We start from the raw sequence: 66,661 nt of genomic DNA on the forward strand, positions 1-66,661 counted from the left end.
CCAGCTGCCTTTGAAAGAGCTCCTTTGGGGCTCAGGGCTGAGCTTCATAGAGGGTTTTTGACATACTTTTGATATATTGATATATTGGCACCCACCCTCCAAAGAAGCTGGGTAGAAGAGTAGCTAAAGGAAAAAGATTTTCTTCAGGACCATCAACTCCTCCAGGTAGAGCCAACTTCTCCTCTGCTTTGTCCCGATTGGGACCATCTTATGTGTGGAGTAAGGGATAAGTTGGGGGGGGGGAGAGAGAGAGAGAGAGAGAGAGAGACAGAGACAGAGAGACAGAGAGAGACAGAGAGAGACAGAGAGAGACAGAGAGAGAATTTTTCCACAGCCATCCCCACCCTGTGGAAATGCTTCCCCAGATGTTCCATTTGCAGTATTGCTGCGCAAACCCCCCCCCCCCCCATTTTTCCTTCTGGGCTTTGATGAGCTGCTTAGATTAGGCTGAGCTGCCATAAACAGTTGTCCGGCTTCATTGATCATCATTGCACGGCTATTGGCTTCATGAATGTTTTGAGGCTGATTTGGGGGCCCTGGGAGCCTCTGTGAGCCAGTTTGGCAGGGCGGAGCCAGAGAAAGGATGCCGGAAGAGCCACGGGGAAGGAGGCTCATGGGGAGGATCATGGCAGGACAGACCACTTCAGGCCTTGGCCCCATTCACACCGGTCACTGGGAGGAGCCAAAGAGCACTTCAGGCTGCTGGGCAGTTTTTCACGCCCAACACAGGAAATGCCTCCTCCCCTTTGTGGGAGCCCCCCCCCCCACTTCACCCACCCTTAAAGTGGGCACATTCTGTGCTGTCTGCACCCTTGCCTTTCCTGGAGGATTTCTCTTTGTTTTGAAAAACCCCACCTCGGGCTGTCTTGGCCAGCAGACCGCCTCTCCGTGGGGGGGGGGGTGCATGTGGAAATGGGGGCTCCGGGGGGCGCTTTGGGGCCCTGAGCCTGCAGCCAGCCTCCCTTCCATCTTCCTGCCTGCCACGGGGCTCCCGATAAGCAGCGGCGATCCCAAACTGCTGCCGAGGGGGCCACCCCGTCGGAGCTCTCCGTGCGGGGGAGGGGGCGGCCCTGACAGCTGCCGGGCAGGGGCGGGGCAGGTCGGCTTATAAAGCCCGGGGAAGCCGCTCCTCTCTTCTTCTCTCCGCTTCGGCTGCTCAGGGCTTCCTCTCCTCCCGGCGCGACAGGACCCCCGGTGAGTGCCCTCTTCCCACCCATCGGGCCTTCCACTCGTCGAGCCAGGGGGCGAGTGGAAGGACCCGCTGTTTCAGTACGAAGCCTCCCGCATCCGGGCCATGGCAGGCAGGCTCTTCCCGGCTCAGCGGGGCAAGCAGCAGAGGCTCGCCTTGGGGAGCGGGCAGCTGAGACCCCAGGAGCAGCCCGCACTAGCCGCGGCGGCCAAGCCTGGCCAAGAGGCCCGCGCGCTCGGCTGGCGGAGGGTGGGCTCTTCCGTGGCTTTCCCAGCTGCATAGGCCCCCCGTCCCCCTCTCCAAACACTCCCAGCGAGTAAGGTCGGGGAGACGCATCTGGAGGGCGCCAGGGCGAGGCTCGGTTTCTACCAGGCGTGGCGGGCGCAAAAGCAGGTCCCCTCCCGAGACCCCCGGTGGAATCGGGCTCTTCGAGGCTGCGCCTGGCACTCTCGGGATTGAGCGCCCTTCAGCCGCCCGGTGGCCCAGTTCCCGGCCCTTTCTGCCCACAGGGAGGGAGAAGGGAGGAGGGGCGCGTCCCTACTTGCCAGCCCCAAATCAACTCCAGCTGCGCTTAGCGCGGCTGGAGCTCAGCACCTCGGAGAGATCCAAGAGAAGGCAGGATAGAGCTCAGGCCCGGAATGGGCCACTTCGCCTCCGCCACATGCTGGCGCCCATCTCGCCCCGATCTTCCAGCCAGAGCCGACCAACAGCGGGTCTTTAGACTGAGCTGGCCTCCCGCCTGCGCTCCGCCGCCAACGGAGCCCCGGCCCTCCGCCCTCTCGACCCGGCCGATTCGTCTAGGGATAATTTTACCGGGAGGGGGGGGCGCTACAAGGGACACGTAGCCGCACCTCCCGGCAGCCAGTCTGGAGGGGGGGGGTGTATCTGTCGAGCCGTGATGGCGCTGGGGGGGAGGGGGGTGCGGCTCTGGGATGGGAAATACCATTCCTTTCTATGGGACGGGGAGTGTCGCACTCACACCCCCCAGACACGCCTCTTGTTTGAATGTCCTGGATTCCTTGTTGACCCCTGGGAATTACCAGGAAAAACAGAAGTTTCATAACGAAGGGGTGGGGGAATCTATTTCGGCCTCCCTGGGGATGAAAGGCAAGCAGAAAAGTTCCAAAGTGCCCTGATCCTCTTTGACGCGTGTCTCTTACTCGCTGGTGCTTCTCCTGCCTCCAGCCTCAGGTTGAAATGCGTTGGTCTAGGTCAGTGTTTCTCAACCCTGGCAACTTGAAGATGTCTGGACTTCAACTCCCAGAATTCCCCAGCCAGCATTCGCTGGCTGGGGAATTCTGGGAGTTGAAGTCCAGACATCTTCAAGTTGCCAGGGTTGAGAAACACTGGTCTAGGTAGATGCCCAGAACACTGAGCCGGTTGAGCCCCCTTTCCTTGGTGGGTCCGGATATCACTTTCAATATATGGGTGTGTGCACAGTGTCCCTACGTGTGTATCTTTTCTCATGCAAAGAATATGAACTGAGTGTGCAAATCACAGCTGCAGAAAGTTATTTCTAAGGCTGAGTGCATGTTGTGTCTTTTTAACCTGCTTTGTCGTTCTATTTTAAATTTTTTTTAGTATTCAAAATTGTTTTTATGTAAGCCGCCCGGAGTCCTTCGGATTGGGTGGCATATAAATTCATTAAACTTTGAACTTTGATTTCAAGCTGTGCCAAAGTGGCTGCCGCTGTTGCCAAGAAGCTACTGATTTACTCCTGACTCTGAACGCATTTTCCCCCAAAATAAGACAGGGTCTTATTTTCTTTTGACCCCCCCCCCCCAAAATAAGCGCTTGGCCTAGTTTTTGGGGAGCTCTCGTCATTTTTGAGATGCAGGAGGCGTTGAGCGTGGTCACCACAATGCTTTGTTGGAACATTTTTGGGGAGGGCTTGTTTCAATGCATGCGCTCAAAAGCCTGATTGGGCTTATTATCCGGGGACGGGTCATTTTTGGGAAAACAGGGTAGGTAACATAAGGAAAGGATCCAGGAAAGCCAACACCACCTGCAGACACCCACAGGGCTCCGGATAAAACCTTGTGTTATTCACGACATGCTTTTTTTTCTGCGGCCCCTGAGCCCAACTATGTTACTATATGTAATCCAATAACCCAGAAAATCCAACTATTTTTGAGTCACCTTTCCAGAAATTGTGGGGTGCTTGGAGCTCTCGGAGGTTGGTGGTTTTCTTGCAGAGTCTGTAGAGATTCTCAGCCATACAAGTCCTGGTCGTCCCAAAGGTGTTTTTCTCAGGAGACAACTGGACTTTCCCACCCCTCCTTTGAAGGGGTTTCGCTTCTCATCCAAGAAGCTTCTTCAGCTCTGACTGGATGGTGGGGAAATGGAAGGATTGATCCTCCTTGCAGACGGCTGGGCATTTGCATCCTTTTAGAGCAGTGATTCTCAACCTTGGCCACTTGAAGATGTCCGGACTTCAACTCCCAGAATTCCCCAGCCAGCGAATGCTGGCTGGGGAATTCTGGGAGTTGAAGTCCGGACATCTTCAAGTGGCCAAGGTTGAGAAACACTGTTTTAGAGGTTCCTCTGTGTCCTCAGGTGATCTCTGCCACCTGAGTGGTTTTCCTGGTTCCTGCAGTCTGCAACTTTTCCTTTCATGCGGAGATTTCATTACCAACAAGCACTGATGATTTTTCCCTAGTTGGGTCCTGAAACGCCTGAGGAAACCCACCCCCCCCCCGCGTTCAGAGAGCACCAAGGACCCCACAGCTCAACTCTTGAGCTACAGATCTTGTGCTCTGTCGGTTTTCAGAAACTATTCACGATGCTCCTACGTGCATTTATAGTATTTCAAGCCAAGGCTGGTATGAAAAACACGCACAGCCCTTTGGTGACATGGTGAAATGGCACTTAAAGAGAGCAACAGAATGCTCTTTTTACCTTCTTCCTGCCGCCCCCATTCAAATTATGGGAAAGGGCTGCTACCTGTCTCCATCTCTTCCCTTCACTCTAAACCTACCTGCCCAGGTGATGTGGCAGCCGCTGATTTCTTTCTGCACTGCTGGGGAGGCTCAAATGCTCACCTGAGGCCACTGACACACTGTCCTTTTGCTTTTGTCCCCAAGAGAAGCAAACCTGTGAGGATCAGGACACAAAAACTCAGAGCGTCTTAAGAGCTCGATTCAAAAGCTTCCCTCTGGCTACAGGGCCGAGGTATCACTTCACCCCCGTGGCCAAGAAAACGGTGCAAAATTAACAAATGTCTCACTCAGCAACAAACATTTTGGCCTGAATTGTGGTCGTTGAGTTGAGGACTATCTGCGCTTTTATTCCTGCACGAGAAATCCTCAACTTGCAACCGTTTGTTTAGTGACCAGTTACAATGGCACTGAAAAAACCCGGCTAATGACCGGTCCTCACACTGGTGTCCAGGCATCCCTGCAGGGAGCTTGGCAGGCGGCCGATGCATTTCCCAGGGCCGCCTCTGGGTCCCATGAGCTCCGCTTTCTGACAAACACGATTCACTTAACAACTGTGGGGAAAAAAGAGTTGTAAAATTGGGCACGAGTCATGAAACAACGGCCTCGATCCTGGAGGCGCTTCGACGGTTACAAGTGCGAGGTTTCGGTTATTTTTGCACTCTTTTATGACCTTTCTTACCACGGTCGTTAAGTGAACCCATTGACTTTGCTTGTCAGAAGGTTGCAAAAAGGGGATCACAATTCCAGCCATAGATACGAGTCAGGCGGCAGGTCTCTGAATTTTGATCCCGTGGCTAAAAGGAAGCAGCAAAGGGCAATCATCAAATAGTTGGAAGTTGAGGATTCCCAGTATACTTTATTTGCTGGCCGTTTTATCCTTCCGAAATTCTTCCCCCGAGATTTTTAGGACCATCAAGTAGAAACTTCTCCCTCTTTTGCCTGGAATGGTGCAGGCTTTCCTGTCTGAGCAGGGGGTTGGACTAGAAGACCTCCAAGGTCCCTCCCAACTAGGTTCTTCTGTTATTACTCTTAAATATCATACTGAATATTTTCCTTTGAATAATTCCATTAAGAAAAATAGAAAACCCATGAAAGGTTACAAGCCCTGAAGCAAAACGAAAGGTTTTCAATCAAGCTCTAAGCCCCTCTGTGTTTTTGTGCCCCTACAGTCCCTCGGCCCTGATCCCCACAGTTTCCTTATCTCGGGGAGTAAAACAAAATCCTCATAACTTAGCCACGGTTTCTGTGCACGAGTGTATCAGGGTCCCATGGCAGCAAAGTGGAGGGTGGTGGGGAAATAAAAAGACTGTGAAGGTGTGGAATTACATCAATTGCCTCAGTGGAGCATTTGAGCACTTTCGGCAGTGCAGAAAGAAATCGGCTGCTGTCGCACCTGGGCAGGTAAGGTTAGCGGGAGGAAAGAGATGGAGACTCATAAGAGCAGAGAAGCACAGTCCCTTTTTCTATTTTCTAGCAGGAAGGCCTGATGGGGGGGGGGCGTCCCATCCCCCCCCCATGGAGGCTTCCATGCTCCCCCTCCCCTTCTGTCCCCTCCCCTCACGCCTTCTCTTTCCTTATGCAGCAGCTCTCGGAAGCCTCATCGGAGGATGGGCCCTTTCAGCCTTGGCCTCCTGCTCTGCCTGGCGCTTGTGCCCTTCGCAGCTGGTGAGTCTCCTCTTCCCCCCTCCCCATAGCTGAAAGAGGGGAGGGGGCTCCCCCGGTCCTTCCTCCCATGGGTTCTGCAGTTCCACTTCCTGGCAGCAAAGCCACCCTGTGGGCATTCGGGGCCTCACCCCTTTCCTGCTTTTGCAGATGCCCAAGCTGACCCCTGCCCTGGCGGCTGGCTCTCCTACAATGGCCACTGCTATGGCTACTTTGAGCAGGAGGTGAACTGGCAGCAGGCGGAGGTGAGTCAGGGCAGGGGAGGGAGGCCTGGCACTGCCAGGGGTTCAGCCTCACCCACACCCTGGCTGCTGAGGGGGCAATGCCAGGGGAAGGAGACCCAGCTTCTCCCGCTGGCTGGGGAGTTCTGGGAGTTGAGGTCCACCCATCCTCAAATGACCACGGTTGAGAGCAGTTGCGGTTGTGCCACTTCGAGGGCAGGCAGCCGGCTTCCTCCGCAGCATCTCTGCCGATCTCCCCCCACTCCAGGCCTTCTGCCAAAGCCACAATGGCCACCTGGCCTCCATCCTGACCCGTGAAGAGCACCAAACCGTGGCCGACTTCCTGACCAAGGCTCAGTGGTGGGAGCGCGAGGACGTCTGGCTGGGGTTCTTCCTCCCCTCCAACGTGAGTGACTGGGGGTGGCTTGTGGCGCCCCCTCCCCTCCCCCTGCTTCTTCCTCCACTGACCAGTCTCCACGGCTTGTGCCTCTAGAGCCGGACCTGGGCCTGGGTGGATGGCAGCCCCGTGGGCTACACCGCCTGGGAAAAGCATTACCACCGCTCCTGGAAGACTTGCGCCGCCCTGGATGACTCTTACGGTGAGGGCCGGAGGGCGGGGGAAGGGGCTCCCATCTCCATAGTGCAGACCCTCCCTCGGAAGGATGCCCTGGGCTTCTGAGTGGGACTCCCTGCCCCAAGGAACTGCACTGAAGTGGGGCAAAAGGACTCCCATTGAAGTGGCCTCTGAAGACCCTCCCCCAGTTCACAAAACCAGGAGTGGGGACCGCACAATACCCCGACCACAGTTCAGCCCAAAATGTCTGTTGCTAAGTGAAACGGCTGTTGAATGAGTTTTGCCCCGTTTGACAAACTTTTTTGTCAGTTGCTAAGTGAGTAAGGCTGGCACCGTGCCAAGACATTTGCAGAACGCCCCCCTCTCCGCCTGCCCCCTGTAGTGACAGGCTTCCCGTCACAGGTGGCCAAGGGTCCATCTGGGCTGGGCGAGGGACCCCAACCGCTTTTTCCAGACCTGACCCCCCCCCTTTTTGTTTCCAGGGTTCATGCTGTGGGACGACGATTCCTGCTACGACCGGAACCCCTTCCTCTGCAAGAGCTTGGCAGCGGCTGCCCCCACCCAGGCCCCCCAGGGACTCCAGCCCTGAATCTGCCTCCACCTCCCACGGCCAAGGCCCAGAGCCCCCCCTGCCCCTCTACCCGCCCCCCCTTCCTCCCACCAAGGCCTCGCTCTCCCCAGCATCTCCCAATAAACAGCTTCTGAGCAAAGGATCTGGCACTCAGCCGCTGCACTTGCAGGGGGGGGGCAGGGGGGAGATCCTACCCACTTACCCTCAACCCCCTCCCCCCCTGACATGGCAGTTGAAGGCTGCCCTCTTGGGGCGCTTGACTTTCTCGCAGGCTGCGCTCCATCAGGTGGGGTGGGGGGACAGCATCTGCCGAACTTCTGTCCTTGTCCAGGAAGATGCCCTCTCCCCCCAGCCCCTCTGGAGGAGATGCCCATCGCTTAGGAAGGGAGGGGGGGGCACAGGGAAAGCACAGCAACCCCCAGGCAACCAGGAAGGCCTCTGGGTCCGGGCTGACGTTCGCAGTGGGGCCTCTGCCCCCCCAAGAGCTTCACCAGAAGGATCCCCCCAGGCCAAATCAGGAGGCTTCACACAAGGGGGTCCCTGAAGTGCTCCTCCTTTATGAGGGACATCACGGGGCAGCCGCTCTGCCCCCCACTCCCCGCGAATCCCCGCTGCACCCACAGTGCAGCTCTGCAGGGCGGGAGACGCAGCCGGCCGGCTGGCACCAGGCTCCACGATGCCCGGCGTGGCTTCCCCGAAGGCGGCTGCTGCTTCCTTGTGGCTCTGGGCAAAGCCCCCCCGGCTCAGCGGGCCTTTTGCCTGGGCTGCATGTCCATCAGGGCGGCTATGTCCACCATGGCCTGGCGGATGTTGGCCCCAAAGCGCTTCGAGTCCTAGGGGGGAGGAGACGGGGCATCACTCAAGGCAGGAGGAGCAGCCCTTGAAGGCCACAGAGGCAGCCTGGGGGAGGGGGATGCTCCCTGGCCCAGAGACACCCCTGCCCCCCCCTCCCCCGAGAGTGGCTCTTGCAAAGGGGCCGGGCCCTGGGCCTCCCCCAGTCCACCCGCCGTTCCTCGGGGCACTCACTGTTTCTGGGCTGGAGAACTTGCTGGAAATGTGAAACGTAATCAGCTTCTCCCCAGCAATGATATAGGAGACCCCGTAGCCATCGTCCGCCACCTGCAGGGGGGAGGGACGCTGAGGGCCCCACACTAAGACCGGAGGTGTGGGAGGAGCCCCTGGTCTGCCTTGCCAAAGCCCCGCCTTCCCTCCCCCTTCATCTCTTTCCCCTCCCTCCCGCCCTCTTTCTGGCTCTTCTGCCAGCCCCTCCCGACTCTGGCACTCCTCCCTCCCTGGGGACTTTGGCCCATCCCTCTGCACAGCCCCTGTCCCTTCCCTTCTTCCCACCCCCGCCGTCCGGCCGGCCCCACTCACTGGCCCAAAGCCCCCGCCCGAGGAGACGTAGTCCGGGTAGGCCTCCAGGCTGAACATCCTGATCTGCTGCTGGGGGGTCTGGCTGGTGGAGAGGCGCCAGGGCTCGGACAGCACCTGGGGGGGAGAGGAGGGTCACCCCAGCAAGACCAGCTTCTCTTCCCTCCCAAACCGCAGCCCACAGGGCAGTCACTCGCTCAGGATGGCTCAGCACAGAGCCCCCTAAAGCCTGGGGCCACACGGCCAGGACCCCCCCTCACCTTGTCCAGAAAGGGAGACTTCACACCCAGGTAGCGGGACATCACGTAGAGACAGAAGAGATGCCGGTCGATCCCGGCCCCCGTCATGGCCAGGCGGTACATCTGCTGGTGCTTCTCGGCCGCTGCCTGGAAGAGCTGCAGGCGGTCCGGGGGCTATGGGGAGCCGGGGGGGGGGAGAAGGGAGTGGTGCCCAACCTGAACAGCTGTTTCGCCTCCCCAAGGCGGGCAGTTCCAGGCACTGCCAAGGCGCCACCTGTGCCGGAGGCCTCCCCTTCTTCATCCTGACCCTGCCTCTGTCAGGATCCCACCACAAGCCCCCTCCCCAACTCCCTCCGAGTTACGAAGGAGCTTCCCTTGCTTAGGGGGTCCCACGGGGGCACAATTTCCATGCTCAACCTTTGAGCTCTGAAGTTTCCCGCCTGCTCTGCCCACCCATCCTCGCCCCAGAAGCCCCCCGGAGTTCAATCCCGGCCTCTGCATGCCCTGGGTGCCCACAGCAGAAAAGCTGGAGAACCTCCAGGCTGCCATCCGTGGGAGCCCCTGGAAACACAGCCTTCGCCCCACCCCTTTTGGGGAAAGCCCCCCCCCTCTTCCTGGGGTTGGGCGGGAGGGGCCGTTTGCCCCCCTCCTGAGGCTCTCTGGGGCTTCTGAGGCCCCCCATGAAAGGCAGTGGGGGGCTGCAGCTGGGGCCGGGGGGGGGGGGAGACTCACGCTACACTTGGGGTCGCTCATGCTGCGCACGAAGGCCGTGGCCTCCCTGGTGCAGGAGCGCACGGTCTCCGTCCGGCCCTCCCGGAAGAGCCGCGTCATGGAGGCCTCGTAGGTGAGGCAGAAGTGGCCCCTGTCCTGCAAGGGGGGGGAGGAGAGGGCAGGAGGCGGGTGAGGAGAGCACAGAACCTTCCCCATCCCCGCGGCTCCCCCCTGAGCTCCCCTTGGCAGCCGGGCTGCCCTGCTCCCCTGGCCTGAGAGCCCGGCGCCCCCTCCCTCCTCACCCGGAAGTGTGCCAGCTGCAGGGCGATCTGGATGAAGCTGTCCGGGCTGGTCCGGCACTTCTTGATCAGCCCTTTGCCGAAAGCGCTGAAGCAGAAGCAGCAGAAGTCCACCTCGTCCGCCAGCGCTCGGGCCTCGCCGTACGACGCATCGATGGCCTGGATGCACTGCGGGGAGAGGCACCCTGAGACGGGGGGCAAGAGAGGGGCATCCATGGGCCCCCAGGGGGGATCCCTCCCTCCCTCCCTCCCTCCGTGCAAAATTCCCCACCCAAACCCTCACCCGGTGCCCGCAGATGCCATTCCGGTCTTTGTAGGGTGCAGGAGAAGCCAATAAACCACCATCTGGCTTGCAAAGCATTTATGGTGGGCTTCCCACAACCACAACCTCCCATTTCACCCAGAGAAGCTCTCCGCTGTGCCAGCTTGTGCCAGCTTTCTACAAGGGCAGGATTTGCCCCTTGGACCAGCCCTCCAAGAAAGTGGGGGGGGGGCTCTGGCATGGAGGCTTTAACGGGGATCCCTGTACTCAGCAGGAGGCTGGACTGGATGGCCTCAAGGGTCCCCCCACATGAGGAGCCTAAAGCTGGGCAGAATCTCTTCCTTGCAAGGAGCCCCCCAACAACCTTCAACCCCCCTCCCCCCAAGGATCTTTTCAGGAGGGAGACTGTTGTGTGGGGGGGTCTCCCACTTGCTTCCTAGGCAGAGTAATTCTTGGGAGGGGGCTGTGGTACTAAGGGAAGGATCCACTCTCTTCCCTCTGAGCCCCTTTCAGGCTCCCCACTCGGGACGGCCCCCAGACCCACCTCTTCTGGAAAGTCCCACAGCAAGCGCTGCGGGGGGAGCAGATCGGTGTTGGGCACCCCCTGGCAGTGCCCGCCATTGCAGTAACCCAGCAGGAGCTGGTCCGTCGCCAGCATGAACTGGGCAGGGAGAGGAAGGAAGGAAGATGAAAGGAAAGAAGATGGAGGGAGGGAGGGAGGAAAATGAAGGAAGGAACAAAGGAACAAAGGAAAAGAAAGGAAGGAAGATGAAGGGAGGGAGGGAGAGAAAGGGCACCACAGGGTTAGGCAGCCTCCTTTGCCTTCCACTCCCCATCCCATCAGCCTCAGCCAGTCTGTCCCCAAGCGGTGCAGAGGTCATGGACAGGCTGTGGCCCTTCCGGGGCCCCCGGCAGAGCCCCCCTCCCCAAGGGGACCAAAAGGGCCGCTCACCTCCCAGAGGTGCCCCATGACGGGGGCGTCGGCCCACGAGTGCTCGGCGTTGCCCCCCAGCTTGCCGTTCGGATAGACCACCAGTGTGAAGGACTTGTCGAACCACCTGGGGAGGAGAGCCCAACTGCACCAAAGCCAGCAGGGGCTCCAGGAAGAGGCCCTCCCCTCTACGGGGGCCTTGGGGGCAGGGGAGGAGAGGCACAGAGTTCCCAGGACCAAGAGGCCCCATGCTGAAAGAGGGTCCGGCTGCCCCCCACCCTCCTTCCTGCGCCCTGCTTGAGCCCCTAAAGGAAATCTGTGGGGCCCAGGATGGAGAGGGAATAGTTTGGTCTAGTGGTTAAAGCACCAGGCGAGAGAGTGACCAACGGTGAGTGCAGGCCTTGCCTTAACCACGAAAGCCGGTTCCTCTCTCTCGGCCCAACCCACCTCGCAGGGTTGTTGTGGGGGGGAAAGGGGAAGGAGGAGGGGGAAGGAAGGGTGTGGGATCGATTCAACCGCCTTGAGCAATTGGGGAGAATAGCAAAGGGAACCCCAAAGTAACCCCCCAGTGCCAGCCCAGCCCAGCTGGGGCCGGATGCCTGCGTGCCAGGGATGCCCTCACCGGTCGTAGCAGCGCCCGTGCAGGAGGCTCTTGGCGTAGTCGCTGAGGCTCTCCTCCCGCTCAGGGCTGAAGCCTTGCGGCTCTTCGTCCAGCGCCAGGAAGAAGGCGGCTCGGTCGATGCAGTCCAGCGATGCCCTGTTCTTGCCCCGGCTGAAGAACTTGGCACGGGCCTCAGCCCAGGGCACCCTGGAAGGGGCAGGAGGAGGAGGAGGGGGGGGCCCGGCTGCCACGCGTGCCTCCAAGGCAGCCCACACTCTGGGGCTCAGAATGCACGCGGGCACCCCTTGTCGTGCCCGCTCCTCCCACTGTGTGTGGGGGGGTGCCCCCTCCCTGCCCCCCTCCCGCACGGGCTACCTGCTCCCCGCAGTGAGGGCTGCCAGCCTCAGCTCCCCCGGCTGCGGAGGGGAGGGGTCGTCCAGGATGCGCTGGAACTGCATCTCCAGGTCCCGGGGGGGCAGGTGCTTCCCCCCGTGGTAGAGCCAGACTTTGAAGAAGCGGCCTCTGTGGAAGACGGCCAGGTGCCTGCTGTCGGCCAGGTGCAGGAGGGAGTCTGGGGGTGGGTGGGGGGTGGGGATGAGTGACAGGTCTCTCTCTCTCTCTCACACACACACACACACCCTGCGGTCCCTGAAGGCCCAGGGGGGGCTGACCTCTGGCTGGAGCGATTCTGCTCCACGCTGACCTCCAAATCGCCCGACCCCCTTCCCCCCTTCCGGGGCTTGGAAGGAGGAGGAGGAGGGTGTGGGGTCCCGAAGTCAAGGGTCAACTTTCTTGCCTCTGAGATGATTGGCCAGCCACCTCCAACCCTCCCTTCCCCCACCTGGGTCAGTTCCTGATTCAGGTGGTCCTCAGCTTATGTCCCTCCATTGAGTGCCCCTTCAAGGTTACGATGGGAGCGCTGAAAAAGTGCCTTATGGCCGTTTTTCACCCTTGTGACCCCCCTGCGGCCTCCCTGGGGGGTCACAATCTGGACGCTTGGCGCCTTCCTCCCCCAGCGCTGCCCACCTGCCTCTTTGCCAGGGATGCGCGTCGTGTTGAACATCCGTTCCATCTGGTAGGAGCACATGGGCACCACGCCCAGCGCCATCACCTGGGGGCAGAGAGAGGCCGAGGGGTTCGGGCTCAGCCTGGCGCTAGAGGAGGCCGGAGCCTGGGGGCATCTGAGCAGAGAAGGGGCAGTGGGCAAGGGGGGAGGGCAGAGGAGTAGGCAGTGAACTCCCCCTCCCCACAAGCCCCTTTCCCCATGGGGGCCACGACTGGCACCAAGGCAGCCAGGAGGATTTCTCTTCCCAGCAGAACTGGGGGAGAAATGGATCCTTCAGTTGGGGGGGGGCTAAAGAAGCCCCTAACCCAGCCAAGCCCCCTCCCCCAGAAGCCCAGGGAAGCTCTCTGGATGAGGGAAGAGGGGATTTGCCAGGGGGTGGGCAGGACTTTCTGGAGGGGGCACATTTTCCTCCAGAAGGCTTCTGGGAAAGGGCTGTGTGGGGCCCCTTGTAAGACCCCCACCCCCAAAACTTCTACTCACAGGCGCAAGCTCTTCCCGGTCCAGCTGGCGCCGGTACTTCAGGATGGCGTGCACGCAGTTGCCCGCTCGGGCAGCCTGGATGGGCGTGGGGGTGATGTAGAGAAAGTCCTGTGGGGGGGGGGAGGGCGGAGGGAGGGAGCAGCTGATGACCTGGCAGGCAGGGGGGGGCCTCCCGCCAGGCTCTGCCCCACGGAGCCCCCCAGCGGCTGAGACTCACCATGAGGTAGTAGTTGCTGTTGACCATGATGGGGCCCCTCCCTCGCAGGTAGATGTACTCCTCCCACCAGTCGCTCACCTGTGGGAGAGAACGGCTTCCTTGGGGGGCTGCCGGGGGGGACCCACTCTCCCACGGGAGGCTCCCTCCACAGGCTGGGCTCCAAGGACCAGGGGCCGTGGGGGGAGGAGGGGGGGAGGAACTCACGTAGTTGGTGGCCCACCAGGACTTGAGGACTAGGAACTTCTGGAGGCGGGAGCCCACCTTCTGCTGGAAGTCCCTGGCCAGGACCTCCATCTGCTCAAACTTCTCCTTCTCCAGCAAGGGCTGCACAGACTCCAGATACTGCAGGCAAAGAAAGGAGCAGCGATTGGGGGTGTGCGTTCTACCATTCCCCCCCTCCTAGGCCCAAGTGAACCCAGAGACCTTGCCCAGAGCCCCAGGCAGCCCCTGATTTAGCCTCCACGGACAGAACTGGGAGGGGGGTCTCTTCTCTCTGGGAATATGGAGCCCCCCCTTCAAACTGGGACATGACACTCCGGGTCTGTTGTGGCTCCCCAGCCCCAGCCAGCCAGAAGCAGCAACTGGGGCACTGCCTGCCCCCCTCCCTCTCTCCCTCCCCCCCCAGCAGGAAGAGGCAAGAAACAGGGGCTGCAGGCAGCCCCCCCCTCAGACATGGCAAAGGCACTTAGGGACCCCCTCCCTGCCCCCATCCCATCAGGGACCCTTTAGCCCCCCTGCCCACCCTCAAGGCAGCACCCCATGCTCCACACGCCCTTCCAGTTCAAGGCAGCCGGGCCCTCCTCCTCTGTGGGGCCGGGGGGGGCAGGGCGGAGGGCAGCCCCTTACCCTCTGGATGGTGTCCTCCACGCGGGGCACTGGCAGCTTGGGCAGGGAGGTCTGGAAGCTGTAGAGCAGCGGGTGGCGCCCGGACATGACCTTCACCAAGGCCTGCAAGGGGAGGGCGGTCAGGCAGAGAGGGGAGGGGAGGGGCCCTGGGCAGCCCCACCACGCCTTGGCCCCAGCCGGGCCCCCTGGCCTTGTGGGGAGCCGGAGGGCAAGGCTTCCCTTCCCCTACCAGGGAGGGGTCCCACTCGGGCCCCGGGGCCTCCTCACCACCCAGACTTTGGTGCTGAAGCTGGTCTTGCCATGGGGCTCGAACATCCAGCCGTGGTAGGAGAGCAGCACCTTCAACATCTGGCGGCGCAGCCAGATGCCCAGGACCCAGGCGCCCGTGGAGAAGATCAGGGCACTGAGCAGGGTCTGCTGGCGGAGGTTGAAGTAGCGGCTGCAGCTGGAGGGACACAGGGGGAGGGGGGGTTTCTGGACGGTGGTCCGGGCAGGCCAGGTGAGTGGCTGGAGGGAGGGGGGCGTAGGAGAGAGCAATGTGCGGGTGGGCTGGGCTTGATGACCTCTGAGGTCCTTTAGGGCTCCCGAGGGCCCTGCTGCCCCAGGAAATGAGGAGGAGGAGGAGTTTCCAGGCTCAAGGAGGCTACCTGGTGGGCCAGCAGGGTCCTTGAGGAAGGGGGTATGGTTGCCTCCAGGAGTTCCCCCGCCCCATGGTCCCTCCTGCCCCAAAGGACGCCCTGAGCCCTTGAGAGGGTGGGAGCTGCAGCTGCAGGACCCCAGGGTCTTCCCACAGCCCCCCCCATCATCCCACCTCAGGAGGCCCCCTGCAAGCCCCACTGCTCTGGAGGGCTTCCCCTGCCAGGCCCTGGGAGGGGGGGGGGCGGGGACTGGGGCTCACCTGGAGAGCAGGTGCCTCTGGATTCTGCTGATGGCCCCCCTGGAGAGATCCACGTGGACCCACGTGCTGCCCACGGTCACGGCAGAGATGGCCAGCCAGCCGGAGGGGGAGCCGGGATACACCCCAGTCAGGAAGCTGTTCTGTGAGATGGGGCCTGTCAGGGGGAGGGGCTGGGAAGGCCGGGAGCCCCCCGCCCGCATTTAAGCCCCCTCCCCCCGGCTCTAAAGACAACCCTGCCTGCCCCTTCTGGCCGAGTAAAAGCTGGGACAGCAACCACACAATTGGGGTCCCGGGCAAGGAGGGGGGCCGTGGGGCCACCCTCAAACCCAGCCCCAGATGCCCGGCCTGCCAGGGGAGGGGAGGGGGCTCCCAGGGGGGCAGCCAGGCCAAGGTCCGGCCCCTTGCTCACCCTCAAGGCCAACGGCTCCACCCAACCCATGGCGTGGGGCTGGCCCAGATTTTGCCAGGACCCCCCCCCCTTGCCCTTGTGCCCCCCCACCCAGCTGACCTTCAGCCGGATGAAGCGCTTCTTCCAGGAATGGAGGCCCGAGAGGTAGATCTGCTTTAGGGCTTCCTGGCTCAGCCGGAAGTCCACCCCGTCCGGAGTGACGGTGAACTGGAAGGCCACTGCCTGGTGGGCTTCTGCCATCTTGCCTGGGAGGAGGAATTGGGGCGGGGGTCCTCTTCACCCGGATGCTGCTCCGTCTTGGGAGCTTCTTGGTTCCCCTCCCCCTCCATTCCAATCCCATTGACCCCGGAAGGAAAGAAGCACAGGGCCTCCTCAGAGCATGTGCAGAGTGCCGCCCTTCTGCACTCCTTCTGTGGGTGTGAGGGGGGGGGCTGGCCAAGAGGGTCCCCGAGGGCCCCAGGGCCGGACTCTGCTCAGCCAAAGGGGACCAGGGGGTGGGGTGGCATTCTGCCTGGGAGGGGGTGGTGAGACCTCCTTGGGGGGGGAGGACAAGGGGGCCCAGGAGACCCCGGAAACCGTCCACCCAGCTGGCTGCCAGCCCAGGAATCGTTTCTCATCACAGGACCCCCATTTTCTCCCCTCTCGGCCCCCAAATTGGAATCGTCTGGAGCAGGGTCTCTGCTGGAGGCCTCCCTCCCCTCACCGGCCTCCCCACCCCCGCCCACGAAGGTCCATGGATCCCAGCTCAGGGGTCTATGTGGGTCTGCGCTAGGGCCCCCTCCAGTGAGCCCCCCCCCCATCCCACTAACCTGCTGGGTGTCAGCAGCAGCCTCGAGGTCTAGGGCCTGGGCAGATCCTGGGCAAGGGCTCCCTTCGCTCTCTCTCTTCTGCTCCTCTTGGCCCCTAGATCTGTGGGGAGACAGGCGGGGACCAGAGTCAAAGCTGCCCTGAGGGCCTGGGGGCAAAGCTTCCCTTCCTGTGGGGCCTCCTTCACCCCCACATCCTTCCCCCCACCAGCTGATCTGCAGCCACCGTCTGTTTACACAAGGAGCCGCTTGGCTGGAGAGGCTGTTTCCGTCATGTGAGGCTGGCATCCCAGGCTGGCATCAGGCACAGGGGGGGGGTGCCCTAACCAGGAGGGAGAGAGGGAGGGAGGGGAGGCCCAGCTGGGAGGGAGAAAGGCCCTCCGGGACCCTGGTGACAGAGAGCCCCCCCTGCTTCCCCCAAGAGCAGATGAAGTGCCTCCCCTTCCCCTGAAGTCCTGCCGGGTATTTATTATTTATTCGGTTTAAGGTCTATCTTAGTGCCCCCAGCCAGAATTCCCCCCTGCATCCCTGCTGCCTCCTCTTCAACCCACCCCACACCAGGTGGGAAGGGAGGGAGATGGGGAGGGGCAGCAGGAAGCCACTCCAGTTGAGGTCCCTCAGGGACCCTTCCTTCCTTTTCCCTTTGTTTCTTCCATCCATTCATCTCCCTCCCTCTTTTCCTTCATTTCTTCATGTCCTTCCTTCCACCCACCTCCCTCCCTCCTTTCTTCCATCCACCCCCCCACCCTCCCGTCCCTCCCTCTTTTCCTTCCCTCCTCCCTCTTTTCCTTCATTTCTTCCTTATTTCCTTCCTTTCATCCTTCTTTTCACAACTGGCCCAGCATTTCTGGAGGTGACTCAGAGCAGGTCTGAAGCAGAGCCTGGCAGCAGGTGCCCCAACCTCTGCACGCCCCTCCCCGGACCCTTCCTCAATCCACAGACTTCTGGAGTGGACTTTCCTTTGCAGCCCAGGGTTTTTGGGTGTCCCCCCGCCCCCATCCTGCTGGAGATCAACAAAAGGCTGTCACCCAGCCAGCCCGCCTCTTTGGCTGCACCCCCCTCAGGAAACAGGAGTCCCGGCTGTCCCCGGATTCCGCTGGTTGAGCAAGACCCTACCCAGGGATTTCAGGCAGACCCCCGCCCCCCCTCGGATTCTGCCAGCGCAGCTGCCCTAGGAAAGCCGCCTCCGGCCGCTCCGCTCCAGAAGGGAAGAACCCTCTCTTGGGCGACAGCTGGGGGGTCTCCAGCTGTAACAAACGAGGGCTGTGGGGGGCGGGGTCTTCAGGCATCCAAAACCCTAAAAGGAGCGAATCTTTTGGAAGAGCGAATCTTCGGACTTTGGCCAGAGAAGCAACCAGGCGCCCAACCTCCGTCTTTTCAAGGTGAAGGAGCTTTGGTCTTAGGAAGGGGGGGGGGAGACTCACGGGCATCTTCGGAGCCCCTCCCCCCGGGACACTTGGGCGGCTAGGGGCGGCGGGGAGGGAGGGGGCCCGTCGGGGACTGAAGGACTCCGAGGGGGAGGAGTCCGGCTGGGCTGGAGCCCCCTCCTGCCTCCCCGGGCGAGGCACGCCGCGCGAGCCGAAGGGCCAGGGACCCCCGCCCCAGGGCAGCCCCGGATCTCACCGGCCGGACGGGGAGCCCGCTCTGTCCGCGCGGGAGGAAAAGTCCGGTTGCCCCGGCCCGCAGACTCTGCCTTCCCCCTGGCGGCCCTCCTGTAACCGGACACCCGGCGGGGGCGGCGGCCGCCCTAGTAGGGAAGAGGAAGCGGGCGGTCCCTCCGGCCCCTCCCCCGAGTCTAACCCCTGCCCGGCCCGTCCAGCGCTTCAAGAGGCCCCCTTCGCCTTCTACGAGGGTGGGGGTGGGGGCGCCTTCGGGCGTGCTTGAGAGGAAGCGGGGCGCTTACGGGGATCCCCAGGCGGAACCTCTACTCGAAGGCCCCCCAGTCGGGGATCTAGGCTCTCCCACGACGGTTCCCCCCCTCTTGGGTTGCTGGAGCGAGGAAAATGGGGCGCCGGCCGGGACTCCGCAGCCGCTTTGCCCGCAGGACGGAGCGCCCCACCCGCCTTTGCCGCCTCCGCCACGTCGCTCTTCGCCTGGCCCGCCCCTTCCCCATTTTGCGCCCCGGCCCACGGGGGGGCTTCTCCCTTGGGGCGGGGCCCTGGCGCCCAACCCCGCGCGGGCCCCGCCTGTAAACTGCCGCCACTGCCGCCCCCTCCCCCTCTCCCGTTGCTCTCCCCCGGCCGTTGCGCGCGGCACCCTCAGGATTCCGCCCAACCGCCGCGCCGGCCGCGGTTCCGCCCGCCCTTGTCCCGTCCTGGCCCCGTCCCCACCAAGGGCGCTTTGGCTCCCTCCCTCCCTGGCCCAGCTGCCCTTCGCCCGAGGCACCGGCTTCCCGACGTGGCTGGGCGGCATCTGACCCGACTCAGGGTGGCAATGCAAAGACCCGGCGCCCCCCTCCCCTCCCACTGGGGCGTCCGTAGCCTCCCTCCACAGGCTGCGCCGTTGGGGGCCTTGCGGGCCCTGGGGAGACCCGCCGCCGCCGCCTCCCTCCGGCCCTGTCCCCCTCTCGGGTCCTGTGGGGGACGCCGGGCGGACACCCCCTCCTGGAAGCCCCAGGCTGCATCCCTGGGGTTGGCCGGCGCAGGGGCTTCTCGGGTGAGGAGCGGGTCCCGGGCGGCTCCGCACATACCATTTGGGCTAAAGGCATCGGGGTGCAAGAAGCACCCCTCTTGCACAAGGAATCTGCCAGGACAGAGAAGGGCAGAATTGCCACCGGCTCCTTCCACTGCAGGCTCAAGGTCAGCTGCAAATGGGGGGGGGTCCTATGGCAGGGAAAGGGGGGGGTCTCAGCCCCCCCCCAGCGGAGCCCCTTATCTTGATGCACTGACTGGGCTCATCCTGAGCCATGGTTCCATTCCTTATCCATTTCTTGGCTAACCAACAAGCCAGGCTAAACGCTGGAACCTCTTGGGTGGGTTTCCAGGCAGCAGAGGCCAAGCGAGGGCTGGTAGTAGGGATGCGCCCCCCTGCCTGGCATGATAAGGGCAGAATCGGGGCGCTCCGCAGATGCTCTGCTGCAAAACGTGAGGCTGCTGCTGGCGGGAACAAGGGGGCTGTCCTGCCAGGCCGCCTGTGCTATAAATAGGGGTTGGAATTTGGGTGAGAGGTTGCCTGGCTGGGAGGAGGGGAGGACAGCTGCTGCCCTGGGCTGCCCCCCCTGCTGCCAGGTAGCCAGCCTCCCCCCCCCCACCCTCTCCTCTCTGGTCAGGCAACAGAGCTCGGCTAGGGTTTCATGAGTTGTCTGAATTGCAGCTGTCCAGGTCAGGGGTCGGGTGGGGGTGTTCAAGAGGCCTGGCCTCTACATAGACAGAAGGATGGGTGCCCCCACCTCTGGACACAGCCCATTGGGTGTCTGAGATTGTGGCCTCAAATACCCCTCCCCCCATAACTGCAATCGGCTGAGCGTGGGGCCCCACCAGCCCCAGGCCGGAGTGGAGCCCTTGCCTTGGGTGGGGGAGGGGAGGGGGGAGAAGAAAAGAACGAGAAAACGAAGAGAGAAGAAGCAGCAGCAAATTGAGAAGGAAGGAGAGGCAGGAGATCAGAGGAATTCCTGCTAAGGTTACCCACAGGAATTCATTTAGTGACCGAAGTCACAACGCCATTGGGAAAGGCGATTTACAACACTCACAACAGCTGCAGCATCTCCACCGTCACGGGGTCAAAATTCAGATGCTGGGCAAGTGACCGATGAGGGTCCTGGGCTCCCGTGATTCCCTTTGGTGACCTCCTGGGAAGCAGGGTTCACTTCACCAATGTTACTCACTCAACAGCTGCGGGGATTCACTTAATAACTGTGGCAAGAGAGGTTGCAAAAGGGGCAGAGCTCACTTTATAACAGCCCGACCTGGCAGTGGAGATGTTGAGCTCAGCTGTAGTCATAAGGATGGAACATGTGAAGCCGTTGCCCAGCGTCCAAAATGGGGTCGGAGGTTGGTGAAGCATCCGTCAGAAATCCAGGACTGGGCCTTGAGTAGCTCTGGACGGTGGATAAGGGACCGGTTGCTAAGCGAGGACTCCCTGGATCTCACTTGCAATTATTAAGCCCATTTTCTCTGTCAGAGCCGAGGTGGCGCAGTGGTTAGAGTGCAGCACTGCAGGCTACTTCAGCTGACTGCAGTTCTGCAGTTCGGCTGTTCAAACCTCACCGGCTCAGGGTTGACTCAGCCTTCCATCCTTCCGAGGTGGGTGAAATGAGGACCCAGACTGTGGGGGTGATATGCTGACTCTGTAAACCGCTTAGAGAGGGATGAAAGCCCTATGAAGCGGTATATAAGTCTAACTGCTATTGCTATTGCTACTAATCTCACCGGCTCAGGGTTGACTCAGCCTTCCATCCTTCCGAGGTGGGTAAAATGAGGACCCAGACGGTGGGGGCGATATGCTGACTCTGTGAACCGCTTAGAGGGGGCTGAAAGCCTTATGAAGCGGTATATAAGTCTTATTGCTATTGCTAAATGGCCCATCTGGGTCTTTGGGAACAGAATGGAATAGGAATAGAAATGGCGTGGAACAGAATAGAACAGGACAGGACAGGGTAGTAATAGTTGGAACGGGACCTTGGAGGTCTTCTAGTCCAACCCCCTGCTCAAGCAAGGGACCCCATATCATTTCGGACGGTTGGCGGGCCAGTCTCCTTTGGAAAGCCTTGAAGGCCCCACAACCTCTGGAGGCAACTTCTGTTCCGTCGGTTGATGGCGAGGTCTCCCTCTTGGGAAGTTTCTCTTCAGTTTTGGTTTGCTTCTTTCCTTGCTAAGATTCCAACCATCGTTTATCGTCCTGCCTTTTCGTTCTTTGACCCCCCCCCCGTCTTTGTAGGAGCCCCTCAGATATTGGGACAGTGCTGTCCTCCTTTTCACTAGACGAGACCTCCCAATTCCTGCCACCGTGTCTTTTAGCCCCCAGCAGCCCCCCAATTATTTTGGTTGCTCTTCTCTGCACTCTCCCCAGAGCATCTCTTTAGTATCACGGAGACCAGGGCTGGATGCCATGTTCCAAGTATGGTCTTATTAAGGCAGTGTTTCTCAACCTTTGGCAACTTGAAGATGTCCGGACTTCAACTCCCAGAATTCCCCAGCCAGCAAATGCTGGCTGGGGAATTCTGGGAGTTGAAGTCCGGACATCTTCAAGTTGCCAAGGTTGAGAAACACCGTATTAAGGCTTTGTAAAGCAGTAGTAGACTGTCATCTTGACTCTATCCCTCTGTTAACGCATTGAATTACATTGGCAACCGGCTGAGCCATTGGGACCAGTGGCTCTGTGACCTCTGTCCACAGGTTCCGCTGGAGGGGAACATTCAGTTCTCCTGCTGGCTGGTGGGGTTGTGTCCACTCTGGGGGGGCGAGTGCGTACTTGCACACCTCTGTTCTTGTTAACGCAACTGTGTGTTGGGACTTTGTCAACCCACTCCGTGTCTGAGAATACAGCTAACCTGTCCTCTTCTTCAGGTGACTCGGTCAGTCCATTCCGGACCTTGGAGTCCATCTCTGAATCCCCATAAACTGGAGCTGAGGAATTGGCCCTTCCTTCCCCTCCCCCACAACTTCCTCCAGCAGGGAGCACCCCCCCCCCCCGGATCCAGCCCTGGGAAATTAGCAGGGGCTTCCGTCGATCCGCTGGGGCAGCCAGATCCCCCCACCTCTACAACATAGGCAGGGCGCCCCCCCCCCCAGTCCAGTTTGTGGTCAAGCCTTTGTTCCTCTTGGGGAGGGAGAGGGGAGCATTTGGCTGCCCTGGCCGAAGGATGCTGCGGCTGGACCACAAATGCAAGAATCCCCCCCCCACGCCCCCTCCCAGACTCTCCACCTTCAGACCAGCGGTGGGAGTCACTTTCCCTACTGGTCGGCAAATGTGAGCGCGGGTGCCGCGTCCGTGTACGCGCACCCCCTTCTGCGCATGTGCAGTGCTCACGCATTATGTCGGACAGGTGGGTGGAGCCTCCTGCAGCTGCTGCTCCTGGTTTGCCCGAACAGGGAGAGAACCGGCTGAGTAGCCCCTCCGCTTCAGAGCCCCCTCCGCCCTTCGGAAGAGGCTGGGAAGGTGAAGCCCCCCGGAGTTCCCTCCAATGGCGAGATTCCTTATTTGTCCGCAAATAAAACACGCCTGGTGAAATGCAGCTTCCCACAAACGAATGTTGTTTTTTTATTCTGTACAGTGCAAAGCCTCCGTCCAGCCCTCTCATGCTTCTGGGAGGAGCTGCGCTCAGAACGGGCAGCAGAAAAGCTCGTGGGGGGAGGGGCATCAGAGTCCTCCATGCTGGACATTTCATGGATTTATTAGCCCAGAGTAGAATTAAGAGGACAGATTGGGGCCCGCTGAGTCTCATGAACAGTGGCCTGCAGCCAAAGCCAACTTTCCCATCCTTTCTGGAACCGTCTTTACCTCTGGAGGACCTGGGGAAGGGAGAGCAAGGCTTCCCGGGTCCCAGGAGGTGGCAGGGCTTCATTGGTGGGGGGGGACTTGGCACACATCCCCTCCAGAAATGACCGGAGACAAGCGGCCCTCCAGCTCTCTGACCTGCAGAGCTTTGGAGGCAACGGACGCCGGCTGGCAGCTGGAAGGGCCCCCGAGAGGCTTCCTCTACCGGCTGTGGCTTCTGGGTGGCCTTCGAGGGCAGCCCCACCTCCAGGGCATCGCAGTCCTCTGTGAGGGGAGCTGAAGGCCGAGGGGGCAACTGGCACACGGGGGACGAAAAGCGCAAAGGTTCGTCTTGTGGCAGGATGACCCTCCCCCACCCCAGCTGCACCCCAGTCTGGAAGAGGGAAATGGGGCCCCCCACAAGACCAAGGATGGGGACACAGCTGACCCAGAGGGGGGAGGGGCATCACACAGACCCAGGTGTGCAAAGGCCACAGGTGGGCCTGGTTGGTCACTTGCACCTGGGGCTTCCTGGCGGAGGCTTGGCCTGGAAGGCAACCCCCTCCCTCTCCCAGCGGTTTCATGCAGATGTTCAGCAGGAGAGGGTGGAGCTTCGGGCTCCGAGGCGCCCCACACGAGAGGGGCTGTGGACATGACGCCCTTTCTGTCTGTCAACCTGGACTGCAACCGAGGAAGGCACTGACCCCCCCCCCCAAGCTGCTCCAGAGGAGGCTGCCCTGCACGGGTCACAGCAGCCCCCAAACCCCAGGTTGGCCGAACAAATCCAGGCACCACATCCCTGAGGCAGATGTGCAGAGAGTGTGTCTTGCAGGAGGGCTGACCAGCCACCCCTCCAGTCTTGGTCCCTCAGTTCCAGCTGTCCGATATGCCAGCCCTGGTCAGGCCAGTTCATGGCCGCTGGCCAGCCTATGGTCACTCTCCCCTGGCCTTCTGCTGGAAGTAGGCCTCAAAGCGGCACTGGGCGTATTCCTGGAAGGAGGGAAGGAGGGACAACAAAGTGACTCACCTTCCCGGCCCACTTTGGTCTGGGGAAAGGGAGGGGCAGCCCTGGGATCCCTTAGGGTGCCCCTTTGTCCCTCTAGGGGCGGCCCTGGGGGGGGGGTGAGATGGGAGCCCTCGGCACTCACCAGGTAGCCAAACTCAATGGTGGAGATCTTGGCCTGCAGGATGGACCAGAGGCCCCAGAAGAAATGGGAGGCCAAGGTGAACCTGCAGGGGGTGGGGGAGAAAGAGTCAGCCGGGGAAGGGAGGGAGGGGTCTGCCATTCGTGCTTTTTCTCACTGGGAGCATTTCCCAGGGGAATGAGGGGCAGACCGAAGCCCCTCGCAATGCCCCCCCCTCCCCGCCCTCAGAGGAAACTGTCACAGCTCTTGACTCCCAACCCCAGGAAATGCCGGCTGCCGCAGCGGTTCCAGCCACCCCCCCCCCCACCCACAAGACTGACCGGCTGATCTCCAGAAGCATCTTGGCCTCCAGGCGCTCCTGCTCCTCCGGCGAGGGGGGGTCGGCCTTCCCACCTGCCTCCTGCAGGTAACACCGGATGAAGTGCAGCTGAGGGGAGACGAGAGAGGTGAGGCCAACCGCATCCTGCTGCCACCAGGCACAGCTGCCGAGACCCCAGGGACAACTGGCCCGAAATAAACAGGGGCCGGTGCTAGAGACCCCACGGAAGTCGAGGAGGAAGCAGCTTCCGGCTGGGCTGGGCAAAGGCCTCCCCAACCGGTTCCTAGCAATCCCTGAAGAGTCGCTGCTGCTCAGGAGGCCAAAGGTCCTCCTTGATGCTCAACTGATGCCCCCCAAGCCCTCCCCACAATATAAGGAAGATTCCAGAAAGGGGGCAGAGAAGAGCAACGAAGGTGATTAAAGGAGCTGGAGGCTGAAACCCTTTGAAGAACTGTGGCGGCAATTGGGCATACCTAAGGAAGAGGAGGACTAGTGTCGGGCTGCCCCAAAGAAGTGGGGGGTCAAGCTATTCTCCAAAGCACCCAAAGGCAGGAGGAGAAGCAACGGATGGAAGTTGACCAAGGAAAGGACCGGCCTAAACCCAAGGAGGACCTGCCATCAACCAGAGGAAAGGCTCCAGCCATTGTGGGGGCTCCATCCCTGGGGGCTTTTAAAGAGAGGCTGCAGGGTCCGAGATGAGGGCTTAGACTAGAAGACCTCCAAGGCCCCACCTAAGCTGGGAGTCCTGGGGAGCATTTAAACTAAGACCCCCCACAGCAGAAGGCAAGACCGATCCAGAGATCCAATTATAAACTCACTAGCTCAAGTCCCAATCGGCCAGAGAGGCCGGGGGCCGCCTGAGCTGAGACCAGGGCTCTCCAGCCCCCCCCCCCCAGGTCACTGCTGCTGGGCCACCCAGTGTGGGAGGAGAGGCATCCTTGGAGGAAGGGGGGGGCAGGTGAGCAAGGCAGGAAGGGAGAAAGGAGGGCTGCTCATTGGGGCTCCTGTGGCAAGGCCAGCCCTGGGCTTCTGGCCATCGTCTTCCTTGGAGGACAGAAACCCTAGAAGGGCTGGGAAGGGGGAGCTTCGCTCTCACCACCTACGGCTCTTGTCTACAGGTGGCCGCATTATTTCTCCTCCTTTCCCGAAATGTATAAAGACGAGCGCATCCTTCAGACCCTGGGAGACCCCCCCTCCCTCCCGTTATTTCTCCAGGCTGCACTCTTCACCATGAGCCCCACTGGAGCCAGGCTGGAGGTCGGAGGTTGGGGTCCTGCGTTTGATTCCACGGGCCTGGTTGACTCCGGGGATGGGCAGCGATGGCCTCTGCGTGACCCCTGGACTTCAACTCCCAGAATCCCTGAGCCAGGCCTTCTGCCGTCCCCTCCAATCCAGCCCCGCCCTCCCCCCAGGGCCGTTACCTGTTGCTGGCGGCTGGGGTACTTCTCCAGGCTGGCTTTGTAGAAAGGCCACTCATCGTGGGCGTAGCTGTAGACCCACTCACAGAAGTGATTGGCGAGGTCAAAGCCCCTGCAGGAGGAGGAGGAGGGGGGGGATGGTCTTTGGGTGGCCCCTGAACCGGCCCCTCCCATTTCGTCCCTTTGACCCGGCTGCGGAGGCCGCCCTACCGGTAGTTGTAGCTGCTGTACTCAAAGTCAATGAGCATCAGCCGGTCTGTGGAGGAGGCCTCGCGCCCGGCCAGGAGGAGGATGTTCCCTGCGTGGAGAGTGGGGGAGAGAGAGGGGAGAAAGGGGAGTTGGCCATTGGGCCAGCCAGGACCTCCTTCCAGGCTTCTGCCACATGGCTGGCGAGGGCCCCCGCGTCTCTGCCGCCCTCACCTTCCTGCACGTCATTGTGGCAGAAAACCACGGGGGACGGCGTGGCCTCCAGCAGCGTCCTGGGGAAGAGGAAGAGAGAGAGAAAAGGGGGAGGGGCTTTGCACAGCTCAGCCCTTTTCCTTCCTGAGGGAGGGGCCCACAAGGCAGGAGGGTTGTCTGCTCAAGCCGTGGGGAGTGGGGCTCCACGACCCTCCCAGTCTTTCCATACAAGGCGGCCCTTTGGGTGTGGGACCTGGAAGGTCCCAACCTCTGAGTCCACCGGCAGCACTTTTCTGATCCCAGGGGGAAGAGGGGGGAGACTACTGCAGAATTGGCAGGGAGCCAGGGGCCGAGACCCAAGGGGCAAGTGGTGGGTGGCCCGGAATCTGGCAGCCCCTCTGGGCCTCTCTCTGGGCTCACCTGAGGCTGTGCATTTCGGCCTCCAGGTTGTAGGCCTTGAGCCGGTTCAGCTTGTGCCGCTGGGCCTCCTGGGAAAAGGTGAGTTCAGAGATCTGCTTCAGGTACCTGCCGGGAAGGGAGGAGGGTGAAGGGAGGGGAGGCGGCCTCTGGAGTCCTGGGCGGGGCTAGAGCAGCCCCAGCCCCCTCTGCAGCCGAGGGGCCACCCACCTCTCCATGGTCCCAAACATCCACTTCGGCTCCTTGTTGAAGGGCATCACCATGCCATGGAAGCGGGCCATCTTCACCGCGATCTCCCCCGAGATGCTGGGCTCCAGCAGGTCCTCCGTGACCAGGCGGCGGCTCTGTGGGGGGAGAGAAAGGGCAGCCCTGAGGCCGGGGGTGGTGGCGGCTGGAGAGAGTGGGGGGCTCAGAGCCAGTGGGGAAGCGGGTGGAGAGGAGGGGCTGCAGGGGGCCACGGAGGGCCCTGACCTCACCTTGATTGAGAAGCCCCCCACAGACTCTTGAAAGCAGGCCGGGAGCCAAGGACTCCTGCCCCCCACCCCCGCTGACTGCACAAAGCCGCCCTGAGGCCCAGCCGCCCACCGCTTCGCTTCCCCAAGTCTTGGGAGGCTGTTTCCCCAGTGTGAGAATTGAGGATTTCGGTTGCTCTTCCTACGTTTCCAGGGGGGGCTGCTCCTTTTTGCCTGTTTCGTGGCTTCGTTTTCTATCTTTTTGAATTCAAAGTCATCCAGAGTCAGAAGTTGAATAAAGTAAAAGAAATAAAATTCTAGACAAAGCAGAGCTACGTCCAATTCGGACTCCAGTTGAAACCTCCGCACGACGACGTCTCTCTCCCACAGCAACTCCTCCCTAGGGAGCGCTTGGGTGGGGCTGGGGAGGGCAGCCTTGCCCCTCTGCCTGGGGGGGGGGGCTGAGCGCTTTAAAGCAAGGACGGGAGCCGAATTGTGGACCCAGGGGCAGAAGGAGTTGGCAGCCCCCCTCCTGTCCTCGCCTCCCTTTAGTTCTTCACCATTTTCTAAAATGGGATTCTGGGACTCAGAAGAAGAGAGTTGGAGGGGACCTTGGAGGTCTTCTAGTCCAACCCCCTGCTCAGGCAGGAGGCCCTGTACCATCCCAGGCAAAGGAGGAGGAGAAAGGAGCCCCGGCGGGATCACCGTGTGCCTGGAAACTGTGTTGGGAGGCAGTGCCAGGCCAGGTTCAGCCCCCTGTTGCCTGCCAGGGAGGGGAGGGGGGGAGGCTCTACCGGGATGTATTCCTCCAGGCGCCCCTGTGGGAAGATGCCATACAGCCGTGGTCCCAGGGCCCGCTCGGCCAGGATGGCGAACATCACACTCTCCAGAACCAGCGAGTCGACCCCCTGCGGGAGAGAGAGAAGGGGGGGGGGGAGAGTTGGAGGGGCTCCAGAGTAAACCTGGGCCTGAGCTGCCCAGCCGGGCTCCAGCAGGCCAGGAGCCAGAAGCCTGGAGGCTCTTGGGCATCCCCAGACCTGCAGTGAAACAGTCCTGAAGGGGGCGGTCAAGCGGTCATCAGTCCACTGAAGCCAGTCTGGGAGAATCCACTACCCAGGAGCGGCTGCTTCAGCTCTTCCCTGCCAGGGGAGCCCACGGCCGGGAGGGAGGGAGATGCGCAAAGTGGAGGCGCACAACCACTTGTGGCAAAGCCAGAACGGCCCTCCTTGGGCGGCCATATCAATTTTCTTAAGTACAGGTAGTTCTCAACTTATGACCAAATGCATGTCGCTAAATGAGAAATTTGTTAAATGAGTTTTGTCCCATTTTATGAACTTTGTTGCCAGAGTCATTAAGTGAACCACTGCAGTTGTTAAGTAAACAACATTCCCTCTTGACTTTGCTTGTGGGGACATGAGCCGGGGACACGGCAACCGTCATAAATGTGAGTCAAGCATCCAAATGTACCTCCCTTGACCACGGGGATGCTTCAATGGTCGTTAAGTGTGAAACATGGTCATAAGTCACTTTTATCAGTAGCTCACCTGGAGGATGACGCCGTAGACGCGGAGCAGGACCTGGCGTGGCTCCTCCTGGGCGGAGGGGATGTGGTCCGGCAGGGAGCATCTGTAGAGCAGGTTGCTCAGCCCTCCACTGTGGGGGAAGCAGAGACGGGCAGGTTGGGGGGCAGCCCAAGTGGGGGGGGGGCTGGTGGGACAGGACACAGGCAGCATCCCAGGGGAGGCAAGCGAGGGGGCTGGACTGGAGGACCTCCCAGCTCCCTTCCCACTCTGCCACAGGTAGTCCTCGACTTGACAAAGGCCACACTTAGCAACAGGAACCTGGGGCTCCGGTGTGGTCGTAAGGCGAGGACTACCTGTGTTCTCCGTACGCGTGGCTGTGGCGCCTCTCCCGGGGCCAGGAGGGCAGCTCCCGCAGCGGCTCCCTTTAAGACTTCCGGACTCCAACTCCCACAATCCTCCGCTGGAGGGGCTCCGGGGGGGGGGGGCGCCCTGGTCAAGGGGCCGAGGGGCTCCGGCGGGAGAGGCCGGCGCTTCTCCCGGGGGAAGCGGACTCCCAGGGGCGGGGCGGATGACGTCACGGGCGGGTGACGTCACGGGCTCACCTGACCGGGACGATGCCCAGCTGCTCGGGGGCGGCCAAGCGGCGCCAGGCCCCGGCCAGGAACTCGCGGCACCAGAGGAAGGCGCGCAGGCGGGTGGCCGCGGGGACGGCCGGGGAGCCGCGGGGCGAGCGGGGCGCTGCTCGGTCTCCATCCGGCCCGTCTCCCTCGGGCGCCTCCATCGCCAGCAGTCGACCGATGGCCGCGCCTCCCCCTTGCCCCGCCCCGCCGGCCCCGCCCACGCGCGCTCCCATTGGCCGGTTCGGGCCCGGCACAGGGGGGGGCGGGGCAAGGGGGAGGCGGCGGCCAATCGGAGGACGTGACGTAGGCGGGTGCGGCGCCAATCGCGGAGCGGCAGAACCCGGCGAGGGTGAAGGTCGCGACACGTGTAGCGGCGTTTGTGTAAACGCGCCTCCGGGTGAACTGACCCGCAACTGAGGGTGCGTTCCTTGGAAAAGGCGGCTTAGGCGGCTCCGCGGCTTTACTCGGGCGAAAAGAATGGGTGTACGGGCGCCGCGGAACAAGGGTTGTGCGTCCGCTCAGGGCAGCTCCCTTTTTCCGCCCGGTCGGCCCAGGAGGGCGGGGGGGGGGGGGTCCGCTGCCAGTTGGACCAGCCTGTCCGCTGCGGGGCGGAGCCTCTTGAAGGGGGCGTGGAACCAGCTGAGACCCACCCGTGTCTGGGGCAACCGGGGGTTTGGAGAACCAGAACGCCTCCCGCGAAGGAAGACCCGGGCTGGGTCCCCCACTGCTGTGCCGGGCTCAGCCCCCCCCCCCAGTCTGCTCGGCGGAGGGGGTGGGAGGGGGGCAGGGGATGGGCTGGGGTCCTTGGAGGGAAATTCCCCCCGGAGATCCTCGGCTTCAAGAGAAGAGAGTCGCTATAATTCAGGATTGAGGCACAGAGTCCCTGGCCCGCTCTGAGCTGGGTGGTTTCCTTGCAGACCTTCCATGACCCTGCTAGGGAGCACCATCAGTGCTGGAGGGGGGTTGCTCTGTGTTTATACCCCAAAGCAAGGAACTGCAAGTCAAGCAAAAGAGCCCCAGACAATAAAGAAGAGGCCGATTGAGGAACCAAGGAAACCCTCCTGCCAAGGCCCACAGGGGGAGCCACCAGTATAGGAAGAGAGGGGAACCCCCCCTCCCTTCGAGCACCGGGGATGCTACCTAGTTGGCCCACGAGGCGTCTGCAGGGAAACCGCCCAGCTCAGAGAGCTCCAGGGACCCCCATCCTCGGCTTCCCCTGACCTCTGATTGTCTTGTAGATGCCAGCAAATGTGGAGATCAAGGCCCGGGTGCAGGATCTGGCCCAGCTGATCCGCAGGGTGGAGGAGCTGAGTGGATCCCCAGGCTCCCTCATCCTTCAGACGGACACCTTCTTTTCTGTTCCCCACGGGCGGCTGAAGGTTCGCGACTTCAGAGTGAGTAACCCAGTAACCGAGCGGGATGGGGGGGGGGCCTCACCTTGCTCCCCCCCCTTTTGCCCCTCGAGGGAGCCTCTCCAGCTCTTCCTTCCAGGATGGGCCCATTAAAGGGCAGTTCCTGTTTCAGGACATTCTTCCTCCAGGCAGCTTAGTGGGACAGACCCTCCTCCTCCCCCCCTTCGGAGGATGAGCGAGACTCCTTCATCTTCATCACTCCCCAAATTCAAAAAAATCTGCTAAGCGGTTTCCCGCCAGGCCTTCCAGTCCGTTTTACACCTGCATTTTCTCTGCTGCTGCTGCTCAGGGATGCCCCCCAGGGCTGCCTTTCAGAATAATCAGAAGAATCTGCTTATTTTGCTCTGTAGGTCTGACCCTGATCCCTTTACCAGGTGAGGCTGACTCTGGACCCACCTTTTCTCTGCAGGATGGCCACGGAGAGCTGGTGTTTTATGACCGGCCGAACACAACAGCCCCTAAGCTCTCTCATTTCACCACCTCTCCCACCAATGACCCCGGAGGACTCGTGGTAACTTCGCCCGGTGGACGGGGAAGGGCTGCTTGCTGTGGGAATGGCCCTGGGGGGCTGGTTTGGGGGGGGGCAAGGCTTTGGAAAGCTCAGAACGGTCATTCTGGAGGGGAGCAGGACCCATCTCTGCTTCCAGCATCCACATGAATGTTTGAGGCTGTCAGACCTGCCCCCCCCCGCCCCCAGTCCCTGTGGGGGGAAAAACCCCTTGACTCCATGAGGCTGAAGCAAAAGGCTCTTTTACTAAAGGAAGTCAGGCTGGATCTCCGGGTTTCCTGCGTGAAAAGATACAGCAAAGTTTCCCTCCTTCCCTCCCCTTATGACCAGCCCACATCTGGCTAATTGCAGCTGTCTAGGATGTTCTGAGAAGTTTTGGGGCAATTCCTGTTCTTTCTCAGGGTGCGTGGCCTTGGTGCCCGCTGGTACAAACTGCTTCCAGGCCTCTGTGGTCACCGGTTATCAGCTGCTCCCCCCCTTCCCCATCACGCAGCGGTTGCCCATTTGCCCCCTCCCCCATCCAGCCTTTGACGGGAGGATGCTGGGCCCAGCAGACCTGAAGCTTGGAAGTGCCCAGTTCCCATGCGAGGCCGGATCAGGAGGTCATCTTGTGTGAGACTCTGTCCCTCCTGGAGATGGTCAGAGGAAGCTGGGTCAGCCCAGGCAGGTCCTCGTCTGTGCTGGCCACTTTCCTCCGGGGCCGTCCACGCGTTTCCGGGACGTGCATCCGATTTCCTCTCCTGCCCTGGTGCTCTTCCAAGGCTGCCTCTTCCTCCCCATCTCCCATTGTCCATGCAGGTTCTTCGTCATGCAGGTTGTCCCAAAGGGGCTTTTTCAAAAGGCAACTGGAAGTTCTTGATTTTTTCCTTGAAGAACATTTCTCTTCTCACCCAAGAAGCTTCTTCAGTTCTGGACATGTTGTTTAGCTCTTCAGAACTGAAGAAGCTTCTTGGGTGAGAAGAGAAATGTTCTTCAAGGAAAAAATCAAGAACTTCCAGTTGCCTTTTGAAAAAGCCCCTTCCTCTCCCACTGCAGCCCATCTGCTCCCGGTGACCCCTTGGGCTTCATATCCAGGGACAGAGAGGGGGGGGCTGAGGCCTCTTAGAAATGGGGGCTGGGACATGCGATTCACTGTACGACCTCTGGTTGGTGAATGAATGTGCAGCCATGCTGGCCTCTGACTCCTCTTTCCCCGGCCCAGGCAGTGCTGTCCCAGGCGCTTGGAGAGCAAGGAGTGGTGAAGAAGGCACGCCATCTGTACGTGGTGGGCCAGACGCGTGTCCACGTGGACCAGGTGGAAGGACTGGGCGGCTTTGTGGAGCTGGAGGTGAGGAGCAGCGCTTGGGGGCCTTTCCGCCCCATGAGCTGAGCCCCAGAGCAACGGGGGTTTATCTAATGGGGGTTGGAAGAGTTGATCCACTTTAGGATGTCCTGGGGAGACCTTCCCACTTGGAATACCAAATCCAGTTTTGGTCGCCACGAAGTAGAAAAGACGTGGAGACTCTGGAAAGTGCGCGGAGAAGAGCAAGAAAGAGGATGAGGGGACTGGAGGCTAAAACATATGAAGAACGGTTGCAGGAACTGGGCATGGCTAGTTTAGTGAAAAGGAGGACTAGGGGAGACATGATGGGAGTCTTCCAATATCTCAGGGGTTGCCACAAAGAAGAGGGAGTCAAGCTATTCTCCAAGGCATCTGAGGGTAGAACAAGAAGCAATGGGTGGAAACTAATCAAGGAGGGAAGCAACTTGGAACTGAGGAGAAATTTCCTGACAATGTGGAGAATTAACCAGCAGAACAATTTGCCTCCAGAAGTTGTGGGTTTTCAAGAAGAGAGTGGACAACCATTTGTTTGAAATGGTACAAGGTTTCCTGCCTTAGCAGAGGGTTGGACTAGATGACCCCCAAGGTCCCCTCCAACTCCAACTATTTATTTTTATTTTATTTATTTTATTATTTTATTAGTATTTATAGGCCGCCCTTTTCCCCGTGGGGACTCAGGGTGGCTTACATAAAATAAGGAAGGGAGGGTACAGACAATAAACACAAAACAATACATAAAAGTAAAATAGTAAACAACATTCATTCATCATTCGGGTGGGGATAGATTATCTTTATCCCCAGGCCTGACGGGCTAGCCAGGTCTTAAGGGCTGTGCGGAAGGTCTGGACGGTGGTGAGGGTACGAATCTCCACGGGGAGATCGTTCCAAAGGGTCGGAGCTGCCACAGAGAAGGCTCTCCTCCGTGTGGTTGCCAGTCGACACTGACTGGCGGATGGTATTCGGAGGAGGCCTAATCTATGCGATCTAATTGGTCGCAAGGAGGTGATTGGCAGGAGGCGGTCTCTCAAGTACGCAGATCCACTACCATGGAGGGCTTTATGAGTGACAAGTAGCACCTTGAAGCGCACCCGGAGATCAACAGGTAGCCAGTGCAGCTCGCAGAGGATAGGTATTATGTGGGTGAACCGAGGTGCACTCACAATCGCTCGCGCGGCCGCATTCTGGACTAGCTGAAGTCGCCGGATGCTCTTCAAGGGCAGCCCCATGTAGAGCACATTGCAGTATTCCAGCCTAGAGGTCACAAGGGCCCGAGTGATTGTTGTGAGGGCCGGTTCAGGTAGGGTCGCAACTGGCGGACCAGGCGAACCTGGGCAAATGCCCCCCTGGTCACAGCCGTCAGATGGTGGTCGAAAGTCAGCTGTGAGTCCAGGAGGACTCCCAAATTGCGAACCTTCTCTGAGGGGTATAAAATTTGACCCCCCAGCCTGAGCGATGGAACACTGGTCGAATTATTGGGAGGGAAACACAACAGCCACTCAGTCTTCTTCGGGTTGAGTACAAGCTTGTTAGCCCTCATCCAGTCCATAACGGCCTCAAGACCCCGGTTCATCACGTCCACCGCTTCATTGAGTTGGCACGGGGCGGACAGATACAACTGAGTATCGTCCGCGTATTGATGGTATCTTATCCCGTGCCTCCGAATGATCTCACCCAGCGGTTTCATGTAGATGTTAAATAGTAGGGGGGATAAGACCGAACCCTGCGGCACCCCATATGTTAGGGGTGTTCTGTTACTCTCTTCTGATCCTTGGATCTCTATTCCAGGGAGCCAAAATCCAGATCTAGAGCAGCCTTGAGTGGGGAGGGAAGCAAAGGCAGGTGATCTGGTAGCGGCAGGGAGATCCGTGCAGGAACGGGGGGATGGGAGACTTTGGGGAGCGTGATGTTCCCAGGGAGAGTCGGGAGTCCAGGACTGTGAGACCAAACAGTTGACCAGACGGACAGACTGACAGGCTCCTCTGGTTCTCTCGGGTTGCTGGAAATTCAGCCTCGGCTGCTGTTCCACTTTCAAACTATTATGATCAAAGATGAGCCACAAATTGTGCAATTCAAACACGAAATGAACACTGGTGAACAAGTTGCTGACAGCAGGATTAAAATGAGTTGGGGTGTTTCTAGGGATGTGGGCAGAAGAGGTCATTGGTTGCTCTTTAGGACGGTGGTTCTCAACCTGTGGGTCGGGACCCCTTTGGGGGTCGAACGATCCTTTCACAGGGGTCGCCTAAGACCATCGGGAGTCACACATTTTCGATGGTCTTAGGAATCGAGCCACCAATTCTATGGCTGGGAGTCACCACAACATGAGGAACTGTATTAAAGGGCCGCCACATTGGGAAGGCTGAGAATCTTTAGGAGACTCTGCCGTTGCTGGATGGTTTATAGCTGTGATGATGATGAAGAGTGAAGAAGTACATCCATCCTCCCATCCCTGGGCTCCCCAGGCGGTCTTTGGGCAACCTTGGGTCAACCATGTTCAACTCATTGAACTGGAGGTGGACCTAGCGGGCTCCCAAGATCCCTCCCACCCCCCTAACTCTGGGGCTGCCGTGGGGAGGGTCCGTTCCTCCCTGCCCCTGCCTGCTCCCAGGGCTGGCATGGAGGCTTCCCTGCCTGGCTCCTCCCTCGTCCCTGAGGGCCGGAGGGAGCAGGTAAACATGCTTCGGCAGGGGCCCACGTGATCTTCCAGGCAGTCAAGGAAACAGGTGGAGGTTTTCCTGTGGAGGACGGGCGCTTGCTCACTCGCTCCGTCTCTCTCGGGAAGAGCCGAACGGGGCTGAAGAACTGGGAGGAGGAGGAGGAGAAGAGGGACAGGCAAGCCAGGGTTTTGTCGGCTAAGGAAAAGCCAGTTTTGGCAGGGGTGGAAGCCCCTTGAAGACCCCTGCAGGCGGGCGATGGAGGAAGACCACCAGGCCTTCCTCCATCGTGCAGAATTCCCAAGGGATGAAAAGGCCCCAAGCTGCCCCAGGGCTCTGCTAGCCACGAGCCACAGTTGGCTGGCTTTTATCCAGATCCCTGGCGAGCTTAACAAAGGGGAAGCCCGTTATTGCCACACATGTAACGTGCCACATAGAGAGGGAGAGAGCTACGCACAGGAGGATTTGGAGTCCCAAAGGGTCCCCCCCCCCGGCGCTTTTGCTGAATTCGAACCTTTTTGCATTGGTTATTGCAGGAGGAAAGGGGTGGGTGGGGGAGGGGCTGGATCCGAAGAGCCTCCTAATGAAGCTGCTTCCTGTGCTGGGAGTCCTTGACTTACAATAGTTCATTTAGTGACCATTCAAAGTTGCAGCTAAAAAGTGACTTATGACTGTCTTTTCACACACACGACCAGGTTTCCCCGTGGTCACGTGATCAAAACTGGGGCACTTGACCACTGATTCATATTTATGACGGTTGCCATGTGATCCCCTTACCAACAAGCAAAATCAGTGGGGAAGCCAGATTCACTCAACAACCGTGCTACTGACTTAACAACTACGGTGATTAACAACCAAAAGGAAAAGGGGGCAAAATTGACTTAACAAATGTTTCACTTAGCAACAGAAATTTTTTTGGGGGGGGGGGGTCAATTTTGATCATAATTCGAGGACTACCTGTATAATAAATGCAGATATGAAAAGCGGCCGGTTGGACCACATGTGGTGCTTGTTGAGCTGAAAAGCCACATCTGGGGGGAAAACATTGGGGGGGGGGGAGGAGGGTGTAGCCATAAGAGCCTCTCAAAGAAACCAACTTTTGCCCATCTGAAGGGTTTCCAACCTTGGCAGCTTTAAGACTTTTGGACTTTAACTCCCAGCATGGTGAGTTCTGGGGAATTCTGGGAGTTGAAGTCCACAGGCCTTAAAGTGCACAAGTTTGGAGATTACCCCCCCCCCCCACACACACACACGCACACACACCCTGTCCATCTCATATTGTTGGAGATGAACGTGGTTTCACAAGGCGGCTGGTTGCACATTGGGGCTGAGGGGCTTGCGGCGTGTGTCCCATGGTCCTCTCCCTCCCTGCAGGTGGTCTTACAGGAGCAGCAGAGCCCCCAGGAAGGCAGGGAAGTGGCCTGGCAACTGATGAGCAAATTAGGCATAGAGGAGAAAGACCTCATCGGTGGGGCTTACCTGGATCTTCTGCTGGCAGGTGGAGAAGCCCTGTGATGGCTGGAGGACGTCTGGGGGGGGGGGATAAAATGCCTGGGATGCTGAGGGGAGCCTCTTTGGGGAGAGCAGGAGGTCCCCCCTCAATCATATCAAATTAAAAGGTGCCTTGGCCCAGAACAGGATGTCCAACCTTGGCAACTTTAAGACTTGTCTAAATATCCACTGTGGTGCATCAGAACATGTGATAGCCCACCTCACAGGGAGGTTGTGGGGAAAATGAGAGGCAGGAGTTTTAGGCATGTTCGTCCCCTTGAGTTGACCAGACTAAAACACGCAAGTGAAGCAGCAGAGTCAGAGGCACCTGGTGGAACCCTTGGGGCGGGGGGGGGGATCAGTGGGGTGGACAGAGAAGAGATGACACTCAGCTCAACAGCCACTGACCCCCCCCCCCCAGTGTTGACACCAACACGAAAGAGGAAGCAGCAGTCGCCTCCTTCATACATAACAGCAGTTTTCCAACTTTCCACAATGTGTTGTGTTACCATCACACAACACCCTAGGCCAGTGGTAGTCAACCTGGTCCCTTCCGCCCACTAGTGGGCGTTCCAGCTTTCATGGTGGGCGATAGGAGTTTGCTGTAACTCTGCTTTATTAATTTTATAAAGTAAAGTTACTTCTCTACTTTATAAATCACCATTACTGTGGAACTGTGTTGTCATATAACTCCTTGTGTAGGTGTGGGTCACCCATGGCCTAGTGCATAACAGGGCATGCGCAGCCACGCTGAACCACATAGGAAAAAACAAACTCCTAAAGAACATAACATCCTGATAGTTCACTCTAGATGTGCCTTACCCAACGAGGGCCAGGATTTGACCATATATAGACAGAACTTCCCTGAGCAGTAGATTAGCAATTGTAGTTTGACAGGCTGTCTTAAATCACATGCTGATTGCTCCTCCTGCCTTTGTCCTATCTCAATAAAAGGGGCTCCCAGACCCCAATCTGGGTCGCCTCATCCTGAGAAAGCTCGTGTCCGTGTCTTTTCTCAACATTGGCCTCATGAGCGAACCACGGGTACATCACAGAACTGGTGGGCGGTTAGAAAATTTTAATACTACCAGAAATACAAAAGTGGGAGGTAGGTATAAAAAGGTTGACTACCTCTGCCCTAGACAATTATAAGGAAAGGGCCTGAGCCTGTGGGTCTGCTTGATAGATTGATTTATCCTACAAGCGCATGTATCTTCCATCTGCCAAAGTGAACTCTGGCAGGTGAACAAAATAAAAACCATCATTCAAAACTCTGTCGCACCAATAAATGAAGACATCATCCATACATCCACCAACACCCCACCCCGTTTGTTTGATCCTGGGGAGGGCCGCCACCTGCCCTGCCTCTATTCACGGGTGTTGGCACAGAGGGTTATGGGTCTCTGCGTTGGAGGGAAGCTGCAGCTACTGGGACGCTGGCTGAGATGTTCTCGGAGACGTATGTGCCAACTATGAATCTGACCCTGGCCTGCCACGCCGGTCCCAATGCCCTGAGTTATCATCCACAGCCAACGTGGCCAGTCTAATGCCAGTCTAATTCTTTCAGTGTCATCCCGGAGTCCTTCGGGATTGGGTGGCCTATAAATTTAAGAAATAGAAATAGTCAGCATGGCACGTGCTGCAGAAAGGGGCAAAGCAGAGGCCTCCTGGAGCATCAGGTGCTGCCCCCCCCTTAGATAAGTCGCCACAATCTTCTGCCCTTCAAATGCCCACTTTGGACTTCAGAGTAGCTGGCTGGGCATTCTGGGTGGCATTCTGGGGGGAGGCTCTTTGTCCATGCGTCTCTTCTCTTGGCTCACAATCCCTGGGAAGGCAACATGCAGGGTCTGTGCTTTGCCCTCCATTGGTGGCTTGCGCACTGTGTGGGCTGCCTTAACAACCAGGAGCCTGGGCTACGGGGCAGGGCCTGGTGGAGAAGTCCCAGGAGCAGCAGGGCCTGGCTTTAATTGCAGTTTCTTTAATTGGCTCCCTGGGGTGGGCTGGCAGGGAGGGAGGGAGGGAGGGAGGCCTCCTCCTGCCACCCTGCTCAGCCTGGGTTAAGTCTGGCCTCTCACCAGGCAGATGCTGCCAGGGCCTGTTGTGGCACCTCCTCCCTACCCGGTGGGGACCTTTCCAGCTTCCACTGTCAGCCCAAAAACGGACCTGGCAAAGCCTTCTTGCCGGGGCCTCGCTTTGCTCCGGAGACGCCCCAGACAGCCCCCTACTCCCGCGGAACCCGCCTCCCTGGCCGCCCGCGATAGCCCTCCCGCTTCAGCGCCCGACGCAGGGACAGCTCCTGGCGATCGCCCTTCAGCACCAGAGGCGCGGACAGCTCCCCGCCCCGCAAGTCCCGGCTCTGCCGCCCGCGCCGCCCCCGATTGTCCGGCCAGTCCAGGGCTCCCCCTGCCCGCCCCCCGCTCCCTCGCCTGCAGCGCCCTCGTTCTGCAACCGGGCGCCCAATGCTTTGTTTTGGCGCCGGGCTGGGGGCGCCGGGAGGGGCCGCACATTCCCGCCGCCGCCTCCCCCGACCAGGTAGGGGGGAGGTGTCGCGCCGCGCATCCGCAGTGGGGAGGGGGCGCTGTGGAGCCTCGCTCCGCCTCGCCCCTCCTCCTGCTCCCCCGAGCCGCCTCCCGCCGCGCCGCGCCGGAGCACGACGGGCTGGTGGGTATTGGCTGCGCCGCCCGCCCGCCCCCCCGCCCGCTTCCCCCGCCCGCCGCAGCCAGGGCAGGCGCAGACCCCCCTCCCGCGCTGTTTACCCGGGCCCGGCCGGAGGAAGCGCCAGCGCCATGGCAGCTGCGGCTCTCGACACCCTCTCCCGGCAGCATCCGCAGTGAAGACCCGCCGCCGCCGCCGCCGCCGCCGCCCCAGCCGGCCGGGCTTCGCCGCCCCTCGTCTCGCCTCGCCCGCGGCACCTCGCCTCTCGCTCGCCTCGGCTGGGCTCGGCTGCGCGGCGGTGCGCTGCGCTGGGGCCGGAGAAGATGGCGGATCGGGCGGAGATGTTCTCGCTCTCCACCTTCCACTCGCTCTCGCCGCCCAGCTGCAGGTAAGGCGCCTCCGCCGCCGCCCCCACTGCCCCCGCCGCCGGCCTCCGCGGAAGGGCTGAGCCTGGAAGGCCGGGGCTGCTGGGAGGGAGGGAGGCCGGCCGACGCGGCTCCGAGAGGCTCCTCGGGGCACATCCGCGACCCGGGCGGGAAAGCTGGGCCTGGGAGCGGCGGCCGAAGAGGTTCCGCTGGCTGAGCGTTGGGCGGCTCCTCGGAGGAGCTGGGCCTGGCCCCCGCCGGCCTCGCGCCACAGCCGGGCCCTGGACGCGCCTGCCCGCTTGCCCTCGGACGCCCCGTCCGCTCCTGGGACCCCTCCTCCCGGCAGCCAAGGGGGCCGCTGGCCGCTCCCTGCCTGCCCTTCCAAGAGCGCTGCGCGTGACCGCTCCCCCGGGGACCCTCCCTGCCCCCCTCCCTTGCCGTCGGGGTGGAGGTGGGGGGCGGCGGCGCTCGGCCCAGATAAAGGGCGAAGCCGCTTCTCCTCCCGCCTGGAGGCCGCAGCAGCGGAGGCATTTCGGGACTTTCGGGGTGCCGCTTCGTCGGCACCCATCCGGCCGCCCTTCCTTTCATGAAGCAATTGCCCACCACTCGGCGGCTCTGGAGCGGCCTCGGAGAAGCCGGACCCCGCCCGCGGCAGCCCCCTCGGCTCTTGCTTGGGCGCCCTTCGTCCTTCCCCGCCCAGTGGGGAGTTTGGGCCTCTGGTGGGGGGCGCTTATCCTGACCCTCCTTCGGAGGGGCAGCAGGCCAAGCGCTGAGCTTGCTGTGGGGTCAGTTAAATGGATCCATGGAAAGGGCAGGAATATTGTCAGGGGGATCCGGGCCTCCTTGGCTGCTTCTGGATCTCTTCTGGCTGAGCAGGCGTCCTGGAGGTCTGCTTCGGCACAAAGGGAGAGGTGGGGGGAGGGGAATGAGATGAAGGCCAGGGTGATGGGGTCTTCTGCAGGCCTTTGGGAAGTAGAGGGACCTGGGCTGAGCCGCCCCACTGCGCCCCTCCCAGGATGGGGCTGGCATGGCGCTTCCTGGCCTCCTTAACTCTCAGGGCTCTGGCCTTGGCCAACTGCCGGTCACCAGGCACCTGGAGGGGCCACCGAGTGTGTGTGTGTGTGTGTGTATTTTGGAGGCAGGAATACAATTGAGGGGGTGGGTTCCATGGTGCCCCTGAAAGAGAAATGGGTGCCACAAGATGGGAGGAGCTTTGGGTTGTCTTTGGCCTTTTTCTCTTTGGGGGGGGGCAGAGTAAGGAGAGAAATGGCTCTGGCCATGACCATCCGTGGGCACTTTAAGGGGGACTCAGGGATGAAGGGGGAGATTCTCACACCCTCTTTCCAGAATCCAGGACACTTGGAAAGACATAACCTGGTCAGTCGTTGCCTGTAGAGGATGCATACGTGTATATAGGTACATGTACATCCCTACAGTACACTTGTATGGGCCGAGAGCACATTTAAGGGACCCTCAATAGCAGTCTTTCATCCAGCTTCTCTGCTTCTCTTGTGCTTGAGCCATGAAGAGGGCAGCCAGGAATGCCAAGAGCTTTCTCTGTGAGGAGCTACTCAGGACCAGGAAGGGGAGAGACATTGCTAGATCCCTGGTGGATCCCAAGTGGATCCCTGCCCCTTAGAGCAGAATCTTGACCTTTCTGCTCTTTTCCTAAAGACTTTGAAAAATCTGGTTTTTCCAGCAGGGCAAATGGTGAACTTACTGGGATGTTGATATTTTTCATTTTTATCTCCTTGGGTGCGGTGGCTGTTTTATTGCCTTGCCCCCTTGTAAGTTGCTGGTCAGCTGGATGGCCATCTTTTCAATCAATCAATCAATCAGGGCCACTCTATGTTTTATTTTACTGGCCACGGGGGCATAACAAGAAGCAGGGTCCTGCTACTTTGTTACCCCAGGGCATGTCTGAATGTACCCATGGTGAGAAGGAGCCCCATGGGGTAGATTCAGAGAGGGCCTGGGGCAACAAGGAAGAAGGAGAGAAGCAGGGCCAGAAGGAGCCGGAGAGCTTCAGGTGCTCATCGCAGCCCCTCCTGTCCCAGCGCCACAGAAGTCCTGCTCCGACCCTGGGAGGGTCTCCCCATGGGGTTTGCCAAAGAGATGCGTGCAGTGGGGTGGACCTGCGTGGACCCCCCTCTGCAGAGACCATCTCATTCCGCCCACAGAGAGGCATCATCGGCCAAGAGGAGATCCAGAGAGGTTGGAGCACCCCCACCACTCTGTTGCGTTGGTGAGACCCCGTTTCACTGAGCAGACCCAGGCCTTTGGCTTCTTTCTTGATTCCATTTATATGTTGCCCATCTCGCACTTACCAGCATCAGGGCATCCCCACATCGTGTCTCCAGAATTTGGGGGCTTGGCACCTGGCATGTTTTTACGATGTCCCTGGAGTTGATGGGGGTTTTTAAGAAGAGATTGGGCAGCCTCGGTCCTGAATGGCATCGGGTTTCCTGCCGGAGGGTTGGACTAGAAGGTCTCTAAGGTGCCTCCCGGCTCTGATTCTGTCACAGTCACGCCTCTGGGGTTGTCTCCTTTTGTTTGTGATGTGCATCTCTCTAGGGGGTTGATCCAGGCTGGATTCGCACAACATACTTAACTAACTTGGGTTTTGCATATGCACATCCTGTCGAGCTGCAAAATACCGAATGGGCTCCAACCTGCTTCACGGACAATCCAGCTGCAGCCAGAATGTCTTTCGGTGACCTGGTTTAGCTGCTGTGAGAATGTGGCCACTGGAGCCGCTTGCCCTGAAAGCTGATAAGTGAACAAGCGCAGAAACCGAGTCAGGCCTGGCCCAGCCTGGTCTCTGCTGAGTTTAAGCAGGGCCTGGAGCTCCCAGGAGCAGCCGTGTCCTCAGGAGCCCCCCCCCCCCCCCCGCTCCTTCTTAGCAATAGCAGTGGACTTATATACCGCTTCATAGGCCTTTCAGCCCTCTCTAAGTGGTTTACAGAGAGTCAGCATATTGCCCCCAACAATCTGGGTCCTCATTTTACCCACCTCGGAAGGATGGAAGGCTGAGTCAACCCTGAGCCAGTGAGATTTGAACCGCTGAACTGCTGATCTAGCAGTAGCCTGCAGTGCTGCATTTAACCACTGTGCCACCTTGGCTCTCCATGTTGCATGGAAGGAAAACATGGAATAGGGGAGACACAAGAGCAGCCTTCCAGTCTATGAGGGGCTGCCACAAAGAAGAAGGAGTCAAGCTATTCTCCAGAGCACCAGAAGGTAAGGAACAACGGGTGGAAACTGATCAAGGAGAGGAACTGGGATCCATTGGGATTTTCTGAGGGGCTTCATAGCATCTCAGCTCTCAGCCTGCCTCTCTACCCAGGGAAGCTCTTTAAAGCCAGGGGAGCCATCCGGCGGCTTCCCTTCCCTGCAATTGTGGTGACATTCAGACCACAACACGTAGTTAGAGCTGCCCTTTGTGTCCCTATCCGCGTCCACTGGAGGACACAGTTCATGTTGCTAGTTCCTGGGCAAGAGCTGTTTAATTTACTTTAATCTCGCATTTTATATTTTAAACTTTATGTCCCATAGTGGGCCTTATTTTAATTGTGATGCCTCTGAGATGAATAAACATGCAGCTCTTTAAAAGACAACGAATTCTGAAATAATTAAAATGAAACCAACCCGGAAACAGCCCTAAAATCATTATTTAACCCATTCCGGAGGTTTCTCTTGGCGATTCCGCAGAGTTACCCTTTGGTAAGATAGGCAGCCAGCACATTTGATAGATGAATAAAATACCCATTCATCATTTCTGAACATTTTCCTCTCTGTCTGCCAGATCTACCCAGCTGCACCTTTGGTCCAGAGGCTGAAGGCTCCTGGATCAGGACTTCTTTTGATGCTTCCCCCCCCCCCCAGGGACTCTTGGAGTGACCAGGATTGGCATCTTGTTTTGGGGGGGGGGTGTCAGCTCCACTTGTCCTCTTCTTCCTGGCACCCCCTGCAAAGGGGGCTGCAGTCCTGTAAAGGCCAGGGACAATTTGGCTGCCACCATCCCAGATGCTCATCACTTTCCCTTGCCCCACCCCCAGGGCTGGCAGGGCCTTCTCTCCGTTGGCCCCTGATGGAGCATGATTGCTTGTCAGGCGGCCTCTAGGGCAGGGGCCGAGAACCTTGGCCCTTTCATGACTTGTGGACTTAAACTCCCAGAATTATTCCCCTTCCATGCTGACTGAGGAATTGTGGGAATTGAAGTCCACAAGCCATAAAAGGGATTCCACCTGAGGTATGTGGGGGCCAAAAGGGGTTGACGTGTTTCCCCCTAAACTGACGGCTTAGAGTTACACCCATGGGAGGGACTGTGCCATTACTATAGTTCCCATCATCCTCTTCCAGGGAACTGAAATACATCCGAGAGCTCAAAGCCATGTCCTGATTTTGTTATAGAGAAGGAGAAGGGGGGGGGGAGTCTGGGCAGTTGCATACAGTTTCCCAGGGGGGAGGCAGCCCATTCCAGAGAGGGGCCCAAGACAAGAGACTGCACAGTCCCCAGCTAGATGGGGAGGAAGGAAGAAATTCAGGGTAGCCGCGCTGTAGAATCTCTCATATCTGGTATCTCAGAAGGCTGGAGCTTTACTCTGGCAAGAGTCCGTCTGTCAGGCGCAGGTAAGCAGAGGATTGGATTTCAAGGGGTTGTCTTGGGCGTTAGGCCTGGGAAGCCCTTGGAAGTGCTGGTACCCCGGGGCAGAGAAGCCCAGCAGGGCTCCTGGGCCTCCCCTACGCAAGCAGCTCAGCAACGCCCACCGGAGATTCTAAGGTGGAGACCCACTAGATCTCCTGTGCCAGGCCAGCTGTGCCCGGGGCCTCTCCTTGGCAGCTACAGATGGGGAAGGTCGCAAGGTCGGCCTGGGGTGGGCCCCCCCTCTTGTCCCTGAGGACAGCAGCTGGATGGGAGGGGTCAATGCTGCCCTGAAGCTGCAGCGGGGGCAGAGCAGGTGGCTTTGCCTCGGGGTGCCCTTCCGCTCGACATGGGCACGGCGGAGAAAAGCGGCTTTGGCGTCTCCCCAGGGGCCGGTCCCCGGTGCTCACCAACTCAGTGTTTGCAACGGATGGGCTGCTCTGGACCTTTGGAAGGCGCGTTTCAGCAAATAGAAGTGCAGCTGTGGCCGATTCTGTGGGTCTCCAGACATAAACAGCCCCCTGAAGCTGAAGTCCTGATTCTCATTGGCTGAAAGTCAGTTGGACTTCCCTGTGGTGAGAAGTGCTGAGGTCGCAGCAGCTCCTGGGAATCTGATCTGCATTTCAGATCAGGACTCTGGTTGGCTCTTCAGGCAGGCCAGGATGGGCAGCAGGGCCCCCAAGCAGCCCCCCCCGCACCCCACAGAACGAAGGGGGGGCTCTTTTGAATGGTGGCCTTGCTCAGTTCCCAGGGCTGAGCCGTCCTTCCCTTTCTCCTTGACGGCCTCTTCAGTTGCCCTGTGGTCCATTATCTCCTCATCCTCCAGGCTTTCTTTAAAAATGCAACACTAATGGGATGACGGAAAGGAGTCGGTGAACAGGGGAAAGATAGAATTGTGAAACCTGATCACGTACTCGGATCACAAGGGCTCATAAAGATCAGGCACTTTACGGGATCTCGGATCACGTATTACATGCTAAGGAAACAGGGTGGGGAACGTGGGAATTCAGCCCAAGTCAGAAATGGGAATTGGTTTTCCTCCTCCCTTCCTCCCTTCCCCTCCCCCCTCCTTGTCTCTTCTTCCCTCCCCCCTCCCCCCTCCCTCCCTCCCTCCCAGTTGCCATGGCCTTCCCTTGGCCCCGCCCCCTGTGTTCTGCTCCTTCTCTGACCTGCTGCTCCACCTGAGGGCCAGGGTGCTCCCCCTGCAGATGCATTTGGCCTGGCCGGAGAAGAGCAGCTCAGTGCCCCAAAGAGGGAAGCCGCAGAGGGCAAAGAAGCCGAGGTCAGAGAAGGCAACCCGGAACTGGGGCAGGAGGACCGTCTGGGTTCGGCCCCCGGAGCTGAGAGCGGCCTTGTTTCCTTGCGTTCTGGAATAACGGCCGTTCCCTCGAAATCAGCACAGAATTGCAACCAAGCAGGAGTTGGGCTTGTAAAAGACCCCAGTGCTGAGAGGGAGGGAGGAGGGGGCTCAGGCACGGAGGCCGACTGAGCACCCCTGAATTGCATGGCCAGCGGGCTGCTCCGAATACGATCGCCGTCGTGGCCAGTGCAGGGAAGGAGGAGGACCAACACAGCAGTTCCGCATCGGAGAGCGGCTGCCTCCCCACCAGTCAGGAACCAGGTGTAGAAGGAGCTGCTGGCCACGTTCCTCTCCTGTCCTTGAGCAGCTCCTGGGTGGACAGTGCAGCTGTGCTGCCCCCCTGCTGACCTTGGTCCAGCTGGGCTGAGCGACAGGGATTAACCGCAGGGGTCTTCCAAGAACCTCTGGGCAGACTTGAGTCTGGGTCTGCCTTGCTCTACTCCAGAGCTCCCCAAACATGGCAGTGATGGCTGGGGAATTCTAGGAACTCTTCAAGTCCACAAGCCTTAACGTTGTTAGGTTTGGAGAGCCCTGCTCTGCTCCAGGGGTGGGATTCAGCAGGTTCTGACCACTTCTGGAGAACCGGTAGTGGAAACTTTTGAGTAGTTCGGAGAACTGGTCAATGCCACCTCAGGCTGGCCCCGCCCCATCTATTCTCTGCCTCCCAAGTCCCAGCTGATCGGGAGGAAATGGGGATTTTGTAGTATCCTTCCCCTGGGTGGGAATTCCTCCCTCCCTCCCTTCCCCTCCCCTGTATCCTTCCCCTGCCACACCCACCAAGCCACACCCATGGAGCTGGTAGTAAAAAAAATTGAACCCCACCACTGCTCTGCTCCAACACATGGCTCAGGCCCCACACTGGTCCTGTTGGAGAAGCCAGGCGAGGTCTTCCCTCCCACTGTTTTCCCAAGCCAGATGTGGCTTCGATCACCACGGTCCCTTCGGAGGGCTTGTATTTTTCCTGCACTGGCACCATTGCAGGATTTGCCTGGGAATTCCGGCTTTCCCACCCGAGCCGTGTGCTGCTGCGCAGGGAGCCAAACAGCTGAAGCCTCTTCCGAGTTCACTCCCCTGTTTCATCTTTCAGGCAGAGATCAACCTAGAACGGAGGAGGAATTCCCTGACAGTGGGGACAATTAATCGGAGGAACAAATTGCCTCCAGAAGTTAGCAATAGCAGTTAGACTTATATACCGCTTCATAGGGCTTTCAGCCCTCTCTAAGCGGTTTACAGAGTCAGCATATCGCCCCCAACAACAATCCGGGTCCTCATTTGTGGGGCTCCATCACTGGAGGCTTTAAAGAAGAGACTGGACAGCCACTTGTCTGGGGTGGAATAGGACAAGGGTGTCCAACCTTCAGAACTTTCTGGGACCTCAACTCCCAGGATTGAGGTTCACAAGTCTTAAAGTTCCAAGGTTGGACACACCTGGTGTGGTGTCTTCCACCTGAGCAGGAGGTTCGACTTCTAGAAGATCTCCAAGGTCCCTTCCAAGCCTGTTATTCTGTTGCCCCAAGGTCTGTCCATCTGGCCAGAAATGTGGCCCCAGAAGAGGAGGTCCCTTTCCTCTGCTGTTCTTCCGGCCTCCTTGTTCCCTATCGCGGGTGGCACGGAGAAGGTCGGCACGACTGGCGAGGGCACTCTGCGCATGGCCACTCATCTCTCTCTTTGCAACTGTGTGGATTTTCCCCACTTGGGACCTGGCGATCATTCAAGGAGCTCATCTCGGCATCAGCTCAGCCTCCAGGATGATTGCTCGGCTTTGCAAAGGAGGCCTTTTATGTTTAAGTGGTTGCAGTGCCCTGCCAGCCTCGTAAAAGGGGCAGGAGAACCATCTGGCCTCCGAAAGCAATCAGAGAACCCGGGTGGGGCCCGGCTGGTGTCTCACCGGATGGGATGCTTGGCAGGATGAAAGAGGAGGCTGTTGCAGGACCAGCCGCTCTGCCAGCTTATGGCCTCCTCTTAATGCACCCGACCAACTTCCTGTATTTCAAATTCAGTTCAGGGCGATTATGGTTGGAGTGAGTTAATAATTTAAAAATATTTCCAGGATCTCACGACGCCACTTCTGCTAAAGAATGACTGTCCATCACTCCCGAGGCTTCTTCATCTTCCTCAGTTTAACAGAAGAGCAGAGTTGGAAGGGAACTTGGAGGTCTTCTAGTCCAGTGTTTCTCAACCTTGGCAACTTGAAGATGTCCGGACTTCAACTCCCAGAATTCCCCAGCCAGCGAATGCTGGCTGGGGAATTCTGGGAGTTGAAGTCCGGACATCTTCAAGTTGCCAAGGTTGAGAAACACTGTTCTAGTCCAACCCTCTGCTCAAGCAGGAAACCCTATGCCATTTCAGACAAATGGCTGTCCAATCTCTTCTTTAATATTCCCAAAGTTGGAGCATTCGCAACTTCTGGTGGCAAGCTGTTCCACTGGTTAATTGTCCTCACTGTTAGGAAATTCCTCCTTAGTGCCAGGTCGCTTCTCTCCTTGATGAGTTTCCACCCGTTGCTTCTTGTCCTGCCTTTAAATGCCTTGGAGAATAGCTGGACTCCCTCTTCTTTGTGGCAGCTCCTGAGATATCGAAACACTATCCTGTCTCCCCTGGTCCTTCTCTTCATTAAACTAGCCATGCCCAGTTCCTGCAACGGTTCTTCATATGTTTTAGCCTCCAGCCCCCTAATCCTCTTCTCAACATCTTTTTACATCGTGGTGAGCAAAACTGGATGCTGTGTTCCAGGCCTTTTAAAGTGGCCCTAACACTTTACGTGATCTTGATTCTGTCCCTCTGTTAATGCAGACCCTCCCCCTGCCCCCCTGAGGTTGCCCGTCAAAGGCACTTTGCTCCTGGCAACACACAGGCTGGCAGTGAGCACTGGGTAGGCAGCCAAAGGATGCTGGAGGACCCCTGGTGCCTCCTCTAGAACCGAAGGCAGCTGGTGCCTCTCAGGAGCCGGACGGAGCTCGGCTGGGGCCCACAACTTCCCAGCTGCAGCCTGAAGCAGCTTCTCCTCTGGCTCCTGCTTGCCTTGGCACCGTGGCTGGCCTGCTCCCTCACCCGACCCTCCAGGGAGGACCCAGAGGCCTTAACTGGTCCTGGGCACGAAAGGGTGGCGCCTCTGGGCCTCCCGGCATACCTGCCAAGCATTTCAGAGTCGGGTGAAGGGCACAGCCTGGAAAAACGACGACGTGTCTTAAGTATTGACAAGGAGAGAGCCAGGATAGGTTGAATTGCTGGGAAGGGCGATGACCTCATCCTGCTTCTGGGTGCCGGGGTGATGCAGAAGCCTCTGGGTTGGCAGGTGGGCGACTGGGAGGGGATGGCTGGGAAGACGGAGAGAGACAGGGGAAAGGCCCCAGCGGGAGGGGAGGCTCTTCGGGAGCAGGAAGAGACGTGGGCCTTGATTGGGGTAGCAGGTTTTGGGCAGGTGGCGACTCTTGCCCACCTCAGTCTGCCAGCCCCCGTGAGCTTGGAAGATGGTGCCACTGGCCATAACATCCGAGCAGAATGAAAGGGCAAAGGAAGACGAGGGAGGGGCAGTTGCGTTACTCACAGCCGTGAGACAGAGCTCTGGATGGAGGGGGGGTGTCTCCCCACCCATGGAGGGAGGGGGCCATCGTGAGCCTCACCAGGAAGGCTCCAGAGGGTACCCAAGATGGGTCAGCTTGTGGGCAAGATCCCCCCCCCGGGTGGGCTGGCAAGTTGCCTTACCTGAAGCCTCCCCAAGGATGGGCAGAAAAGGGCGCCTGGCCCAAACCCACCTTTGGCTCTGCCAACTGCAGACGGGGCCTGGGGGGAGGGGCCCCCTCCTCCCCCAGCTGAGCTCCAAGCACAGAGGCTGCCCTGCTCTGGGCTGGGCCTGGGGGTGGCCCAGGGAATGGAGACCCTGATAGGAACCGGCTTCCTGGCGGTTCCCCCCCCCCCAGATCTCAGCTGGCTTCTCAGGACCCTCCAAACTGTGGGTGGCCCTTTAAGGCTCCCCGAGCCCCTTGGTCAGAGCAGCTGCTGGGCCACCAAGAGGTCATCTGGCTCTCAAGACGCCAGTGGTGGTGCTGCTGACGGAAGCATTTCCCCAGGAAGCCCAAGTGACCCCTCCCTCCGTTCTGTGCATTTGGCCAGCACAATGGCTGGGCCTCCCCACCCCCTTGAAGGCCTGGGCTGGGCCCCTCCCCGGGGAGCCTCCTCCAAGCCAGGCCTGGGCCTCCCAGGGCCTCTGGCCCACTCCAGCCACATGGGGGGGGGGGGGCTTTGCTGCAGTCCTGGCTCCCCATCTCAGTGACATGATTTGAATGTACAGATGAGGGCAGCATTTCTGGCTTTCAAAGGACGGTTTCCATAACAACCATGTTCTCATCAGGTTGCTTAACTCTTCCGCTGCTGGACCAGCCTCTCCGCCTAGGTGGGCTTCCCCCAGATTGGGTGTTGGGGGGGCCACGTTTGGCTGCCCCTCCTCCATTTAGGTTATGTGGGGGGGGCATCCAGAGAAGGAAGCCGGGGCAGGGCAGGAAGCAGGCTGAGCCCCCAGGAAGCCTCAAAGGCCAGGAGGTGCCCAGGGAGGGCTGGGGGCTCCAGCAGAAGAGGCTCTGAGGTGCCCCCAAGGACTCTCTAATCAGCCGCCAGCTCAGCTGTTGCAATTAAGGCTAATTGGGAGGAGGCGGGCGAAGGGCCCAGCCGGTCTCCTGGCAGGTGAGGGTGGGGCGGGGAGGGGGAAGGAGGGAGGGAGGGTGAGGCAGCCAGGGGTTTCTGGGCCTCATGGGGTCTCCTGCTGATTCCCTTGCAGACCCTCCCAGGACATCAGCCTGGAGGAATTTGACGATGAGGACCTGTCCGAGATCACAGACGATTGTGGCATCGGCCTGAATTATGACTCCGACCACAATGAGAAGGTGAGAGAAGCCGAGGGTGGGGTGGGGGGCTGGCAAAGGGGGGTAAGCCCCTCCCCTTTTACACAGGGGGGCCCCACAGTTGCCCGACCTCCCTGCCCCCCCTCTTGCTCCAGGACCTCCCCCTTGATGGCCGCCTCCATCAACCCTCCCAGGAGACCCCCAGGGGGGAGGGGAGGGGGCAGGAAACCTGCTCTCCTCTTTAAAGGGCAGCTGCTGGGTCACCAGAGGCAGGGGGACGGACGGGGAGCCTGGCTGGAGTCTGAGCTGTGTGTGAGGGTCAGCTGGCTCTTGTCCCTGTCTGGACTGGACCTTTGGGTCAGCAGCAACAAGGAAAAGAGGATTGAGGCTCAATGTAAAGACCCCCCACCCACCCAAATTGGTCTGGGGGAGGCTGTGAGCAGGTGCAGGCAGGGAGGGGACCCACCAGCAGGCTGAATTGGCTCAGGAGGAATCCAGTTCTCCAGTCCAGTCCAGGCCATGGAGCCCAGTGGCCTCCTCCCCCTCATTCAGGAACGTGGATTCCCTGTCTGCCAACCCAGATCTCTCCCCCTCCCTCCCTCCCTCCCTCCCTCCCTCCCCCTCCCTCATCATCCTGGTCCTTGGGGAAGACCAGCTGCACTACTTTAAATGCAAAAGCAATAACAATATATTAAAAGATCCCAGTAGCTGGGTCTCCTGTGCCCCCAGGCCCCGCAGGGAGGCTGCCAGACAGACAGATCAGCCTGTTTGCATTCAAAGCGGCTGGCTCGCCCGGCCCCTGCCCCCCCCCCGGAGTTCCCCTTTGCTTGCCTGAAAAAGCAGCCTGTCAGGCAGTGATTAGCAGGACCTCCCCCCCCCCCCCGCCATGCAGGGAAGGGGGAATGCAATTCCCGGGGCTCTCCAAGGAAGGTGGGGGCTCCTGCTGGGTCCTTCTTCGAGGGGGAGGGGGGTGAGGAGAGCTGGGTTCTTCCTCCCATGCCTCCCCATGGCTGCAACAGTTTTGGGGCTGTTACTGGGCTGCTCTTGGGGGAAGCCGGGGTCCTTCTTGGTCTTTGGGCACCAAACCCACCGATTGGCCCCGTTGTCCAGTCTCTGCTGGGAGGGTTAGGATGCCCCCCCGGCCCATTGCCCCCCCCTCCTCCTGGGTTGCTGCTGAGACTTCCATCCAAAGGAGAGGGAGGGGGCTTTCCCTCCCCAGGAATGAGACCCCTGAATGAGCCACCCCTTCCTCTTTTCTGCCTTTTCTGCCCCCTCTGAAGCCCCCCAACCTAGAGGCAGCCTCCAGGAGGAACTGGGCTGTGCAGTTCTTGGCAAGGCCAGTCCTCCACCTGGCAGGAGGGGCTGTGGAGGGTTTGGGGCTTGAGCCCCTCTGCTTGTGAGGAGGGGGCTGCTCACTTATGGCCCAACCATAAGACACCCTCAGCAGCCTCTGCCAGCGCAGGGCAAACCTTTCCTCCTCACCTGTCTGGATGCCCCTAAGAACATGAGTCAGATGGGGGGGGAGCTTGCAAAGGGTCTTCTGAATGGGGGGACATGAATGCTGCCAGTCGGCCTTCCTGAGGGAGGGGGCCCAGCCCAGTGGAGAGAGTCCCTGCAGGGCCCTTGAGCTCCTCCTTTGCTTTCCCCCAGGACTGCCTGGGGCTGGGTAGGGGGGAGCAGCCCCACCCCATCTGCACCTTCCAGGAAGACTTCCAGGAGTTTGAGATGATCGATGACAATGAAGACGAGGAGGAAGAAGAGGAGGAGGAGCTGGAAGAGGCCCTCCCCTCCCCTTCGGGGTCGCTGATACCTTCGCCCACCCCTGAGGACCCCCAGAAGCTTCGTCCCACCACCCTCAATTTGACAGTCACAAGCACCCAGGTGAGGCTCTGTCTCCCCCCCCCCCCCGCTGGGCTTGGCTGGGGCAGCGGAACCCAGGCTGAGAGCGGCCGCGGGGGGGGGGGGGAGCAGCTTTGTTCTCAGAAGGGGGGGTGGGGGTGGGATGAAAGGCGCATCCAGTGCTTGGATGGGGAGCCGAGAGGCTCTTATGCAGGGAGTCCTCGACTTACAATAGTTCACTTAGTGACTGCAGTTCCAACAGCTCTGAAAAGGTGACAGGGGCGTTTTTCACACTTATGTACTTGAGAGACCGCCTCCTGCCAATTACCTCCACCCGACCAATTAGATCGCACAGAGTGGGCCTCCTCCGAGTTCCATCCGCCAGTCAGTGCCGACTGGCGACTACGCGGAGGAGGGCCTCAGTAGCAGCTCCGACCCTTTGGAACGATCTCCCCGTGGAGATTCGCACCCTCACCACCGTCCAGGCCTTCCGCACAGCCCTCAAGACCTGGCTAGCCCGTCAGGCCTGGGGACAAAGATAATCTGTCCCCACCCGAATGATGAATGAATGTTGCTTATTATTTTACTTTTTATGTATTGTGTGTGTTTATTGTTTGTATACCCCCCCCCCTCATTTTATGTAAGCCGCCCTGAGTCCCCTCAGGGAAAAGGGCGGCCTATAAGTATTAATAAATACTCAAAATACTCAAATTATGACCGTGGCACCCTCCCCGTGGTCCCCTGATCAGAATTGGGATGCTTGGCAACAGACTCACAGTTACGATGATCGCCGTGTCCTGGGGGGGGGGGGCTCATCTGATGAGCGGAGTACACAGGGAAGAAGCTTTGGCTCACTTAACAACTGCAGGGACTCACTTAGTAAAGGGGACAAGAAAAGTCATTGTGGGGCAAAACGCACTCAAGAGCAGAAATCTGCAGTCCGATTGTGGGCGTAGGTCGAGGACTACCTGTACCAAGAGCGGGAGATGTGAGAAGGAAGAGGCTGCCGGTCGAGTGGGGCTGGGGGCTGGGAGGACCCTGAGCTGCTCCAGGCAGGAGGCTACCCGGGGCGTCTGCAGGCGGCCAGGGCTTCGGGGCTCCTGCCCCACTTAGTGGCCACGGAGGCTCCAGCAGCCGTTCTGCATCATGAATAGGGCAAAAGGTGCAGGACAAGGGGGGAGGGCGAAGGAGGCATCACCCTCCCCTTCTGGAGCCCAGGCAGACGCCAGAGTGTTTCAGGGCGGGCACCAAGGGCTCCCGGGGGAGGGGGGCTCCTCAGAGGCTGTTGGGGACTCCGGGGGGTGGTCAGGAGAAGGCGTCCTCGGCAACTGGCTGCAGCCCCCCGTGGGGCAAAGGACAGAGTGGGGGTGCAGGTCTCCTGGGATAGCAGGGGGTTGGACTTGTTGACCTCCATGGGCCCTTCCAATTCCCTTAAACCAACTGGGGCTGCCTCATTGGCTCTAAGTCCAGCTGCATTCATTGGGCTTGGTGGGACCACTGAACGGTGGGGCTTCCAGGCAGCCCAGACCCCACGTAGCAAAGGGGCTTCTCCGCTCTGGTTTTCAGAAATGTATTTTTAAATGGGGCACCACTTGCTGAGAAAGAGGGCAGTGGAGCATGGGGGCATCGCCAGTGAGTGGCTGGGTGGGTGGGGGGAGGGCTTCTGTCCGCCAGTTCAATGGAGCCCTGTGGGGAGGGGGGAGTGACTTCCTGGGAGGGGCTTCCTCTGCCAAGAGACGGAGCCCCCCAGGGTGGGACCGGTAGACACAAGATGTGTGGCATGTGGGCAGTCAAGGCAGCTGGCCTTGCCAAGGTCATTTGGACCGCGGCAGCTGCCAGTCTCTCTGAGGACAATGGCACAGGAGGTGCCCACCCTCAGGGCCTTCCCAGGAGGGGAGACAGACCCTCCAGCTCTCCTTTGGCCGGGCTCGACCTCTGCACGGAGCCACCAAGGGTCCCTTGTGCACCGAATCGTTCACCGCGGTTGACAGGGAGAGGATCTCGCTTCACAGGAGCCGCCCGGATGAGGGCTCAGTGTGAGGTCTGAAGCCAGATTTGGGGTCCCTCAAACCCTTTCAGCATCTGTAGCAATTCCAGAGGCCCACCTTTGAGCTGGTGCCCTGCTATTTTCCTCTCCCCACTGCTGCTCTCCCCACAGCCCCTCCTGGATCCCCTTCTTGGTTGGAGCCCTCCCCCAGCTCTTCACAGGCTGAAGAGGCCACGTGCCCAGAAAGGGGCCCGGAAAGGACATGAAGGGGGCTCAGCCCCAAACCCCTTTGCCCCGGCCTCTGAGTGAACCTGATTGCAGCCCTTGGGGTGGACATCCAAGGGGCAGAGTTGACCGCCTTAGCCTTACAAATAGGTGCCAACTCCCGCCACAACTCCCGTGTGTATCCCAAGCAGGGTTACCTTGCGCAGATCAGCAGCCCAGGCAGGAATTATTTTATTGATTGATTGATATGGCCGCCCACTCCCTCTAAGGGACCCTGGATGGCTTATAATAAATAAATGAAGAATGATGGAGAATAAAAGTCATTCGGTTGGGTCACTGAAAGCCACGCAGAGCCTTAAAAAAAGCAGTGAAGTGTATCTCCTGCTGTTTGACTAAGACCCCCAAGGGGCTCCTCCTTATTTGTCAAGGCAGCCCTGAATCTCTTCTCTAGGACCCCTTTTGAGGTGCCTGGGTGTCCCCCGAAGCCCACAGCTGGGTCTCTTTCCCGGCTGCCTGGTCTCCCATGACCTTGACGCTGCTTAAGCTCCTGCAGGATTTTTGAGCAGTTCTCCCCCTGTCACAGGCCCATCACTAATCCCCCCCCCCTGGGATTAGGGCTCCCCCTTCGGGTTTCTAATCTGCCAATATGTGAATTTTCAACTGGTTTCCGACTGAAGCTCTGTTGCCAGGCTAAGCCTCCCTAGGAGGAGACTGCTGAGCCTTCCCACTCCAATGGGGGTGGGGGCTGATCCCCTCCCTCTTAGCAGCTGGAGGGGGGGGTCCAGATTGAGCCCAACACTGATGGGGGATCTGTAAAAACTGGGCATGGTTGACCTGGAGGAAGCATAACATTAATAGCCCTACAGATAAGACACGTTTCTGATGCATCAATCCTACCCTGACATCAGGGCGGGGAGGGGGCACGGCTGGCTCAGAAATTCTGGGAGTTGGGTGCCCCAGATATCTCCTCCGTACAAGAACCTGATGCCCAGAAGAGTTAGGCCAGTTGTGGTCATTAATAATGCCAGAAGGCTCCGGGAGCCGATGGAAGACCCACTGAAATAGGGTCAGCAACGGAAGGAGACCCAGCCAGAGTTTTAGCCAGCAAATCTGTAGAATGACGTTGTATAGAAGCCAAAGCTACAATAAAGAAGCACGATAGGAAGAATAACAGAGTTGGAAGGGACCTTGAAGGTCTTCTAGTCCAACCCTCTGCTTAGGCAGGAGAACCTGTACCACTTCAGACAAATGGTTCTCCAACATCTTTTTAAAAACTTGGAGCATTCACAACTTCCGGAGGCAACTTCTGTTCCACTGGGTAATTGTCCTCAATTGTTAGAAAATTCCTCCTTCGTTCTAAGTTGCTTCTCTCCTTGATGGGTTTCCATCCTTTGCTTCATTTCCTGCCTTCAGGTGCTTTGGAGAATAGGTGGACCCCCCTTCTTCTTTCTGACAGCCCCTCAAATACTGGAATACTGATAACATGTTAATCCTGGCACTTATTTTCATTAAACTGGACACATCCAGTGGCGGCATTTTTTAGAACAGAGGCAATTTGGCAACTTTAAGACTTGTGGACTTCAACTCCCAGAATTCTCCAGCCAGCATAGCTGGGTGTTGAGGTCCACAAGTCTTAAAAGTTGCCAAGTCTGAAGACCTCTGCTTTCGAATGTGGATACCTCCAACTTTGGTGTTGGAGCGGATGCGTGGGAATTCCACGGACGGCCAAGGAAACAAACCAGCAGATCATCTAACCAATCAACCCCGAGTTCCAGAATCACGGAGTTGGATGGGACTTTGGAGGACTTCTAGTCCAACCCCCTGCTTATGCAGGAAACTCCCTCTCTATACTAGCACTGAGGGCATTACCTAGTTGGGTCATGAAATGTTTTCAAGAAAACCACCAAGCTCAGAGAGCACCAAGGACCCCTCATTTCAATCCTAAGCTACTACAAATATTCTCCTTGATTGAAACCGATTCCATTTCAGACAAAAGTTTGTCACTTAATGTACAGACGGCCATTCTTCCTACTTCCTATTCAGCACTGAGTCTGTATTAGAAACTCACTGCTGCTTCTTAGCCGGTTTTGTGCCTTTAATTGCTGGGATCTTTTAATTATAATAAAGAACAATAAGTAAGGAAAATATGGAGAATAAACAAGGAACTCCCACTTTACAAGGAAAAAGCGGGCACCCAATTGTACTGGCCTGGGGCTCAGAAAGATGGCACTGTTGCCACCAACAAAGCTGCAGCAGCTGGCAGGGCATCCTCTGGACCGCTGGACACGGGACACAATGCGGCCGTTCAAGGGGCTTCTTGCAGTTTGTAAGCAGGCAGGGAGAAGACGGCTGGAGCCGAGGAGGAAGATCCACTTTCTGGATCCTGGAGGTGGAGGGGTGCTTAGCCCCAATCCTTTTAAGATAATGTCTGCTCAGGATCTTGCAGTCCAGGCCTCATCAGGACAGGAAACAAGAATTGCCAGATCTGCAACCAGGAGGCAGAAAAACCCTGGATCTCGTGATGAGAAGCGAAACATCTTCCAAAGAAAAATGCCCAGAAAGTCCAATTGCCTCTTGAAAACGCTCCTCTGGGACAACCGTGACCCGCATGATGACGGAGAATCATCTCCGTAGACGTTTGCAGTGGGGAAGTGACTCCTTTCCTCTCCTCGCCTCCCTTGTGTTTTAAAGACCTGGCATTTGGTGAAGGCCTGGTATTTAGAGAGGGAACAGGAATTATTAGAAGAACCCAGTAATTAAAGCCACGTAACTGACTAAGCAGCAGCTTCTTTCTAAGCCCAAATCAGTATTGAATGAGGAGGAGGAGGAACGTCTGATTAAAGGCATTCGGGGTTTGCAACCTTCCCAGCCGAAAGGGACAATTACGGACACGTAATTGTAGCTAAATCACAACTGTAGCATCGTGAGAAGGAAATGTAAACAATTTGGTGAGGATCCAGTGAGTAGGGAAAGACATTACTGTCTGTTTTATAAAAACGGTATTTAAAAAAGGAAGAATAACAGGGGGGCAAAAGCCGTTGCTATTCCAACGTGTCTGAAGTTCCCAAAAGTGATGACAGGTTGTGGAAGTTGTTAGACGAACCAAGAGGCAAGAAGGGTGCTGAGGGCTGGCTGGGCACAGAGCGAGGCAGGAGGGACTTTAGGGAATTCACTTAAAATCAACGTTTGCTTGAGGGTTGATCAGTCCTTTCTTCGTCTAAGAGTTGCATCACACAAGCAGTCAAAGAAACAGCGGATTAAAAAGATGGAACGTCATCCTGGGTGACCTGCTAAGTTCTGCAGATAATATTCTAGCACAGGAGGCTTCAAACTTGGCAACCTGTCCAAGACCTCTGGACTTCAACTCCCAGAATGAGCCCACGAGTCTTAAAGTTGCCAAATTTGGAAAGCTCTGTGTCTAGTGGAATAATTGCAACCCTAAAGCTAAAGTCATAATATTGTTCAAATCACCCCAAAGATAAAAACCCCAGCTGGAGACACTCTATTGCATGACATTATATTCCACCAAACATTTCAATTCTGAATTTAAAAGGGCTGCGGGAGATTTTAGATTACATTACCGTTGGAAGGGACCTTGGAGGTCATCTAGTCCAACCCCCACCAGACCCTACACCATTTCAACAAATGGCAGTCCAATCTCTTTTTTTATTTAAACAGCTTTTTTTTCATTTTTGAACGAAGACAAACAAACATAAAAATAAAAAAACCATCTTCCTTTAAAAATTGTAGAAAGTGTGTCAGTTGATTAGAATATTTCCATGCATCTCTTCCATAGTCACCACCTGCTTTTCATATCAAATCACATGTTTTAAATTCACATGGATCCATGTATATCACAATTATTATATCTCAACCTTAATTCGGCTATAATTGTTTTTACATCCTTTTATATATAATATTCAAAATCCAGAATAGAATTATATGATAACATTCTATTAAAACATCCAATCACAATACATCTTTATAACATATTCTAGATAAAGCTTTTAAATCTCCTCTCATAATCTCCATGTGTTTATATAAAATTTCATATTATCAAACTAATATATCTATATGTATTGCTATCAATATTAATCATTATTTAACTATAGCTATTGTCACTTCATTTTATACGTACCACTAGTAAACTAAATTTAGCTTAGTTTTTATTATACATTTTCATTGCATCATCCTGTATCTTCCAGTAATAGTGCAGTCTTAGAATTCTTCCCATTTGTAGCATTAATATTCTACTTACTTTCTTAATAAATCTTGTATGAACTTCTCTTCGCAACATGTTGTTCCTTTCGTATCTCATAAAAGCTTGAAACCCAGCATCTGCTCTTTCCGTCAGCTTATCTTTGGTTATCACTGGTGCTTCTCTGAAGATTTCTCTCCTTATCTCCGTCAATTTTCCTCTCTTTCCTTCTTCTGTGCTTTGAAGACTGGAGTAGAGTTCCAATCCATCCATCTCCCCTTTCCATATTCCGCTCTTGCCATTACCAACCACACTCACTTTGTTGTCATTATCCACAGTTTTCTTATCTCTTTGCTCATTTTTTTCTTCAATTTTTTGAACTCTGTCCTCCACTTTCTTCATTTGATAAACATCCTCAGTTTTTTCATCAAATTTTTCTGTTTTGTATTCCATATTCTCCAATCTCTTTTCAATTCTCTCTGTCACAACTAATAGATTTTGAATTTCAAACATAATCATTTGCAATGTTACAGTTTCTTTTTCCTGCTGAGCCATTCTTCCAATTTTGCAGGCACTGCCACCATAGGATTCAAGGCTATTTTAATAAACTTCAAACAGGTTCATTTATTATCTTTCAAGTCCAAATGTTGTCTTCCCTCCAAAAGCTAGTGATAGAACTCCCCAAAAGCACCTGTATAAACAACTTGTGCCCTTCCTACTATCACTGTCAGTAAACAAACTGAAAGAACCTTGAATCTCAAGTGATCAAAGAGAAAGAAGAAAAAACAATGTATCCAGCCTCCAGCCTCTAAGTGCCCACCTTCAGGGCCTTCCCAGGAAGGGTTAGGGTTAAGGTTTTCCTCCTGTTGTTACAACCCTCTTTATAATCCTTCTTATTATCTTTTTTATATTCCAAGCTTAAGAAAGAAAAAAACCCTTAAATCGAGATCAAAAACAATCCAATCAATCCAATCAAGCATTATTTAAAAAAAAGAAAGAAAAATTTAATCCATAGGTGTAAGCAAAAGTGAAAAAAAAGAAGAAAAAAATTAACCATTCAGTTTAAAAAAATAGGGAGTCTTTGCAAAAATTCCACCCATGAAAAAAAATTAGAAACAGGATAACACACTAAGTTTAATGTAGATTAATTTCGCCGCTTACAGTCTTCTATCTTCAATTTTAATTTAACTTAATTTTTTTGGGGTAGTCTCTTTTTCTAATAATAAAATTTACTCATCAATTCGGCACACTTTCTCTTTTTGCTTTCTTCCCATTGGGAGCTGTCCCAACTTCAGCAGCTTCATTAGCTGCGTTTCTGTCGTTGGAAGAAAAGGGCTATTCCTGGATTTTTCAGGGACTTTGCAGTGTCCCTGAAATCAGCAGGAGGTGCTCTTCTCACTCACCGTCTCTGCAGGACGGTTTAGGTCCAAATGGACCATCCAGCGGCAGAAATATTGACTGCTATCTCGGAGCACCAAGATCTCATGTCATGCGACATCAGCCCCTTTCTCCCAATCTCTTCTTGAAAGCCTCCAGTGATGAAGCTCTCACAACTTCCGAAGGCAGCTTCTGTTCCTTTGGTTGATTGTTCTCCCTGTCAGAAAATTCCTCCTTATTTCCATGTTGAATCTCTCCTTGGTCAGTTTCCATCCATTGTTCCTTGTTTGGCCTTCAGGTGCCTTGGAAAACAGCTTGAGCCCCTCCCTCCTCTCTGGGGCAGCTCCTCAAATATTGGAAGATGCTCTCCTGTCTCCCCTGGTCCTTCTCTTCACTAGACTAGCCAGGCCCAGTTCCTGCAACTGTTCTTCATATGTTTTAGTTTCCAGTCCCCTCATCATCCTGGTTGCTCTTCTCTGCACTCTTTCAAGAGTCTCAGCATCTTTTTAATAATGTGGCCACCAAAACCGGATGCCGGACTCCAGGTGTGGCCTTATTAGGGCTTCGTAGAGTGGTATTAGTACCTCCCTTGATTTTGATTGCATCCCTCTGTCAATGCAACTTAGGATTGCATTGGCTTTTTTGGCTGCAGCCACACGTGGCTGGCTCCTCTTTAGCTGGTTGTCCACCAAGGTCTTGGAGCAGCACCTGTGTCCTTGCCAGCTTCCATGGAGTCCCAGTTCTGGGGCTTCCCCGGTTCTGATCCGGGGCCTTGAAGGCAGCCAAGCTGGGAAGAGGTAAAGTGGGTTCTTTCCTCTGAGATGCTGTCCACTGAGTTGCTCTGTTCTTTTCCTCCCCCGCCCCCAGGATTCCCTCAACAACAACAACAGTGACCACAATGTGGCTCCCCCCCTGCAGAGGGCCACGTGGCAAGAGACCCTGCTGCACTCCTCTTCGTCCTCCTCTTCCTCCTCCTCGGTCTCCCACGCAGGTAAGGTCTCCCGTTTCTTCCAGAGGTCCCAAAAGATCCAGGGTGGCTTTTCGTTTGGCCCACCGGGGGTCTGCTCAGATCCTGGTTTCACAGGGACCTTAACCCTCCTCTCTCAGGAAGAGCCCCCGCTGGGGAGAGGAACAAACATCAAATGGTAGTTTGAGAACCAGTTGGTCTATTTGATCCAATTCCCCTGCCGGCCTCTTCTGCACATATCTCTGCTGGGAGAGCCCCAGAAGCCGTGGGGGGGGGGGTCTGGGAAAGGCAAAGGGGCTGTTTGAAGCTGAGCGACTGCCCCTCTCCTGCCCCCCCAACAGGGAGAACGGTGGGCAAATCTACCGCTTGACTGACCCAGCTGAGGCAGGGGGCCCAGCCAAGTTCAGACACTGCCTTCCTACCATAGCTGGCAGGAGGGTGGGGTGAGGATCAGTGGTGGTGGTGGGGGCAGCACGCTTCCCTGCTCCTCCTCCCCCCTTCCATCCATGGGGGGAGGGAAGCACTGAAGTGCATTAAGGGCATTTCAGGCCTTCGCCCACCAGATGTTACTGATTAAAAAGGAGGGCTGGAGATTCCCTCTGGATTGTGCTAACAGATTCCTTTATTTTGGGTAAAAACAATGGGGGGGTGGGAAGATCCCCTGGACACTCATAGGATCAGAGGCTGCCTTTGATTCAGTTTCCAGACTTTGGAGAAGAGGGCAAAACCTCGGTTGAGTTTTCTAAGGCCTAAATGGAGCCGCTCTCTTTCCTCCGCAGAGCGCCCGTCTCCCCTGCACTCCTGTCTCCAGGACGGACCCTGCAGGGACCTCCAGAGCAGCAAAGGGCCGGCCGTCTCCCAGGCCCCTTGCAAGGCCCCACTTTTTGATGCCGAAGGCAACAGCCAGGTTCTGCAGAGAGGCCCCCCTGCGGGGGAGGATTATAACATGAACGTTGTCTCCAGTGAGGCCAGCCTGCAGCCTCCTTCCGCCTTGACCAGCGCAGCATCTGGGAAGCCTCCGGAAGCTCAGAGCAGCCCTCCGCCCCTTGGTTCCATCTCCCAGCCCCACAGTCGCAGCCCTCCCAGGTCCCCTGCCACGGAGAGCTACTGTGCCCAGTTTCAGAGGGATGCTGTGGCGTGCCAGGAGAAAGAGGAGAGAGCCGGCTTGGCTGGGGACCCAGCAGGGCATAGATCCCCCATGGGTGGGGTCCATGCCGCACTCTCTGAGGGTGAGCCTACCAAGCGCCCCAAGGATGGTTCTCCCCAAGAGTCTGTAGAACCCCACACAAGCCCAGTACGAGAAGCGGTTGCCCCACTGAGCTCCGAAGGAGAGGGCCCTTTTCAAGGACTGCCCTCTGCCTCCTCCGATACCACGTCTCCCTCCTCGGACCCTGGCATAGAGGCTGATCTCACCAGCCGGACCTCCAAGGCCTTCCCCCTGTGCACCCAGCACTGCGAGGACCTCAGCTCCCCCAGCTCTGACTCTGACGTGGAGGGGGAAATCGAGGCGGCCTTCGCCTCTAACGGGAGCCGCTTGGCTAGCAACATGATCTCCAGCATCTCCGAAACGGAGCTGGACGTGAGCAGTGAGAGCAGCAGTGGCCGTTCCTCCCACCTCACCAATTCCATTGAGGAGGCCAGCTCCCCGGGCTCTGAGGCAGATCTGGAGGCCGACTTGGACGCCCGGGGCATGATGGGCCTGAAGGATGCCCTCCTGCTGGATGCCAAGAAGGAGGAGGAGGGCACACAGCTGCCCATGGAGGAGAGCCTGGCGCCGCTCAAAATAGAGGAATTCTACGAAGACCCCTCAGTGCCCGTCGACCAGACCGAGCTGCCTCCTTCAGGCCATCTGGAGCTGGAGATCAACCCTGACCACAGTCTGGAGAGCCTGCGGCGGTCCTTCTACCTACCAGTGGGGCGCCAGCTCCTGCGTGATGGGGCGGAAGAGGAAGGGAACAGTGAGGATGATTCTGAATCAGACTCGGAGTCGGAAGCTGACCTGAGCGAGGATTCGGACTCTCCGTGGCTGCTCAGCAACCTGGTGAACAAAATGATCTCGGAGGGCTCCTATCCCATCAAGTGTGCCGACGAATGCTTCCCGGCTGCTCACTCCCTCTCTGACACCATTTCCCCGGCCTCGGACCTGGAGCCAGAGATGCCCAGCGAGGCCCTAAATGACCCCCGGCCCTGCCCCCAGCAGAGCATCGAGCTGGTGGACATGGAGACGCTGCGCTGCTCGCTGCAGGGGGCTGAGGAGGAGAAGCCGCTGGGGGCCCAGCCTGCAGTGGAGAAGGGCCCTCATGGGGGGCAGATGGGGCCCTACCTGCTCATGAGCAACTCCACCAATGACGTCATCGCGCCTGTCTTCCCAGGGCGGCCCTACTCTGGCTGCTGTGTCAACCCTGTTGCTGCCAAAACCTTCCTCTCCAGGGAGCCCCCCGGCAAGGCCAACCCGGCCACAGAGGAGGAGGAGGAGGAGGAGGATGGTGCCATCGACGGGGACCTGGACTCGGGCATCTTGGAGGACAACGACATGATCGACGACATCCGGTTAGAGCCCAAGGAAGGCCTGGATGTCTCCACCGCCAAGACCAACCGCTGCTTCAGCCTGTCCTATTCCCCCGAGGAGGACGCAGTGCCCTGCCGGGGCAGCCTGAAGGGGTCCCCTTTCGACCAGGAGCTCTCCCTCCCGCCACCCGCGGTGATGCTGGACGACTCCCTGGCCTACGACTCGGTCAAGTACACCCTGGTGGTGGACGAGAACACCCAGCTGGAGCTGGTCAGCCTCAGGCGATGCACCTCCGTACTGAGCGACGACAGCGAGCTGCTCCGCGCCTGCGACGCCACCGACCCGGAGGATGCCGGCAGTGACTTTGGGGAAGGGCTGGGGGCTCCTGACGGGCGCAGCTCCTCCTCGGAGGACTCCTCCCCGGAGGCTGACCTCCACTTCTCCAAGAAGTTCCTCAACGTCTTCGTCAACAGCACCTCCCGCTCCTCCAGTGAGTGACGGGGGAAAGTGTGGGATGGGGGGGGGCACTATGGCCCTCAGCCCCTGTTGGGCCTTTGCATTTACGAGTTGTCCTTGACTTACAACCATTTGCTTAGTGACAGTTCAAGGGTACAGCATCACTGAAAAAAGTCTTATGACCGTTTTCCCCACTTACGACCATCGATTGGCAACTGACCCATATTTGTGATGCTTGGGGGGGGGTCACTTGATTCCCTTTTGCGAGCTGCCGGCTAGCGAAGTCCGGGGGGATTCCAGAGTCAAACTGTGTCGCTAACTGAAACACAGCAATGATTCACTTCAAGCAAGGAAAGTTGTAAAAGAGGGCAAAACTCACTTAACAAATGTCTCACTTAGCAACAGAATCTCAGGCTCAATTGTGGTCATAAGTCGAGGACTGCCTGTATTTTCTTTGGTCCCCAAAACTCCAACCTTTGCCGCCTCCCCCAACTTACTTTGCTGGCCCAGCCGGTGCCTCCTGCTGTGCCTTCCTGATGGGCCTTTGTCCTCCTGGGGGTTGGTGGCCTCCCCTGCCCTGGCTGCCCCCCCCTCCCCATTTCCTCCGATTTGGCTCCCCCAGCGCTGCCTTGTCTGCCCCCAGGCACAGAGTCCTTCGGCCTTTTTTCCTGCATGGTGAACGGGGAGGAGAGGGAGCAGACCCACCGAGCTGTCTTCAGGTGAGCTGTGGGAGGAGACCCTCCTGGGCTGATCCAGGCAGGGAGGTTGGGGGGAAGGCAGAGGCCCCGTGACCAACCGGGTTCAGCCTGTGGAGTCGGTGCCCCCTTGGCCGCCTCCAGGTAGGACAGCAAGGAGCCTCAAGGGCCCCTTTGACCACCCTCAGGGGACCTTCCTTCAACCTGGATTGGGCCGGTCTCACTTTACGCCTCCTTTAAGAGGTCTTCATTCTCCGTGCCAAACGGGGTGGAGCGTCCACGGAGATCCTCCAGGTCACGGTGGTCCCAAAGGGGCTGCTTCCAAAAGGCACCTGGGCTTCCTCGGGTGCCCCCTTGGGAGCGCTAGTGTCAATGGCTGTCGGCCGGGGCAAAGGGGAGTGGAGGGGGCAGGCTGGCCCCACAGAAGGAAGCCGGGGGAGGGGGGGGCTCCTGAAATCCCCCCCCCGGGGCTCTTCTCTCTTCCAGGTTCATCCCTCGCCACGAAGACGAGCTGGAGCTTGACGTGGACGACCCAATCCTGGTGGAGCTGGAGGAGGACGACTACTGGTACCGGGGCTACAACATGCGGACGGGGGAGCGTGGCATTTTCCCGGCCTTCTACGCCCACGAGGTGGTGAGCCAGGCCAGGGACGTGGCAGGTACGTCGCGGGTGATGGGGAGGGCGGAGGGGGAGAACCGGCCTCTCTTCCCCTGTAGCTGTTCACGGGGGGCGTTGCAGCCACCCAAAGAGCCTCAGAGCGCCCGCTGGGCACATTCTCCTGCTTGGCAGCTGCTTGGCCCTGGCTGGCTGGCTGGGAGGAGGGAGCAGCTCTGCGGGGGGTGGGGGGAGATGCTGCGGCTCAGAAGTGTGCGGGGGCGGGGGTGAGGCAGGAAGGCAAGGGGGCCAACCCTCCTCCCATCTCCACGGTGGGCTTTCCAGAGACACACCCCAGGGGTTGAGAGATGGGGGAGGGTCTCTTGCCTTGAGTGCTGACCCCAAGGACCAGCCACCTCCTCCCAATGTGCCCCCCCTCCCACTGGTCCTTCTGGCCGGCTCCTGTTCAGCAGCAGCATAAGAGAGCCGGAAGGGGGGAGAGGGCCAGAGGTGGGAGAAGCGTCCCTGCGGGAGGCCAGATGTGACTCCGGGGTGTCCCTTGCAGGGCTGAAGCGGAACCCCTGCTGGGTGGAGCACTTCAACGTGCAGTTCCTGGGCTCGGTGGAGGTGCCCTACCACCAGGGCAACGGCATCCTGTGTGCAGCCATGCAGAAGGTGAGTGCTGTGGGGCGCTGCGGCTGCCTCAGTGGGGCTGGGCCTGCAGAGCCCTAAGCGGGAGTCAGTGCGGCACAAGAGCCCCCTTCCCAGAAGACCCCGCAGCCCTCCTTTCCCAACTCCGCTTCCTTCACGCGGGGAAGAGAAGACGGTCTTCCTGCAGGGGAGACCCCAGAACAGCCCTTGGAATGTAAACGCCATCATTCCACTGAATTTCATCCAGATGACGGTTGTCCTCAAGAGTAGTTGGGTTTCTTGTTTTTTTTCTTGGAAAACATTTCGCTTCTCATTCAAGAAGCTTCTTCGGTTCTTCAGAAGCCAAGAACTTCTCCAGAACTGAAGAAGCTTCCTGGGTGGGAACTAAAATGTCTTCAAGGAAAAACCCAAGAAAGTCCAGTTTCCTTTGGAATTCGCACCTTTAGGATTACAGTGAATTATTTTTAAAAAAATAATATGAGTGATGAATAAAATTAAATTATGTATGAGTGGTTACTAGCGTGGCTGAGCCTATGGCCGGATATTTAGATCACAGCCATTGGGCAGCACTGCCCTTAAGGGGATGTAGTTCTTAGAAGGCTTCCAGGGCACCTTCGGTCACAACAGGACGTAAAGTTGGTGGGATGTTCCCACAGTCCCTGTTAATATTATCAACCAACCAATCTATTGCCAATATTGCAGGGGTGAAATCCAGCCGGTTCTGACCAGTTCTGAAGAACCGGGAGAGGAAATTTTGAGTAGTTTGGAGAACCGGCAAATACCACCTCTGGCTGGCCCCGCCCCCATCTATTCTCTGCCTCCCGAGTCCCAGCTGATCGGGAGGGAAGGGGGATTTTGCAGTATCCTTCCCCTGCCACGCCCACAGAACCCGTAGTAAAACAAATTGAATTTCA

At 58.2% G+C, this 66,661-nt stretch overlaps 4 protein-coding genes across 6 annotated transcripts in view; 2 read left to right on the plus strand and 2 right to left on the minus strand.

Annotated features, from left to right (window-relative positions):
* The first annotated feature begins 1,093 nt into the window (after positions 1-1,093).
* Positions 1,094-7,298, plus strand: LOC116511136 (struthiocalcin-1-like). Of its 2 annotated transcripts, none has more exons than XM_032220968.1 (6): positions 1,094-1,196; positions 5,706-5,793; positions 5,941-6,035; positions 6,280-6,417; positions 6,505-6,610; positions 7,068-7,298. In XM_032220968.1, exons 2-6 carry the CDS (start codon positions 5,736-5,738, stop codon positions 7,172-7,174), a joined length of 504 nt encoding a protein of 167 aa, XP_032076859.1. In that variant the 5' UTR covers positions 1,094-1,196; positions 5,706-5,735; the 3' UTR covers positions 7,175-7,298. The 2 variants fall into 2 exon arrangements, with proteins under 2 accessions (XP_032076859.1, XP_032076861.1); XM_032220970.1 differs by having other exon boundaries at positions 1,096-1,194; positions 5,711-5,793.
* Positions 7,299-7,692: 394 nt separating this feature from the next.
* On the minus strand, positions 7,693-18,391 carry CPT1B (carnitine palmitoyltransferase 1B). 2 transcript variants are annotated; one of them, XM_032220967.1, is made up of 20 exons: positions 18,196-18,391; positions 16,296-16,395; positions 15,586-15,731; positions 15,078-15,217; positions 14,447-14,624; positions 14,180-14,281; positions 13,538-13,675; positions 13,334-13,411; positions 13,117-13,224; positions 12,597-12,681; positions 11,946-12,141; positions 11,592-11,777; positions 10,991-11,096; positions 10,583-10,699; positions 9,780-9,944; positions 9,499-9,633; positions 8,788-8,940; positions 8,531-8,644; positions 8,183-8,275; positions 7,693-7,989 (listed from the first exon to the last, which is right to left on the minus strand). In XM_032220967.1, the coding sequence occupies exons 3-20, from the start codon at positions 15,724-15,726 to the stop codon at positions 7,900-7,902; spliced, it is 2,325 nt and encodes a 774-aa protein (XP_032076858.1). In that variant the 5' UTR covers positions 15,727-15,731; positions 16,296-16,395; positions 18,196-18,391; the 3' UTR covers positions 7,693-7,899. The 2 variants fall into 2 exon arrangements, with proteins under 2 accessions (XP_032076858.1, XP_032076857.1); XM_032220966.1 differs by lacking the exon at positions 18,196-18,391 and adding an exon at positions 17,916-18,095.
* Positions 18,392-22,466: 4,075 nt separating this feature from the next.
* CHKB (choline kinase beta) lies at positions 22,467-29,191 on the minus strand. Its single transcript, XM_032221766.1, has 11 exons — positions 28,982-29,191; positions 28,401-28,509; positions 27,651-27,764; positions 26,615-26,748; positions 26,408-26,512; positions 26,009-26,067; positions 25,799-25,886; positions 25,592-25,700; positions 24,172-24,278; positions 23,855-23,936; positions 22,467-23,696 (listed from the first exon to the last, which is right to left on the minus strand). The coding sequence occupies exons 1-11, from the start codon at positions 29,158-29,160 to the stop codon at positions 23,640-23,642; spliced, it is 1,143 nt and encodes a 380-aa protein (XP_032077657.1). The 5' UTR covers positions 29,161-29,191; the 3' UTR covers positions 22,467-23,639.
* Positions 29,192-39,363: 10,172 nt separating this feature from the next.
* The window catches only part of MAPK8IP2 (mitogen-activated protein kinase 8 interacting protein 2), a 30,352-nt gene continuing 3,054 nt past the window's right edge, over positions 39,364-66,661 (plus strand). The window contains exons 1-8 of the mRNA XM_032221025.1: positions 39,364-39,428; positions 50,185-50,290; positions 51,899-52,129; positions 60,742-60,865; positions 61,621-63,840; positions 64,450-64,525; positions 64,988-65,160; positions 65,662-65,771. Coding sequence (XP_032076916.1) covers positions 39,364-39,428; positions 50,185-50,290; positions 51,899-52,129; positions 60,742-60,865; positions 61,621-63,840; positions 64,450-64,525; positions 64,988-65,160; positions 65,662-65,771 — 3,105 coding nt within the window. The remainder of the gene's footprint in view (positions 39,429-50,184; positions 50,291-51,898; positions 52,130-60,741; positions 60,866-61,620; positions 63,841-64,449; positions 64,526-64,987; positions 65,161-65,661; positions 65,772-66,661) is intronic.

This window comes from Thamnophis elegans, chromosome 7, assembly GCF_009769535.1.
Source record: "Thamnophis elegans isolate rThaEle1 chromosome 7, rThaEle1.pri, whole genome shotgun sequence".
Lineage (NCBI taxonomy): Eukaryota > Metazoa > Chordata > Lepidosauria > Squamata > Colubridae > Thamnophis > Thamnophis elegans.

Bases quoted from the DNA above. Each gene is read 5' to 3' on its own strand.
- LOC116511136 (XM_032220968.1), top strand. From the start codon at position 5,736: ATGGGCCCTTTCAGCCTTGGCCTCCTGCTCTGCCTGGCGCTTGTGCCC. The intron at 6,036-6,279 runs GTGAGTCAGGGC...CCCCCACTCCAG, and splicing joins TGAACTGGCAGCAGGCGGAG to GCCTTCTGCCAAAGCCACAA. The intron at 6,611-7,067 runs GTGAGGGCCGGA...TTTTGTTTCCAG, and splicing joins CGCCCTGGATGACTCTTACG to GGTTCATGCTGTGGGACGAC.
- CPT1B (XM_032220967.1), bottom strand. From the start codon at position 15,726: ATGGCAGAAGCCCACCAGGCAGTGGCCTTCCAGTTCACCGTCACTCCG. The intron at 12,682-13,116 runs GTGAGTAGAAGT...CTCTGCCCCCAG, and splicing joins ACCGGGAAGAGCTTGCGCCT to GTGATGGCGCTGGGCGTGGT. The intron at 8,645-8,787 runs GTGAGGGGGGGT...TCTCCCCCCCAG, and splicing joins AGTCTCCCTTTCTGGACAAG to GTGCTGTCCGAGCCCTGGCG.
- CHKB (XM_032221766.1), bottom strand. From the start codon at position 29,160: ATGGAGGCGCCCGAGGGAGACGGGCCGGATGGAGACCGAGCAGCGCCC. The intron at 26,749-27,650 runs GTAGAGCCTCCC...CTCCCCCCACAG, and splicing joins GCCTGGAGGAATACATCCCG to AGCCGCCGCCTGGTCACGGA. The intron at 23,937-24,171 runs GTCAGTCTTGTG...CACCCCCTGCAG, and splicing joins ATGCTTCTGGAGATCAGCCG to GTTCACCTTGGCCTCCCATT.